Below are 62,395 nucleotides of genomic sequence, written 5' to 3'. Positions count from 1 at the left end.
TTTATTTGTATTTATTATTTAGAAAAACTAAGTAATTCATGATTATATAAAATTATAATTTTATTATTAAACAAAATAAATAAAAGAGAATAATTAAAAAAAGCATAATTTTTTAACATTGCAATGGGATTTGTAAAATCAATTTTTAAAAAAGTAAAATTAGGATTGATATTAGAGTGACATGTGTCAAATGTTGCTAAGAGTTTTTATCATGATGCCACATGGCTAGGGTTGCCATCATGACAACCTTGCATTTATATAAAAGATGTAAATTCTACATGCATTAGTTTTAGGTATTTATTTCATTTATCACTCTTAAATTACTTTTACTTCTAGTCTAAGTAGAAGCACACATCGTAGCACCTAAACCTTATTTATCTCCATTAACATATAATTTTGGTCCCGATACATAAGATAATTAAAACTGAATCAGACATCAAACATGTGTATCTATGAACTCAGGATTCTAAAGTCCAACATTTATATTTTCATCGTAAGGCGTCGGGTTCTTTAGATGGAAGTCCAACATTTTTACTAGGATAAGAATTTCTTCTACCTTCCGCGTGCATATTGTAGAATTCATCCAACTTATAAAATAAAAAAGGCGTCACCTCATAAACATCTTCATAAGCATGGGAAATGATGACGCCTCATTATTCACATGTACAATTGAAACAGTTTCTTAGAGAAATTACAAGCGGTAGAGACATTAGCTTACCTTATCCAACAATAAAATTAATTAATTAAAGCAAACACTTGCAACAGTCTAACTTCTTGATCTTGCCAATGATCACACTTGAAAAATCCATGTTTTCATGATTAGTTTTGCCAGCTCGTCTTTTGACACTCGTCATGTAGTGTTGCATATCTTGCGTCCTTTATGGGCGGCTTGCATTATAAAATCATTCACGTTCAATTCAACTAAGAAAATTCATTGGAATGATCAAACATTCATAAATATTATGTTTTCATGGTCTCTTGAAGACATTTTTTACCAAAATCTTTAAAAGAACAAGGTTTTCAACTTTCTTCTATTGTTACTTTATTTTTCAAAATCAATCATTAATGTTCCAACTACTTTTCAATCAAAATCAAAGATCACACTCTCAGTTACTAAGTTAATGTGAGTAAAAAAATAACGTGTTTGTTAGGAGATAACGTGTAAAATAAAGCACATATTTAGCACGATTCACACTAGTTTTAGGGTTAAATTCATGCATGTTGTGGTGTTATGCTAATTTTCTGTTGTGCATTTCAGGTACTGATCATGTAGAAGACTTTGCGCTAAAAAATAGTGAAAATGGTGAAAACGACAAAGTATTGAACATTTCAGGCTGTCATGACAGGCTCTACCCAGCCATGACACCCATTATGAGGTGACAAGCAGCAGCTGTAATGGAGACTGTCATCCAGAACGAATGAGTCAAACGTAAAAAGCGTGACGGGGTTGCCTGTCACCAGGGCCGGTCCTTTGAATTTGGGTGCCCTGGGCGAATCAAAAGAGTGGTGCCCCAATTTTTTTCAAGAATAAATACATAAGGATAAAAGAAATAATTAGATAAAATCTTCTATCAGCAGACTCAAGAGAGCCAATTGTTTGATCTACAATATATAAGAAATAGTGATTTTGGAAAGACTCTTCAGCAGACTCAAGATTCAGTTGTGTGGGTTGAGATGAATTTTCATCAGTGTTGTTTTCTACTAATTTTACGTTTTTGAATAAAAACACTTTCAATCTCAATTCCATTCCCAATCTTTTCAGCACTAGCCTTAGCATTTACAAATTCAAATTCTCTATATTTTTTCAAATACTTGATCAAACCTTTTACTAGTCTTATAACCACATCAATACGCATGTCTTTTTTTTACAAACTTTTGCTAATTTCATTAACAGCCGTTAACAATTCAAACTAAATAATCATAGCTACTAAATATTCAAAGTTTCCAATTCCATGAGTTGCTAAAGATTCGACTTCACTCTTAATTTTGGGATCATTATCTTGTCCAGCTAGTTGAAGTAGTGTTTCTCTTACATATGAAGTTTGAGATTTAATTGCATATACACTATTCACATGACTTTTTCAACGTGTTTGTGACAATGGTTTAATAGTTAAACCTTTCACATTGTCTCTAAGAATTTTCCGACGTTTTGTCGAATGAGAAAATACAGTATAAATACGTTGTAACACTCTAAAAAATATAGCATAAATACAATATAAATATGACGACCATCATGCTCATGACAGGCAAAACGTCACCAGCATGACGGCCGTCATGACGTCATAATCCATATTTTTCGCCCACTTTCAGTAGATCAGCTTTTCCCACTCCATCATTTTCTCCACTTCTTTGCATAATTTTAGTTGTTTTAACACGTATTTTAGGCTATAAATAGGACCTTAGTTTACTAATTTCATTATCCAAGCTTTGTCTGAGCATTAAATTTCACCTGTAAAAGCATAAACAACTTACATTTAAGTGTTTATGCACTTAAAATTCTGAATATTTTAAGTTTGTAATTGATGAATTTTCAATTTCAAGAAGTTGTTTTTCCATTGTTGCTTTTATTTTCAATTATTGATGCTTTATTTTAATCTGCTGTATCGGATAAAGTCTCGCTTCAGAGCAATTTTACAGAAGAAATTTCTGATTTTGATCATCACTATAGGTTCCATTTATATGCTTTATTTTATTATGTTTAGCTTGAATGCCATGAAAATAAGCTTCCTATTTATTGCTTTTAACATGATAGGTTAAGTCAGTTGAGTCTGAAATGTGAAGATTGTCATATCGATAGTGCTTGGATGAATTATATATTAAAATTTACAACAAGAATTATTTTTAGATCTGATAAATTTTGTTTTTTATTATTAAATATTTGCTATGAAAGTAGGAACAAGGCGATACCAGTTTCAGCTTGAAAGAGTAAAAACGATATTTGACTAGAGAAAATTATGAATTAATTTTAAATACATCAAAAGTGACTTTCAAAATTATTTAGAAAATACTAATTTTAAAAAAGGGATTTTAAGCTTATAACAGATATACAAAAGCGTACTTTTAAGAGTTTAAAATTTGGTAACGAACACGTGAAAGCGAACGATACCTTTAAATTAATTTTTCTACTAAAATAACTTGTAAGTGAAAACTGGTTATTATCTAAAAGGGACTCGGAAGCTGTAATTTGTACCACGCGAAAGCGGGAAATTATAAGTTTGAAATATAATATTAGACACGCAAACAAGTGGTGCCTCAAACTTAATTTTTTTGAGAAAAAAAATATTTTCTTGTTATAATAATAAACTAATTTTATGAATACCAACGATTGGTGTGAATTTCATTTTGGTCTCTCGTTATGAATATTAGTTTTAAATTGTCAGTATTTAACTACGCAAACAATCTTATTGTGTCCCCTTAAATAAACACAATAGTAATATAAAAAACTCCATTTTCATGTTAACCAAGTGAAAGCTTCTTGCTATTCTTGTTTGTTAAGCAAAAAATAAAAAATAAAAATAAAAAACAAAATAAACTCCATTTTCATGTTAACCAAGTGAAAGCTTCTTGCAATTCTAAGAAAATGATTCGTCCAGGTTCAAGTTCAGTTAAGAAAATTCATTGGAATAATCAAACATTCATCAACACCGTGTTTTCATGGTCTCTCTTGAAGGCATTTTTGACGAAGATCTTTACAAGAACAAGGTTTTCAATTATCTTCTATTGTTTTTTTTTTTCGTATTGCATTTTAATATATTTTTTTAACAAGGTTATTAACATTTTCGACCAAAATCTTTACAAGAACATAGTTCTCAACTTTCTTCTGTTGTTATTTTATTTTTGAAAAGCAATCAATATTGTTTCAACTATTTCTCAATCAAAATCAAAGGATCACTCTCCTAGTTACTGAGTTAAGGTGAGTAAAAATTGTCATCTTTTTTACCTATTCCGCATTTTTTCTTTTGATGTCATGAGAAGTAGGATTAGGAGTCCTTGACACTTGGCAGACATACTGGAAGTTCTCAAATGAGGTCATGTTTTTGTGTGTTTACTTTTGTGCTTGCAGGAGTCAATGGTATCGTAAGACCTTGTCGAAGACAACATCATTAAGTCCTCTTTGGAAGGCAGTTGGGAAGGGTTCGCAGTCGACCCACATATGTTTCATCGGGTCGTTCAGTTAGCACGTGTTACACGTTGTTGCTTTTGAAGTCGTCCCCCGATCTTGTTATCGAGTCCGTCGAATGGACAAGGATCTTGCAATCGGATTCCCATGCTTTGACTAGCTTGCATTGACCAACGCCGATGCTTTGTGCACGGGCACATAGATGACTACTATTCCCCTTTCTTTCCATGATAGCTTGTTTGCCTCAGAGGACTTGTCCTGTTGGCTAAAGCTCTCCCTCTTTTACTTTCTTTTGCTTGTTTGCCTCGGAGGACTTGCCCTGTTGGCTAAAGCACCCCCACGTCCCCAGGTCACTACCTCAGTAGTTGTTTCCTTCTCAAGCGACGCTCGATTGTGTGCTTACTTGACTGTGATTCTTATTCACATATTTGACATGTATTCCTGTTACATGTTTATCATGCGTATATTCCTGTTACATGTTTGCCTTGCTTGTTGGTATTTCCATGCATGTATGCTTGTTGTGTGTATGTTATCTGATTGTGATTCCTATTTGCACTGTGATTCTTGTTCACACACCCCACATGCATTTCTGTTACATGTTTTCCATGCATGTATGCCTGTTACGTGTATGTTAAATGTTTGTGATTCCTGTTTACATGTTATCTTTGTGATTATTGTTCACACACCTCACATGCATTTCTGTTACATGTTTTCCATGCATGTATGCCTGTTACGTGTATGTTAAATGTTTGTGATTCCTGTTTACATGTTATCTTTGTGATTATTGTTCACACACCTCACATGCATTTCTGTTACATGTTTTCCATGCATGTATGCCTGTTACGTGTATGTTAAATGTTTGTGATTCCTTTTTACATGTTATCTTTGTGATTATTGTTCACACGTTATTTTCGTGATGCCTATTCACATGCCTATCTGTAATGCCTGTTCACATGCCTATTTGTGATGCTTGTCCACATGTTATACTTGTGATTTCTGTTCATATGTCATATCATGCTTATCTGTGATTCTTGTTCACATTGTGATACATGTTCACACACTACACATGTATTCATGTTGCATGCTTGTTATGCATATTTGTGATTCCTATTTACATGCTTATCATGCATTCATGTTACATGTTATATTTGCGATTCATGTTAGCATGCTTATTTGTGATTCATGTTCACACACTTCACATGTATTCATGTTACATGTTTTCCATGTATGTATGTCTGTTACGTGTATGCTTGCTTATTCGTGATACCTGTTCACATGTTCACATGCTTATTTGTGATTCATGTTCATATGTCTTACCTGATGTTTGTTAGGATCTGTGTGATGTTACTTGTTCGTTGCATGCTCCCTTAGGTGCTCAATTATGTCTTACTAGAAGACGCGGATCGAGATAGAAACAGAGTGTAGTTAGCCGAAATAGGGCGCTATGATTTCTCCATTGCACGTTGGAGGTACGTAGGTATAGGGTACGAACGCCCTATCGAGCAACTTTTCTTTTCATCTTTCTTATCCTTTCATTGTATGTTCCCTTAGCACATTGCATGTTACGCACACACACATCCTTATATTACAAACTAGCGAGAGTGGTTCCTGTGGAGTACCATAGACGTTAGGGGTGCTAATACCTTCCCCTTGCGTAACCAACACCCTTACCCGTTCTTTGTTCGTGAGACCTGTGTTATTTTTCTTTTACGATTTCTTTGATGTTTTCCTTTTCCCTGCGTAGGATAAATAAATGTTTGATGGCGACTTCAATGTTTTTGATGAGTTTTTCAGTTGCTTCAAACTTGTACCCACAAAACAAGAGAGAGGAGGTGGGGAGAAAGAGAAACAAATTAAAAACTCTCACCAAATGGATCATCAAGTATTAAATAAAAAAAGAAGTTTAAAACAATTTTAAAATGATTTTAAAATGAAAATAAAGGCTAAAAAACAAATCACACATCTAAATATCAAACAAATTCAAACCAAAGATCACCATAAGTCAAGGACCATCATAGGATCATTTCCAATTTTTCCTTAATTCTATGACACTTAAAAAAATATTAAAATTATCAAATGATAAAACAAACATGTGGAAAAATATTCATAAAATTAGAAATAAATCAAAGTAATGTTGGTATTTTTTCATAATTTTTGGAATTAAAATGAAGGAGTTGTGAATTTTTGACATAAAAAAAAATTTAAAACAAAAAAGAAAAAGAAATTAAAAATTATATAATATAGGAGGCGTTGGATTGAGAGCTCATTAAATGATTTGGCAGATCTAATGGCTCTAAGACACACACCCATGGTGGACCTGAGTCAAAACACGCTCACAAAGCTAAAAAAGGTTTAACCAATCGAAACATTTCACTTGGCATATTTTCATTGGTTGAAGATGACACGTAGGACATCTTCAACCTCCAGCCTCAGAAGTTAATGGAGATTTTCATAAAAACGAAGGTCAATCAAAGAATAACAAAATCAAATATTATTGGTATCATTAGATTCATCTCATCTGGATGATCTCAACCACATCCTCGCGAAAAATGTATTCAAAGTATAGCTCACTCGATTTGAAGAAAACCAGAAGAAGTTTCAAAAAGGGATATGAAAATAGATGTACCAAACGAAGCCAAACCTCAAAATTAACTATGCAGTGAGTATCAGTGAATCAAGAGCTTCATGTTAGCCACAAGTTTGAGTTGAATTGATGGAGATTTCTACCTCAACGAAGTAGAGAAAATCTGCTCTGGAACTTGACTTGGTCTGAGCAAATTAGGGCATGATTTGCTTTGGTTTTGATGTGGTTAGCTTCAGTGAAGATCAAGGAAGGTTTATGGATTAGAAATTTAGAATTGGGAGCTCTTGAAAGGTGAATTCGAATTTGCAGAAAAGTGAGTTGAGGAGAGAGTTTGTCAGGGTGTTTTTAACTCTCAAAAGATAAGGGAATGAGAGGAGAATGATCCTTTATTTATAACTGAGCTCATGGAGTGTTTAAGCGTGTGAAATGATGAGAATTGAGGTGAATTCGTGTGAAGGTCAAAGTTGGAAAAAATGTGACTTGCAATCCATCAAAACTCAACCAAAACGTGCGTTTTAAGGTTCTAATTACCTTCTGGAAGGTTGCTACCTCAATTCGCATCATTAATCAAGTTTTAAAAGGAATTGCAAACTGATCATGGTGGATTTTTCAATTACAAGGTGCCTTGTTCATTAATGCATACCTCACAATGTATGAGGCTTTCTCGTGTCATTCCTTTTGCAATTGGAAGACCTTGCTACAAGGAACACAATGTGCCAAGAAAGTATTCATTTAGATGCTTAAGCTGAAAGTTGTGCTTCTTCAAAGTTGATAAAAAATAAGCTTCTTTTGTACTTAGAAAAAATTTCTATGTCAAGAGCTCAAAGTGATCTATAATGTTTTGCATAGTTCCAAGGTCTTCCTCAATGATTTTGCTCTTTATCCTTGAATATGATTTAAATATCACATCAACAAGAGTTCATAGCAAAAAGAAGCACTAAAAAAGTTGAGAAATGAGCAAGTTATGATCCTTGTAAGTCGACACAAAATTCTTTGAGCTTTCAAGAGGGACCTATAATGTCTTCATATCTTTGATGGCTTTCTTCACAAAATTATCTCTTGAATTGTGAATAGAAGTTGTTGATGATGTTAAGGAGAGTTATTTTAAAAAAGAAGCACTAAAAAATTGAGCGAGTTATGCCCTTTTGATCATGGGATCAAAAACTTGTCAAATTAGTTCAAACACCTTGAGTCAACTTTGAATCTCTTGAACTTTTCTTGCACTCTAAGGCATGATGAGATACATAGGACCTTGAAATGATATTATCTTGAAGCATACTTGATGGTGAGGCTCATAGCTTGATGAAACTTATTGAAGAAGGTATGGAAATAAACACATGAACCTATAGAGCTTCTTTGATGAATCAAGCCACATGATCTTGAGATGAACTTGAGCAAATGAAGTTAAGATATTCTCAAGACATGATACTTTGACGATGAGAGTGCTATTTTGAATTTAAACCACCAAGCTTCCATGAATGACCAGTTAATTGAGAGTCGATCCTTAAAACCCTATTTTAGGAGAAGAGATGGATGCTCTTGCTTCAACACCTACAATGTACAACGTATGAAGAGAAATAAAACCTATTTTTGAATTTTGATTTGTATAACAAACATGTATTCACAAGATAAACAAACATGGATGCTTGGTGATCGCTCAAAGGCAAGATGAGCATAAAACCAATGGACACTCTCAATATTGTGATCTTGGTGTGTTGTATAGATGCAAAATGATTGGGGATTTTAGGGTCAAAAATTGGGGTATCACAATAAGGTGTGACATCCTATAGAATCATGTCATATAGTTGTCTGCTCGAGCCTAACGTTCAAGAGGTGGCATCTTACGATACTCCTCCAGTACCAAATGACACTCAAAATCCTAAAGTATCGCATCAGCTGGAACATTACTTGCTTGAGAAAATAAGGATACATTAGAGCTGAAACACATTCCAACCATTCGAAGTACAAGAAGTTGACGTCCAACTGATGCGTCTTGCGGTGACCACCATATGGGCAGAAGGCAATGTCATCTAGTACATGACGCTCAAGATACACATTGAATGCGCCAACTCTAATATGATAGACATGTCTTATTTGATGTTTGCATAGAACATTTTGACGAGTCTTGGATACACCTGTTCTGGTTTGGAAACGAAGAATTCTCTGAGCACCCTTTGACAAACATTCTTATAGGGAGTGAAATCTTTAAAAAACGTTTCACCCATTTAAGCAGATTTGAGCACTTTGTGGTTGGAGAAATTTTTTACTTCTTGAAATCTGAATAAAGAAGCCTTTGAAGGAGAGCCGATTGAAAAAGTATTTCCAACACAAGGAATCCTTGTTCAAACCATAGTGATGACAATAGTAATAAAGAGTAGGCACTTACGCACAAATAGGAGATGCAAGAAAAGGCTAGGATGACTAAAAAGAAGAGTGAGTACCTTCATATAGTATTTTCAAAGTATGTTCTTAATTTATTTTTAACAATAAAAATCATTGAAAATTAGAAGGATTTGGCCCAAAAAAGATTGAAATGAAAAACTTGTCAAAACGAGCTTTCTAATCAAAAAACCTGGTTAATCGATTAAAGGCAACTCTAATCGATTAAGAGGCATTACAAAAGTGTTAAATGGTTAACCCCAATGTGTTAGTCGATTAAACCATGTAAAATCTTTCCTATTTGATCATACATAATTAATCAATTAGGTACGCGCATACAACATTTTTCAGGTAATTTATTTAAAAAAAGAGAGGCTTCAAAAACCTTTGAGTGTGCGTGTGAGTTACCTTAGTAGTTTTAAGAGTAAATCTGATATCTTTACAATACATTAATCACTCAGACAAGCACTAAGTGCATAACTAGGCGAACTTTCACACTTTATCTCTTTCACAACTCCGAACTTTCAAATCTCTTTATTAGATTCATCATTAGAACTTTAAATCTTCATAACTTATGAGGTTTAATTAAACTTGAGATAACTTGTTGATCAAATCCATCAATAGAGATAGTTGGATGATTGTCATAAGGACATTACTGAACGCTGATTTACCTTAGGTGTTGTCATCATTTAAAATGACTTGGTCTTGATCTCACAAAGAACATGTTGACTATTTGATTCATCTTGATGAATAAATACTTCGCTAGAATGTCGTTTGACATAAAATGTTGTCATTATAAAATCCACTATGATCAAACATCAGTTCGCAGTTGTACCAACAAACACATAGATCCACACTTTTGTCTAATTAATAAAATATAAATAATCGGTATTCAAACACAGTTCCACTAGAACAATCAGTTTTATCATGGGATATATATCATGTGTGGCCTATCAGTGATACCTGAAAACACTTTGACGCTCAAGTAATTGATCGTTAATAATGAAAGATATTTTAAAGATAGAATATGCGAACTTTAATTTGACATCTTACTTTTCTTCTTTAAAGTAAAGTCTTAAATTTTCGAGGTCCTAAAACATTCGTATGAAGAAAAAAAAAACAATTGTTGAAAAATTATTCATGACTTTTTTCCCTTAATTAATTAATGGGTTAAATATATAAAACTCCCCTGTAATGTTAGCGAGTTTTGATTTTAGCCCCTGTAAATTTTTTTTTTTGCAATCAGCCCCTTGTAATTTCTAGATTCCCTCAAAGACTCCCGTGACTGCCACATAGCAGAAAATATTCTCTCTTGCTGCCTACGTGGCAGTGCACGTGGATTTTTCATTTTAATTTTAAATTATTTTTAAATTTCACGTGGAATAAATATTTAAAAAAAAAAATTAATTTTTTTTTAATAATTTTATTACTGTTTTTATTATGAACACCCCCTATAATATTAGCGAATTTTTATTTACCCCCTCGTAATAAAAGCAGTAACAAAATTTTTTTTAAAAAAATTAATTTTCTTTAAAAAAAAAATATTTATTCCACGTGAAATTATAAAATAATTATAAAAAAAATCCACGTAGGCAGCAAGAGAGAATCTTTGCTGCAATGTGACAGTCAGGGGGGTCCTTTGAGGGAATCTAGAAATTACAAGAGGGGATTGCAAAAAAAACTTTACCAGGGGCTAAAAACAAAACTCGCTAACATTAAAGGGGGTTTATATATTTAACCCTTAATTAATTTATTTCATGATATGACTTTCCCCTTAATTTATTTTCGCTTGATCAAGTGTTATTTTAGCGAAGATCCATGATTGGTCCTTAAGATTAGGGGCAGGGGCGGTTCCAAGGTCCAGCGAGCCCGGGCAAGCGCCCAGGCTCAACTCCTATTTTCTTTGTACTCCTCCAACTTAATAGTTGATTTTTAGACAAAATCAGGGTAAAATTAGGGGCAAAATTAGTAAAAATAGGGTGTAAAAATTAAAACAGATGAATAACCCATAGTTTAAAAGTTTTGCCCAGACTATCTAAAATTTCTGGCTCCGCCACTGGTTAGGGGTGCACATGGGTCGGTTTGGATTGGGTTTGGCCAAACCCAAGACCCAACTCATATTGAACACTCTGGTTTGTGTGATGTAAATTAACCATCCATTACATCAATGAGTCGGTTTGGGCAAACCCACTAATTTTTGAATTGGATTGGATTGGGTAATGGGTTGTCCAAATAATTTTTTTGCTTATTAACATTAAAGGACTAAATGATGAGTCATCATATTTTTTTTATAAAAGTTACTCAAAATTTGTATCTTAAAAAAATGAAATAATCTATTTTTACTATCTTTTAATATTATATAATAATAAATAATAATATCAACTAATAAAAATTATCATAAAATACTAGCAAATTAAAGTTGCATGACATAAAATTGTATTAGTATTAAAATAATCAAAAAGTAAAACACTCAAAATTAGTTAATGTCATGCTTCACTAAAATAATAAATGTTTGGAGACTAAAATTAAAACTTTTAAGTTAATATTTATCAAAATTATTAAAATTGTAATAATAAATATTTTTTGAGTTTGGGAAATCCTAACCTTAAGGGTGTGTTTGGTTCGAGGTAGAGCGAGGGGAGGGGACGAGAGGGGAGGTAATATTTAAAATAAAATGTGTTTGGTTCAATTTTTAGGAGGGGAGAGGAGGGGAGCAAAATCCCTCCAAATGACACTTTTTGCGTTCCCCCGAATCGGGGGATTCAGAGGGGAGAGGGAGGGGATCTGAGTTTTAATATTAATTAAATTAATATATTTACTAAAATATCCTCAGTTTTATTTTATTATTTTAAAAATATTATTTTCTTTCATGTTTTTATAATTACTATATTTTTTTGTTTTTATTATAATTTATTTTATATATTCAATAGTTGTTATCAACTCATAGTTTATATTGTGTCGAGAGTTATAATATGAATCAAGTGTACTCAATTTTTTTAATATTATGCGATAAGTTATGACTTTTTAATCACTCAGTTATACAAATATTATTTCCAAAAAAATATTTATGAAATTTTTGCAATTGAATATCATATCACTTATATAAAATTATAAAGATAAAATTATAAATTATTATTAAAATCTCTCCCCTCTCCTCGTGAACCAATCATATTTTTAAACTAAATCCCTTCACTCCCATCCCCTCGTTTGAACCAAATATATATATATATATATATATATATATATATATATATATATATATATATATATATATATATATATATATATAATTAAAAAAAAAAAACTAAATCCCTTCACTCCCATCCCCTGTTTGAACCAAACATATATATAATTACAAAAAGTTCCTTTCCCTTCCCTCTATTAAAATCCCTCCCCTCATTTGAACCAAACAGGGCGGGAAGAGAACGCGAGAGACACAATGTCAGTTAGGGTTAGGAATAGTAGTAATAGGAATGACTACAAGTTACTCCGATTACGAGATGCTCATTCTTGTATCAATCAGAGAGTTAGCATTATAGCCATTGTTCTTGACTTTGGTCTCCCCAAAACAACTAGAGGCACTGGTAATTTTCATTTTTTTTCAATTTTCCTGAGTTTCACTCACTGGCAATGATGATAAAAAGGCCGGTCTTACGGCTGCCATTTACTTACTTACATGGTAGTAGATTGATTATTGCTTTCTGAAGGTTTTTTCTGAGCCAGTTTCATTGCATGTCTTTATGATTTTTATTCAATAGTTTGATTTAGGTCAAAATATGTGTTTTTTAATTTAGGGTTAAGTCTCTCCTAGTTATAATTTGATGCTGCTCGAATAATGTCTGCAGATCAGTGTTGTACTCTAAGATTGATTGATGAAACACATTACCAAACTGGTATGTCTGTTAATATTTTTACTCAAAATGCTGAAAGCCTTCCCCGTGTTGCTGCTGCTGGAGATATAATTCAGCTTTCTAATGTTATGGTATAACTCTTTATGTTGAACTAAATATTTATAGACATTAGTAATTGATTTCGTTGATATGTTGTCTAAAAATAGCTTGTTGATTTAGGGGTTATTTTCATGAGACTAGTATTTACCTGTGAAATATAATATAATCTAGGTCAAAATTTTTATAGACAAATCTTAATAATTCTAAATAATTTTTCAAAATTTAAATAACATCAAAACTTATTAACTCGGTTAATTGGAGACCTGATTTAACAAATGTGTAATTCAGATAATTTTCTAATTTTAAATAGCAACATGCCTTATTATGTCGGTTAATTGAAGAACCGACTTTAAAAATTAAAATTAACCGACTTTAAAAATTAAAACTAACCGCCTTAATAAGTCACTCGGCCAATGGATGACTGAATTTACATAAAAAAAACTTTCATTGCCTCGTCCAATGAATAGACGAACTTGTTTTAAAAGTGTCATTCTGATATTTTTTTTAAATTTTAAATGTGACATTGATTTTTTTTTCCGAAAATGTATTTGAGTAAAAAAATAAAAATATTAGTGTAAATTGTTTGTTATGCTAGGTAACTAGGTAAATGAGACAGCATATCATAATGCAACCTATGACCTAACTAACTACAACATATAATTAGGTAGTTCTTACTGTTACTATACAAAGTATTGCAGCAGGTAAAACAAAGAATCTCACTAATAAACTGTCAACATGGTTTATGTGTAAATCACTATGTTTAGTATTTCATGGATCATTGTAGTTGACATAATATATACTATTTTATTTTATATTTGTATTATATATATATATATAATTAGAGATTTTGATTTTCACATTCCTCTCTTCCATTAAACGATCTAAAGTTTTTCGTCTTTTGATACACACTTGAGCATATTTATCTTTTAATTTTTGTTCATAATTTTGAATTGTTTTGAGTATTCTTTCTATCAATAATTTATAACCAAATCATATATAGTTAATTCACTCTGTCTTTTTAATTGATTCATCCGATCGATTTTTTATGTTCAAATCTTATTAAATTTAACACCTTGATCTACTAGAGTTTATGAAGGTTGCGGGGCTTAAAATTTCAACATGGAGTTGTATATTTCGCAACATCATAATTGGATCACAACAATCTTTTCTCAATTTTTTATGTAAATTATTGGATCTTGTGAAATGCTCTTTTCACTTTTAAGGGTGTGTCCCACATCTTTGGATATGTTCTTCATATGTTCGGAGATGCATTCTTGGATGCACTTGAAGTCACACCAGCTTTCGTTTTTTTTGGTATCTATCCCATTTGAAAAAATATATAATTCAGAGATGCATCTTCGTATAATATTTGGGTTATTGGAATATGTATTTCCGAAATATCTTCTACAATTATTTAAAGGCAACAACATTGTCTCATCATTGAAATGTTTTTAGACCAACTCATATTTTAGGTGGTTTTATGCCATAAATTAAAAAACGAATACACTAATTGATTCAAACATGCTTTAAAAAAGTCATACATTAATTAAAGTAAAATCAAAATGTGCAATAAATGCATAACCTGTTTCGAAAAAAATAAAAAAAATACAACCAAACATAAACTATTGTGTCAACCTAACCCCCGACTTCTTCTTCACATATATTGCATGGCATTCCGTGCGTCGGCAATCAAGCCTTCTACAAGGGCCAACTGGAGATTTCCTTCCTCAAAGAGTCCAGCCTCTATTTCAGATATCCCCATCTCCACAATACGCCAACAGACAGTCGACACATCCTTAGTGTGGTCATCCCTGGTATCAAGTATCTCCCAATTAGCTGGCTTAGGCGGTCTTCCAGGAGCATCAGTTGTCATGATAGAGTGTGATACCCTATAAACCATATCATGTAGTTGTCTTCAAAAGCCTAATGTACATGAGATGACACCCTACAATACTCCTATAGTACTAAATGACTCTTAAAATCCTCAAGTATTGCATCAACGGGTGCATTACTTGCTCGGGAAGATAAGGATACATCAGAGTTGAAGCACATGCTAGCCATATGAAGTATAAGTAGATGACATCCAACTGACGCGTCTCACGATTACCATTGTATGAGCAGAAGGCAACATTATTTGGTACATGACGCTCAAGATACACTTTGAATGCGCCAACTCTAATATGATATACATGTTTTACTTGATACTCAAGAATTCTTTGAGCACCCCTTGACAAATATTCTTATAGGTAGTGAAATATTTAAGAAACTTTTCATCCATGTAAGCATACTTGAGAACTTTGTGATTGGAGAAAGTTTTTACTTCTTGAAATCTGAATGAAGAAGCCTTTGAAGGAGAGCCTATTGAAAAAGGATTTTCAGCACCAGGATTGAAGAAAAGACTAGGATGACTAAAAAAGAGAGGAGCTTGTACCTTTATATAGTTTTTCCAAAGTATGTTCTCAATCTATTTTTGACGAGAAAAATCTTTGAAAATTAGAAGGATTTCGCTCAAAAAAATTGATATGAAAAACTTACCAAAACAACCTTTATAATCAATTAAAAACCTAGTTAATCGATTAAAGGAAACTCTAATCAATTGAGAGGCGTTACAAAAGTGTTAAATGATTAACCCTAATGTGTTGGTCGATTACACCATGTAAAAATCCCTCCTAATTGATCATACATAATTATTAATCCATTAGGTACGCGCAAAAAATATTTTTCAGGTAATTTATTTAAAAAGAGATTGAGGCTTCAAAAACTTTTGAGTGTGCGTGTGAGTTACCTTAGTAGTTTTAAGAGTTACTCTTAAAACCTTGGTAGTTTTTAGAATCACTCAGACAAGCACTAAATGCATAACTAGGCAAACTTTCACACTTCATCTCTTTCACAACTCGAAAGCTTCAAATCTCTTTGTTAGATTCATCATAGAATTATCACTTTATCTAGAACTTTGAATCTTCATAACTTATGAGGTTTGATTAGACTTGAGATACCTTCTTGATCTTATGTCATCATTAGAGATAGGTGGATGATAGCCATAAGGACACCATTGAATGTTGATTTACCTTAGGTACTGTCATTGTTTGATATGGCTTGGTCTTGATCTCACAAATAACATGTTGACTTTTTGATCCATCTTAATGAATAAAGACTACACTAAAATATCGTTTGACAAAAAGTGTTATCATTATAAAAATCACTTTGATCAAACATCGATTACACGCATTTGTACCTACAAACACATATATTCACACTTTTTATCTAATTAATAAAATATAAAGAATCAGTAATCAAACATAGTCCCACCGGAACAATCAGTTTTATTATGCAATATATATCATATATTTGTGGCATTTCAGTGATACCTGAAAACACCGTGACACTCAAGTAAGTGATCGTCAATAATGAAAGGTATTTTAGGGGGTAGAATCCGTGTACTTTAATTTGACATCCTACTTACCTTTTTTACGGTAAAGTCTTAGGTTTTTGAGGTTTTAGAACATTCTATACGAGACAACTATTCAAGAAAATACAATTGTCGAAAGATTATTTATTTGGTGATATGTCCTTAATTTATTTATTCATTTCATGATATGACTATCCCCCTTAATTTATTTTCCTTGATCAAATGTTCTTTAAGGGAAGGTTCATACTTGATCCTAAGGTTCTATAACATTTATGAGTATTTCTTAAAGCATCCCCATGCCTTCTTAGAGGCCCTTGACTAAAACTCCAAAATACCCCCAGAATACGGATATGCATTTCTGAACTCACCACATCATATTTTTAGAGGAGTTTTCAAATATGCATATCCAAAACAAAATTTGTTTCAAAATTAGGGGGTTTCGCATATGCATCTTCGAATCTACCCCATAATTTAAGTTCATGGGGTTTTCGGAGATGCATATTCAAACCTTTTTTAAGTATATATTTAGCACAAACATAACCCCTCATACTCCATTTTCATTCAACTCTTTCTATTCCATTCACAAAATATCTGAATCCTTCATTTTGAGCCAATTATTGAAGCAAGTTTTTGCGATACTTTGACAGAGTAAGTGTTACCGAAGCAAGTGTTTATTCTACTCATTTCAACAAGTTTTCAAAAGCTCCGATTTTGAGTAAGTTTCTCCAAATCATTTGCTGTACATTGCATGTATGTAATAGGTAGTTTATACTCATTTAAAATTATTAGATAAAAGTTTAATTTGTAGAATATGATTGTTTGGGTCATTATTTAATGGTTTTTGAGGCATTTCGGACAAAAACATGCACCTGTAAAACAATGGTTGTTCGCAGGGGTGTTCAGATGTGCATTTACGAAATCCCTTGTGAGGAGTTTATGGATATGCAAATCCGAAATGTTATATGAGTTTTTTTTTTCATATTTGTTTCGTTGTTTTATTGCCTACTGAGTGTTTATTAATTCATGCTATTTTTTCAAGTTTATGACTGATAACCCTAGATTGAGACTTGGCAGGCCAAGTCAGACAACATCTGCTCGGCGTGAGAGAGCTGAGCAGTCTAGAAGGGTCCCAAGAAGTCGCTTGACTGGTGTGTCATCATCTCGGGAGCACGGGGATAGTGAGCAGGAACACGTTCACGAATAGTCTACTCCTGACACGCAAGTTGCTCCTGATATGCAGGCTACACGGTTACGGGCAGCAATGAGGCATGCTGCCGAGAGGTCTGTCTAGGAGTACCCAAAAGGGTCCTATGACACCTCCCTTTTGATATATTACGACACCCATGCTGCTCCGCATGTTCGGGCATGAGAGGTATTTTTGCTTGCAAAGAGGAAATAATGTCGTATCGCTGTTCCAAGTGTATCTTGACCGGGCCGTTCACGATGACATCAACTAGATGCCTTACGAGGATCACATGGACATGGTCCCCTTCGACCCCATTTCATTATGCTCAGGGTGTGTGGCATGTGGGAGTAACATTATGGTCAAGTATCTTCCTGAGCGATGCATGCGACAATTTGACTTTGTGCAGACCATCCTCAAATCTCTCTTTCAGGCTGCTCCTGACACCATTGTCCGCTGGGATGCCGATGACATCTTTTAGGATTGAGAGCATCACATGGTACTAGAGGAGTATCAAATTATGTAATCATCAAGTAGTTGACATTGCATGGAGAGATACGTGATATGGTTCTACAGAGTGTCACCCTATTATGACACTGGATGCTCCTGGTTGCCCACCTAGGACAACTCATGGGGAGATCTTGGAGAATCAACAAATCCAGGATGACCATGTCACTGATGTCTTGCCGATTTGTCAACGTTTACAGTTGCTTGGGCAAAAAGATTTGGACTTATGTGTGATTGAGAGAGGCTGTCATGAAGTGGTAGCCATTGTAGAAAGGATGGTTAGGGAGGCATCAAGTGCTACTGGATACAGAAGGCAGAAGAGGGGTCAGGGGGTTAGGATAAGTCATACATTGTAGGCTATGTCTTTTTTTTTATTTGCTGATGTATTAATATTACATTCAGTACTTTCTGAACAACATTTGTATTATTTTTCGCTATATCAGGACAAATATCACCTACCTTCATTGTGTTTGTTTTATTGTTTTTCGTTTGCGTGTTTATTAACGATTTCACCAAATTACAGATCAAACCGACATTGATCCTTTTCAAAAAAAGTAAAAAACAATTATATTTTTAGCAAACATTCTGTCCAGTCAAGTTTTCAGATATGCATAATCTAAGTATTTTCGAATATGCATATCCGAACCAATTTATTTAAAATTCATTAAAAAATACATCTCCAAATGATAATTTAAAATTTTCAGGAGTATTTTTTACAAAATTCTCAATTTTTTTTTGTTGCGTTAATAAGTAACCAATGTTAAAAAAACATGTAAAATTAAAAAAATAAATCAAAAGAGTGTTAGCCCCGAGCATTATTATTCTTATAAAAATCTTGTCTATATATGTTGTTTGAAGTTGAAATTTTAAGAGTCTTACTCTGCAAAACCCTAACCCTAATAACGGGAAGAGAGATGGCAGTAAGGAATGATTACAAGTTACTCCGTTTACATGATGCTCATTCTTGTATCAATAAGAAAGTTAACATTGTAGCCGTTGTTCTTGAGTTTGGTCTCCCCAAAACAACTAAAGGCACCGGTAAAAATTTTCATCTTTTCCTGAGTTTCACTCACTGGCAATGATGATAAAAAGGCCGGTCTTACGGCTGCCATTTACTTACTTCTATGGTAGTAGATTGATTATTGCTTTCTTAAGGTTTTTTCTGAGCCAGTTTCATTGCATGTCTTTATGATTTTTATTCAATACTTTGATTTAGGTTAAAAGATATGGTTTTTACTTTCAATGCATGCAGATTGGTGTTGTACTCTAAGATTGATTGATGAAACACATCACCAAACCGGTATGACTGTTAATATTTTTACTGAAAATGCTGAAAGCCTTCCCCTTGTTGCTGCTTATGGAGACATAATTCAGCTTTCTAATGTTACGGTACAACTCTTTTCTCTTTGTGTTGAACTCTTTAGGTGTAGTTTTCAGGACTTGCCTGGCTTTTTATATACATATATGTATCCCTTAAAATACATTGAAATCAACTCTAGGCTTCTATGCTCATTTGTCTAGTGGTGCACAACTGCACATAGGATTATTTTTAAAATATGAGCTTATGGTTTTTCCTCTTTCAAAATCCTTTTCCTGTTTTTTTCGCAGTTAAGGGCGCATATTAAGGAAGTAAATGCTGTTTTCTACAAAAACTGTTCCTCTTTTGCCTTATACAGAGGGAATGGTGATGATGATGATTTTGTGCCTTATCAAGTTTACTCAAGTGTTTTCGTCAGAGATGACGACAAAATGCGCATAAACATGCTTCGAAGATGGTTGGTCAATTTTCAGATTCCCTCAGGTATTGTAGGATTTTAGCTTTTAATGTAACTTGATTCATTTTCTTTAATTTCTGTTTCCAAAATCTGTATTATTATTAATTTTCTTATCAAAGCAACCAGAAATGAAAACACTGCAGAAGGTGAGTTTGAGAGTCACCTTTTCTCGCTTGACAAAAAATCAATTTGTGCCTAGCCAACTCTTATAACTGTACCCCTTTTATGTATAGAAGATGGTTACAATTTAGTTAGTTTTTCCCTCCTACTACCTAGTATGAACCTACTGTGACCCGTCACATATGCTCTCACTATTATCGGGTTCTATCAGAATCCTTGGTCAGAATAAAGAATCAGGGGGATTTTATAACTCTTATCATGCAATGGAATTTATTAAGCCTTGGTTGCTTCTAGCCGGAGTTAGTAGGTGTTTTCTAAAAACTAGCTTGAACTTTTTTGTCTCCTTAAGATTTTGACTTTGTTTAGCTCATCCAAGAATTACTCTACCTATAAAGAAACCGGTATATGTTTGAGGAGTTTTGGCTTAAGGTGGTTTGTATTTATTTATTTATTTATTGGTGGCTTCATCATATTTTTTTGATGTACATTCAAGGTGTTTAAATGTTGTGTAGATTCAAATGAGTTTCCAAAGCTAAGAGAAATCAAAGAAGGTGTCTTTAATTTGGCCGGCAAGGTAATTCAGTTGGAATTGGTTTTGGTATATGTATAATGAGTTTTAAGACCCTTGGATAAGTATTTAAGTAAAATATGTGTAATGTAACTTTTTAATTTTAGTTGTTACCTTTCCAAGTATTTGGCCGGCAAGGTCATTCATGCCTTTTGTTGCACCTTTAGGTACTTCATTGCCGGGAGTCTTTAGAAGATAATTGGTCTGTCTATGTTTGGGATGGATCAGATACGCCGCCAAATGTCTTAACTTCAATGTGAGTTGGTGTGAAGTTACTTTTATATTGTCAGTTTAACTCCCCTCCCCCTGACTGCATGTAGGTTAGGGTTTGAATAAAATTGTATTGAATGTACAGGCTTTCGATAATATAGCATCCTCCATAGCAATTTGATATGCTTGCTGATGAAATGCAGGCTGGAAGATGAAATCAATCATCCACTTCCATTACAATCAGAATCTCTGCCTTTGCCAAGAGATGTACTATGTACTCTGCCTACTGTTGGCTCCATATTAAGGATTGCTTTTGAACTACCCGTTCAGAAAAATCATCTCAATGTTTTTAGAAGTGGTAAATGGGTCAAGTTTATTGACATACGTCTCAAAGTGTATGGAGGACTGTGGTATGGTGTTTTTACTTCACACTCAAAGCTTCGACATATGCATGATAAAGATCGTCTCATTATAGAACACCAAAGGTGGTTACCAAATTCGTAGAGTCATAAAATATGGTTTGGATAAATTGGGTCAGTTAACCATTATTATATTTTCATTATGTTTGTGTTGAGCTAGGTTGTATGATGACCGCATATTGTTGAAATCAGGAAACATGCCTATTGGCAGCATGCCTCAGTCCATTGACAGCTTACCCGAGTCTTTATGTATTACAAGTAATAATTCATTCGTTACACTTTTACTAGGCACTTATTAATGGCCAAATTTTTGCTTTCCTTACGCGATACCCAACTATGTTTAATCCTTACAGAGGTTAATCACGATCGTGCGCGGCATCTTACTTTAATGGATGTACTAACTCATCCAGAGGTATGTTTTTTTTTCACTTTTAGCACCAACTCTGCAATGATCAATGTTATGTGCCTTCTCAAAACATTATTGTGCCTTCTTAAAACATTATGCTTTTTTGCTTAGTAGTTATTTCATTTATTGAAGGTGACGGCTAAGTTTAAGTCTGTTGTTCGAGTGGTAGCAGCAGCACCATACCAAGCTGAAAAGTTTTGCTCTCCTGCTGGGAAGTATATGATGAGACTGACCCTAGAGGATCCAACAGCTAGAATCCATGCTTATGTAGTTGATGAAGATGGGGTCAGAATAAATTTTAACTTCATTACATTTAGGATATTTGGCATCGATATTTTTCTAATGATTTATTATTTATTTGTTAATTTGTCTGTGTGGCTGATCCCTTTTCTGATTTTATATGCATGCCAGGAGACTCTTTTTGATGGTTATCCCGGCACTGCAAATGTAAAGAGGAAGTTGAACAGATTGCTTGGAGTAACTGAATGTAATGACAGTTTTGTGGTAAATGATTGGCCAAGAAATCCACCATGGGTGAGTGTTTGTATTAAATCATACTATGTCTCCAAAACTGACGTATGGGGAAGTAGAAACTTTAGAATATTTGACACCAAAATAGTGGATGGCCCTTAATATGGTGATGTAGAAAACCTTTTTTTTGTCTCTCTCTCTCTCTCTTTTGCAAGACACAATGTCTTGGGATGAACATTATATAGCATATTATATGAGATGCATCAATGTCATGGAGAGAGATAGGATATGTATATAATGTACGCAAAGCCTCTTATGCTTTTTGTCAGGGCTGTATATTTTGAATGTAAACATGTGTAAATCAGTATGTTCAGTATTTCTTGGATCATTGAAGTTGGCGTAATATATATTTTATTTTATATCTGTAGTTTAGTTTGTTTTTCTTATTACAGTTTATGTAAGTATAGTTAAAAATTTTGATTTCATATTCATCGCCTCCATTAAAAAGATTGATTAGAAGAATTGAAGTTTACTATAATTTCTCTCTTTTCTGATCAAAAGGATTGTGGTCTTTCCTCTTTATACAAACCTAAATATATTTACCTTTTAATATTTGTTTATAATTTTGAATAGTTTTGGGTATTTGTTCTACCAAATAATTTATAATTTGTTCATTCTGCCTTTTTAATTAATTTACCCGATCAGTTTTTAAATTTTCAAATCTTATTAAATTTACCACGGTGATCTAACGGTGTATGAATGTTATGGCCTAGCATTTCAATAGTGAGTTGTGCATTTTGCAACGGCAACCTTTTCACAATTGTTTAAGTAAACTCTTGAATCTTTAAGACCATGCCTTCCCAAAATATGATACTCACATCATATCTTTTTCTGGTATTGAGTGCTACTTAAGACTATTGGTTTTGTTCAAAAGAAAAACTAAACTGTCACAACAATTGAAATAACTGAACCTAAATATTAATACTTTGTTCGAAACTGGTAACAGTTGATTGAAGTGGTTCACTATTTCACCCCAAACTGAACTTGAAATGAATCAATGTCTTTTTCCCCTCATTCAGGTTGGTTACTCCTCTTCTATTGTTTCTTTGCATTCCTTTTCACTTTTCACTACTCTCTAAGGCTATCTCCCTCGAGATTTTCTGTTTTCTCATATGCTTTTTCTCTCAACTAATTGTCACTGGCAGCGGCTGGAGGTGTTGGCAAAGATCTTCTGTTGCTCTTTCTTTAAGAAAAAATCAATTTAATTTTCCTTACATAACTGAAATCAATTATTGTTGGGTCACAAACAATTACTTCGATCTTCAGTTTATGAGAGAACTTTTTAATTTGGGTAATGATCGCAAAACAAAACTGAACTAGAAATTAATGAGTATGGTTCTGATTAATAAACTGCCTGTAAAATTTATGTTCAGTTTGTAAACTCTTAAAATAGGTTCAGTTAGTTTCAAATTTCATTACCGTCCCAAGGCCACACCAATGGCCTTGTGGTGATCCAAAAGATGAAAATTGAAACTTGGTTATTTTTATTAGAAAGTAAAATAGGCACAATACTAGTAATAGAGAACCAGTGATCTTCATTACCCAATCACAAAGTTCAAGCTAAAGCAAGATCACTTCATTTGTAACAAACACGTACAATGAGAACACTAATTATGGTGTACTATTTCTCTGTAAAGTGGTTCAAATAATCCCATACAGAAAAACTTGCATTACACAACAGTGAATACATCTTTACTGTAATACTATATAGTTCTCATCTCTTGGGTTGGTTAAGTGATCAAGTGTAGAGGCGTGTTCCCCGTTCCTACCTTACAAAATAAATAAGGAATATCTACAAAATCACTTATTCCCACCACTGTAAGTTCTCTATGGTACAATTTGGCCTAAAGTTATAAACATGTTTCTATCTCATGGGTGCTGGCATACCAAGAGGTGCTGGCATACCAAGCTCATTAGGGAGATTCGGCTGAGCGACCTCACCAACTACAACAGCAGCTTGCCGTCTTTGCCTCTCGCGCAGATACAACACAGTTAGGAGGCATGCAAAGAGGGTTAGAATTGTGGCATTTCCCTCCTCCAAAAGCACATTCTCCACCCAAGCTTCTAATTTTGGATAGACATCTGGCAAAGAATCAATTATGTGGACCTGAAAAAATATAAGCACATTGCAATCAGGAACTAGAAGTGTGAAAACTGAAATATGTTTAGAAAGAAATATTCACCAAAAGGAGTCAACTTAAAGGCAAGTCAGGTTAAAGACAACAATCATGCAAGGTCACAATTCATTTTTCTTTCACCAGTGGGATTTTTCAATAAGCCAAACACTCCAAGAAGTGTTCATACAAATGACGGAGATGTGTTAAAAAGAGTGAAATTATTTCAGTATTTTTTCCACCACAATATTAAAAACTTCATCAAAGATGTGAGTTACTGTCCCTGACATTAGGGAAATGATGTGGCATATTCACATGCCGAAAATACAAGTTATGCTACAGAAATGCAAACTATTTGATTAGCCATTTAAATAGATCATTAAGTAATTGAGATAGAATATCATATCGCCAACTATGAACTAAATGAACAAAAATTACACCAGGTAACCAAGATAGCATAACAAGAAAAGTATCATTAGATTTGAACATGGTCAACTATCACTTACTGGTTATTACTATGCACATGCAGACAGTATTGCAGCAGGTAAACCAAATAAACTCACCAAAAAACTGTCAGCATGGTTCATCCGAACCCACAGGCTTGTAAGAGCCAGTGTAACTGGCAACTTAGCTGCAGGATCCTGCTCTAGAGCTTCATCATAGTAACGCTTGGCTAGATGAAGGTCAAGGGGAAGTCCTTGGCCATGCTCATGCATGTAGCCAAGATTGAACATGGCCTGTGCATTAGATTGTGATTTGGCATGCATGTAAGCCTCAGCAGCTCGGTCATAATCCCTGACAGTTCCCTGAGGTAACAGAGATAAACACAAAAGAAAGAAGTTAGGTTGTAGGTATAGAGTGCACCATGGCTTAAATTAAATGTTCAAAGCCCACACATGCTTAATTCATTTCAAAATCACATACCCTGCCATAGTAATATGCGTCTCCAATTAGTAAAGCAGCATGTTCATTACCCTGCTCAGAAGCTTGCCACCACAAAGAATGTGCCCGCTGATGCCTTTCTGCATCAGTGCAAAGTCCAGATTCACCCATGCACATGCTTCGTTCTCCATATTTATCAAGAATCCAAGCAGCATTACTTTGTGCCACCTCATAGCCCATCTCAGCCATTCTTGAATACAACATATATGCCTTGCCAACATCACCTTTTAAGTATGCTTCCAGTGCCCATCTGGACAAAGAGCTCCATGGACCTCGTTCTGCAACTAATTTGTATAAGGCAGTAGCCTAAGAACACAAGTTCAAACTTGTTAGCACATGAATTTGTAGGCAGAGACTTGTATTTTGATATAATAATCATAGGGATAGCACTCATATTCAATAATGACCAACATAATTATATTCTAATGGATGATGTGATACAAACCAGAGAAAAAATATATCAGTGAACTTCTTGAATTGGCAGAATTGTCTCTAAATCAACCAAACTTAAAAGCCAAACTTAAAAGAAGGAATCAGTTAGCATTAGACAAAAAAATTATTAAAGCTTATAAACTGTTTACAATTGCATAGAGTCAAAACTTATTTTAGTTCTTTTAATAGTGATTTTGTGACATCCAAACATAGAGGTTAAAATATATTATGAAAATGGTGACCATTATAGTTATACATCAATGAGGAATGATCAATGCCTCTTTTTTTATAAGTAGTATTCTAAATATTTTTCTATAAGTTTTGTCAATGTATCTAGACCGCACCGTATCCTAAATATCAAATGTTTCAAGTAACCATATCGTACCCGCACTCGCGCTATGTATCCAGATATCATAGGCTAGGCTTCTCCATTCACAACAACTTACTAATTTCCAAAATATGTCTCCATTTCCCAACACCTAGCCTAATGATACATGTAACTCATGTTTCATGCAACTACCCTCTTCTTAGCATTCTCTATCTGCCAGCTCAGACACTCACCCCCTTTCCTTGGGGTGTACACTTTCCAGATCTTTGGGCCATTTCATACTGGGTCCAGGTCCAATCTAAATTATCTTGGGCCCTATCATTACACAAAATCTTAAGTGGTGTCAACTGTAGACTGTGAGCACGCATGCATGCGAAAGGGAGTCAGTAACCTTGTACAATAAACCACAGATAGGAACCAGGTATATCAATAGGCAGAATTACACGGTGGATCAGTACTCTGATAAAAAAGTGTTGTGGATGTATTAAGACTAGTGAAATAGCATTGGAAATGGTGACGAGCTCCTTGCGGAAGGAAATAGAAACAAACAACGGCAAGAAAGCTTCACAAGACAGAGAGAACTCAGCTCTACTTTACAGCAGTCCCCGGTGAGTCCCTACTATGTTACAGCTATCCTTCAAATAATCATTCCCTATTTCCTATCACTCCTCCCACACAAGTTTCAAGCATAGTTTCATCCTCCCCTGAGCTTCCATGTGTCAGAGAGGCCTCAACATTACAGCAGTCCCCAGTGGAATCCTTCTTACCGCCATTCTGCTACAACTGTCCATAGACTAATCCTTCCACATTTCCTATCGCTCCTCCCACACACAATTCACACTTATTTCCCTTCTCTCATGTGCTGCCACATTCCCTATGTTACATTCCCTATGTTCCCCATTACTCCATCCTTCCTATCTAACGAAAGGCCTTTCGGTTGCCTAAACATGGGCTGCCCACAATCGTTTATCCCATCATTCCCAATTAGGACCTCTTTAACATTTTCTTTTCATCTCCTCGTATAAAATTGAACAATGGGTCTATCAGCCACTTATAGAGGATGTATGACAGGGATACAAGAAAAATTCAAGGTACCTGGAACTAATCAGTTATGTCAACAATATGCCCCATTTTACAAAAACAAATCAAGTATTGAAATATTATACCCTATCATCAATAATGTTCGAAAACTACAACTAAAAAATTATTAATAGCATGGAATTCTTCAAGCATTCTAACACAAGTAGTTGGTATCCCTTTCAGACTAGTAGTTGATTAGTTGCTCAATTTCTCCTGTCAAGACCACTTGGGTGCTTTCTATTTCTTCTAGTATAAACCTTTTGGATCCTAGCCTTTTGGTTTGAGCTACTTTTCAATCGGCTTTGAAATTCATCTTCATGTCTAACAGTTTTCTAATGATTATATATGTTAGAAGTTTCAGCCTATATTATATAAATTTTGTATTATCAAAAAACCTTTCGTCCTACAGCCTCTTTGTAAAGGTGGTATCAGAGTAGTCGATCCCAGATAGTGGCTGTGGCGCGGGGCGGTCGGCCCAAATGTGGGATAGCGGGATAGTGTATAGCGGAATGACCGCTATTTAAATCCTTTTTAGACAAATTACATATAATTACCCAATAGTGATCTGCAACAATTGACTATTCTGGGTGGTATGCTACTAATCATTTCAATTTGTATGTAAATAAAAGCTTTTGGCTTGAACAAAGTCAATAGAATACTTTTGTCATAATCATGAATCCCTAATTATGATCTATGTTTTTCGATCGTTACATTGTTCTATTGCAAGCTTCCAAAATACATCAAAGTAAGATTCAGCAACATTGAAGAATGAATATATAGGTCATTCCAGTCATCTCAAACTATATAACACGGCTACAGAGACATTAGATAATTCACCCTTATTATGCCTTGTAAAACATGTTCTATTAAAATTAAAATAAAACACAGAGAAGAGAATCATATTAACATCAGGCTCTTACCTAAATTAATCAACAGTTTTACATCGGCACTTGCATTAAACAAATAAGACATATGAAGAATCAACTTACCAATGGGACGTTCTTCTTGAAGCCAACACCAAGATGAAAAATCTTTGCAAGTTGGTAGAAAGCCTTCGGTTGACCGTTGTTGGCAGCTACTATAAAGTATTTACAAGCCAACCTCACATCTCTTTTCACTCCAATCCCCTTGAGATACATGACACCTAGGTTATAATGGCCACCAACCTCGTCATTTTCAGCAGCCTTTTCAAAATACTCTTTTGCCTGTAATTTTTCACAAAAAGATATCATAAATTAAGCATGGACATACAATACACAGACACACAATACCACTGATAAAGCGTGTCCCCATTTCATTCCCCAAAATTTTTAAGTCCTCTTTGCATGAATGTTATTTATACAAACACAAAAAAGGCAAAGATGACCATACTTTTGTGTAATTTTTGCTGTCGACGCCATAGCCTTTGACATACAAATAACCAATCCCATTATACGCAGAGTAGAGGTGATGCTTAGATGCAAGAGTAAGCCATTCAAAGGCTTTTGTATAGTTTCTCTCAACACCTGCTCCCCTCGCATATATCTCTCCCAGAAGCTCCATGGAGCGAGGCTCTCCCTTCTCCACTGCCTTCAAGAACCACGAGAGTGCCTTAGAATGGTCGCGCCTCAATCCACGTAGCCCAAAATAGTAAAAGAGTCCCACTTTATACATAGCAGCCGCATTCCCTTTCTGCGCCTGATACTCGAGAATCTGAAAATCCTCATCCTCTTCCCCTTTAGATTTTCTAAGTGCCTCTTTGTTCTCTTCAGCTCCATTGTGTAGCCTAATAGGTTCAATCACCGGGGAATCTTTCGAAATCAGAAAACCATTCACAGCCACTTCAGCTAATTCAGCATAAAGCTTAACCGATTTATCAAACATCTACAATCATTCCAACATATATCATCATCATAAAAAAAAAAAACACTAACATTATAATAGAATTTAGAAACTCAGAAATAAGAACTGAAGTGAAGTAGTGAACTCACATCTTGACGAGTGTAGGTATAAGCAAGAGCCATTTTGGATTGCATATTGCCACCCTCAGAAGCAAAATGATGATAAACAAATGATTTCTGTTTACTCCTCTCTCTCAAAAGCCCCATTCCCCACAAAAACCCTAACACCGATTGTGCCGCCGGGTATCCAGACTCCGCAGCCGTCTCAATCTCACCGGAGCCTTCTTCGATTAGCCTCGCGTCTCCCGTCATAAGCTTGGTGACGGCGGAGTAGTAGAGAGCCTCGGTATCGGATTGGGGTTGGGGTTGAGGTTCGGTGGAGGTTGGTTCGAAGATTTGGCGCCATGATCCAGGGTCGAGATCCTCTTCGGATTTGTGAGAGTCGGAGTCGCCGAACTCGTCCCACTCGGGGGAGGAATCGGGATCGGAAGGGGCTTCGTCTTTGAAGTCTTCTTGGGAGAGGACGAGGACGTAGGGGCGGGAGGTGACGGAGAGAGTGAGGAGAGAGAAACTGAGGAGAGAGATGAATAACTTGGCGGTGGGCATTGCTGTGTTGAAAATCACAGTCACAGCAACGGAAGGAATTGAAATTCAAAAATATAGAAATTCAGAAATATAGAAATTCAGAATGAGAAGAAGAAGGAAGGATAGTGAATGTCAATTGTTGAAATGTGGAGGGTATCAGCATGACACGCTGTTTTACGTTATTCTGACCAATAGAAATCACCCAACTCAGCATCGTTGTTTAATTAGTCTTTACTCAAATATTAGGCATTTTGATCCTCAATTTTAGAAAGTTTCTCATGGCACCCAAAACATATTTTATACATCATGTAAATTTTCATTTTTGCTCTCTCTATTTCTGTAGATGCATATCCGGAAGTATTTCATATTTTGAAAAACTTTACTTTCTTTCGTAGATATATCTACGGAAGTGTATAAAACAAAAGAAGACACATTTAATTTCACCTTATATTTAATTTATCAATACTTCCGTAGATGCATCTACGGAAGCACCCAATATTTTTGAAACAAAGGTACTTTCGTAGATTCATCTACGGAACAATATGATATTTTTTGAATTTTTTGAATGTATTGCAGATCACCCAATTTTTTGAAATCATCACACTCGTTTCTTTGAAGTTAATTTTACGGCATGTCTGCCATATCTTACTCTCGCCAGTTGAGAGTTATTTAAACAATAATGCATTTAAAAGACAACATTACATAGACCAATAAAAATAAAATATATAAATAATGAAAGTCAAATTGCCGAGTACGTCATAAAAAACATACAAAAATAAAATATAAGTACATCATCTAATATAACTACTGAGTATGTTGAGTGTCCTCCTGCGTACCATCTTGCGCATCCCCTCTGAATCCACCAAGGGCTATGCTGGCTCTACCCCTAGCTTCAAGTGTCCCACGGATTCTGGCACGATGTCGACGGTACAGAAATGCACTATCTGCCATCCTGATCATATCATTCAGCACACGCCTAGAAGCAGTCCCCTCAGGGAATAAACCCTCTGCAATGACTCTGATGCCCCTGTCAGCTATCTGACGACACAGAGGAAGAAGATCCTGAGTGTGGTCCAATTGAGCCTGATGCGCACGGAGAATCTCCTCGTGGGCTGGTCTGGGAGGACCTCTCTCTGTAGCTAGAAGCATGTATGGATGTGAGACTCTATAGTACCATGTGATGTACCCCTCAGCAAAACTCCAGTCGTGCTCTGCTAGTGTCGCCCGTGCCTCCGCATGGGACTATGTGATGCTCCTAGTCTACAAAGGCCTCATCTAAGTACCTGCAAGTCATGGCGAGAGGAGCTGAGACCGTAAGATCGCGAGGTATCGTCTGCTCATATCCAAACTGACGTATGACGCGCTCCAGAAGATAGCGTACAACAATGGTCGAGCTGGCGGCCAACCATCCAGAATACAGAGCTATCTCGTCAAACAGAACCGCCTCCTGGTGCTCATCATAGAGCAGTACCTGATGTCCTCCGCGGCCACGCGGTCACGAGCACGCCTGTAGGGATCCGGCACATGGTTCCCTCTAAGGGGGGTGAAATCATTGGAAAAGCGGCATGTCTCTGTGTACTCCTCTACCTCTCCCAGCCAATAATATATGGGAAGTGTTGTAGTATCCAACCCTGAAAAAAAAATATGGTTATTTTAAAATACAATAAAAAACTATAAAAAAGTAGAAGAGTATAAGATTGTTACCACCAAAAGAGTACAGTTTCCTGTAACTGTCCTTGCCTTCCACAGGCATCCCTCTCCAAGTCTATGGTAACTATACGCCAGTATAGCCACTCCTCAATTGTACTCATGGATACGTGTTATACCCGATAAGTACGTCAGGTAGACGACGTCTGTGTACAACGAGCTCGCTTCCACAAAGAGTTGAGTGCCTATCAAATATAGGAAGTAGCATCTCAGCGTCCGCTCTCTGTGTGTAGTCTGCTCCAACTCGTCCCCCTCAGCCTGTTGTGACGCAGCGAGCTCCACATCATACTGTCTCTACAGGAATCTAAACCTGACGTGGGCCCCTCGTGTCCTCTCCACCTCCTCAAGGGCGTCATCGGGATCAGACCCTAGCTCAACAATCAACATCTCTTGAGCTTCCGCCTTCGTCAACCTACTGTGACAAAGGAGGGTACCCCTGATAGGTAGATGAAGTAGGCATGTCTCAAGATGACATCTCTCCGCAAAGGCCGCAAGCATACCATTATGTATGGTATTGTAGCCGAGCATACAGAGGTCTCTCATGCCAGAAGCTGCCAGTACCTCCTGAAACCATGGCGCGTCAGGCTGCGCGAGATCTTTAATCTTCCGCCCACGGTTGTAGAACCTATGGGGATCCCTACTCTGAAATTTTTAAATAATTCAAACAGTTAGTAATAAGCAAGGCCAGAACTGACTGAAATAAAAAGTAATTAACAAATAAAATTTACCTCTCCATCCCATATACGCTAGTTGCATGCTCGTCATACCCTGTCAAAAGGGATGCGTCTACAGGTCCCCCAGGGTACCAAATAGGCTCTGGCACCGGCTCATCCTCGTGTCTCTGCGTAGGTGGCACAATAGATCCTGTATTGCCCGTCACTGCCATGAGCACAGGAGTAGAAGCAGAAGTAGTGCAATGACGACGTCTACGGGGTGGTGGCATCTGTGAAGAACCCTTCGCATCATCTGGGGGCCTCCGTGAAGTATTAGTAGTAGATGAGGAAGACCCCTCAACTAGGACAACTGTAGAATGCCCGACTGTAGCGGGTGTACGAACTGGAACAGCAGCTGAGACCCCCTTAACTAGTACAGATGTAGAAGTACCGGTTGGAGCGGGTGTATCAGGTGAAACAGCAGCTCCATCAGTCATTTGAGATATAACACGCGCCCGTTCGCGACGCATAGATGCATGTTGCGCAGTCCTCCCATGTACATCTCTATCTGGCCCGTGAGTCATAATGACTGCATAGATAACCGTACATGAACAATGAAATATTAATAAACAAGAAACTAAAAAAAATACTCTTTCCGTAAATGCACCTAAGGAAGTATGTTAGTTTCAAAAACATTGGGTACTTCAGTAGATGAACCTACGGAAGTATGTTAGTTGTAAATACATTGGGTGCTTCCGTAGATGGATCTACGGAAATCCCCAACGTCCATTTCTTCCGTAGATGGATCTACGAAAGCAACTGAAACTCAGAAACGCAACAATGGTGTCTGAGTCAGTCCAGCCACTACAAACTCTTTTGTGTGGCTTGATCGTTCGTTTAAAACGTCAAACAAACCCTACATTGTCTCTAAACACTATTGTTAAACCTATCAATTCATTTATACTCCTAAATAATACTTGAATTTATTCTTGAACTTGAAATGCTTGAACACTCCACCACAAACCGGTTGGATCTGTTCCTTAAGATTCTTTGATCAAATAATAATAAAAACAAGGAAATAAAATACTATGATCTAACGTAAGGTTAGATCCATTAAAAATTACACAATAGTTTCCGATGTAGAAACTATTGTGAGAAAATAAATATCTTCCTAAAACTATGAAAAGAAGGAGGAAATAATAACTTGAACTTGAATGCTGTAAAATATTGTTGGAATCAAAAATAGGAAAACTGGACGAGAGAAACTATGGCTGGGACGAAAGATGGTCCAACCCCTTTTATATGAATGCTCTCCTCTTTATATAGTGTTCTGGTGATAACTTCTTTTCCAAATATCCTGCCAGTCTCGGTCTTCCATTCCCTAAAATATAGCAAGCAATTTAAACCAATTTGCTTACGTGCGTGGAAGGAGATATCTCAATCGTGCCAAGAGAATAGGTCAATGGGGGAATGGGTCTTCAAGTTTGAGACGTGGGTCTCAAGTTGTTGGTGGGCCCTTGGATGCTAAGGCAGGCGTCTCAGGGAAATGGCTGGCCCACTTGGCTATAGAGGTGGGCGCCTCTTGTTCTTGGTGGGCCCATTTGGCTTTGGGGACGGGCGCCTTCTTCTTGTGAGGAGTTGAGCTTGCTTCGTGGACCGGCCCTTTAAATATTTTCCATTTCCTTTCTTCTATTTTCCACCTCCATTTTTCTATATCACTTCCCTTTTATTTCTTTTACTTTTTAAATCAATTTCTTCTTCTATTGTTAATAATTCTCGCACGAACATAATATCTGAAATAATGAAAATACTAGCATAATACTAAAATAAAGTAATTTAATTAAAAGAAAATACGAACATTATTTATGTAAATCAAATAAAATATACTATATAATTTCGTGTTATCAGATATTCACATCATTTTGCTAGATAAAAGGAAAGAGAAACTCCAATAGAAATATATTGGAAGGGAAAAGTACCTGATGAACATGTTCCCATGCAATAGTAGAAACTTTCGACGATATTGAGCTTGAACTATTCACTCCTCTTGAATATCTCAAATCATCGATGTGTTATTGCTAACCAAGTCAATCTACACCCCTATAACGTCTATTTTAAAACTCATGAAAGCTATATTCTCATCATTATAATGCCAGATAAAATGAACCAAGGTAACTCTAATAGAAAAATACTTCGAAGATGACCTTCTTTTCGTAGGAACCTAAATAATTCTACCCATAAATAAGAAAACATCAAAATGCTATGCCCGATAAAAAGAACGAGGTGAACTCCAATAAAAAATATTGGAAGAGAAAAATACTCCAAAGATGAAATTTGTCTCGTGCAAATGTCAACAAATATATCCATAAATATGGAAAAAATCAAAACAATGACGGCTGTGGGATTAGAACCCATGCCCTTTCGGACCAGAGCCTAAATCTAGTGCCTTAGACCACTCGGCCAAACCGTCCTAATATTCAAATTTGTAAATTGTTATTAGTAATCATGGTTTATTGTTTAAATTTCAACTATCATAATTTTTTTTTATCATAAATGCTAGTTGTCACAACTTCATTTTCTATGTATGGATTGAACATAGTGACCATTGAATAAATTATCATGTTTATCATTTCTTAAATAGTATCGTTTATCTTTTATCCAAGAGACGGAAAAATGGTGTTAGTAATCACATATGAAATTAAATTTTCTATGAAACTATGAAGACATTCATTATTACTCTTTCATATATGGTTCATTTGAATTCCATCCTAATTCATATATGACGCGGGAAAACTCGTGGGCATGTGAAATGTAAATGACTCGTGGCCATTAAGAATTTGAAGAAGGTAAACCAAGAAACCAACATAGAGAGGAGTAATATCCACAAAGAAGGACCAAACCAATCGAAGTAGAAGAAGAAATAACTAAAGGAGAGTAACGAAACAAAAAATCTAATACATAATAATAATCAAACAGAAGAACCAATAGAGAGACATAACTAAACAAAACAAACAATAGAGAGAAAAGTAATCAAACGGAAGAAACAATAGAGAGAGAAAAGTAAGCAAACAAAATAATCAATAGAAATATGAGTAATCAAATAAGAGAGACAATAGAGAGAAAATCAACTAATCAGAAGAACAAAATCAAACTAACTGAACAAAATCAAACCAAACTATATCAAATAAAACCAAACAAAATCATTCTAAACTAAACCAAATAAATTTGAACTAAATCATATAAAATCAAGTTAATCAAACAAATTCAAACAAAATTGAATCAACCAAATCAAACTTTGACAAATCGTAACGAAGAAAAATGACAATAAATGTTGTACATGACCAATATTAGAACCAGTTAAGAAGGGTATATATATATATATATATATATATATAGAGAGAGAGAGAGAGAGAGAGAGAGAGAGATAGAGAGATAGAGAGAGAGAGAGATAAATGATATATATGACAAATAACATAACCAACGATGAAAGAATGAACCAAAACCATGTGTCATTTAATCTCGACCATCAAGCATACAAAATTAGAGACGACATGTCGAGAACAATTTAGCGATTTAGTATAAATATTTTTTTCTTCAATAGAATATTTTATTAAAAAATTAAAAACAAACATTTTCCAAAACTTCCAGGAACTCAACAACAAAAGCAATCAACAATTTTAGGTGGATCGAAACAAGCTCTATATATTATATTATTAATAGAGATAACAAAGTAGAAAAAGAGAAAAAGACTATGGTTTAAATTCTAATACTAGCACGACTTAAGTAAAAAAAAGTTTACAAAAAGAATATATATATATATATATATATATATATATATATATATATATATATATATATATATATATATATATATTAAAACATAAATAAAAAGTATTTCATTTTAAAGTATTCATAGTTAGTCAAATTCTTACGTTAAATTTGATATCTAACTACATGATTAACTTTTGATATCTCTATCTCACAAGAGAATTTAGTGAGATTGTTGACTTTAGTACCTCACATTATTTTAGTCTTAATATGTTATTTAGAAAGGAATATTTGAAGTAAGGTTTACTCGCCTAACATACGTTGAAATCTTGCCTACTTAATACTTTTTCTATTGCATTCTCAACATGAAGTCTCCAACAACATGTCTTATTTAATGGATCAGTTTGTCAAACAAAAATCTCAATATGGAACGACAATCAAACAAGAGAAACCAATAAAGAGATATAACCATACAAAATAACCAATATGGAGAAAAGTAATCAAATAGAAGAAACAATAGAGAGAGAAAATAAAGCAAACAAAATAATCAATAGAAATATGAGTAATCAAATAGGAGGAATATTTGAAGTAAGGTATATTCGCCTAACATACGTTAAAATCTTGCCTACTTAATACTTTTTCTATTGCATTTTCGAACAACATGTCTTATTTAATGGATCAATTTGTCAACATAATGATTTGGCTTCGCCGTACTACAGGATCAACGTGTGGAATTTGAATAATCCGAGGGTTAGGAATTTCATGTGAAATAACATTATACTATTATATACACATTTACTTATATGATCTTATTATTTTAAATCATGTAAATATTTTTGTTGGATCTTTGATATATAACTAATAGAATGCTTTGAGCATTCATATTTCCAAATAAAATGATCTTGTTAGCATCATAATAAAACAATACTTTTCTCGTGTTCGACTATAGTTGAAAGTCCTGAATCTAAGGCCACCATGAATTCCAATCTAGTTCCAATGATGCACTTTTGGTATTGCGAAAGAGTTATTGCTTGACATTGCATATTAGAATTCATGAAAGCTATATTCACATCATTTTGCTCGGTAAAAGGAAAGAGAAACTCCAATAGAAAAATATTGGAAGGGAAAAATACTTCAAATATGAACATGTTCCCATGCAATAGTAGAAAATCTCCACGATATTGAGCTTGAACTACTCACTCCTTCTGAATTCCTCAAATCATTGCTAATTTATTGCTAGCCAAGTCAATCTGCACCCCTAGAACATCTATTTTAAAACTCTTGAAAACTACATTCTCATCATTATACCGGATAAAAGAAACGAAGGGAACTCCAATTGAAAAATATTGGAAGGGAAAAATACTTCGAAGATGACTTTCTTTTCGTGCAAACATAAATAATTCTACCCATAAATGTGAAAACATCAAAACAATGACGGCTGTGGGATTTGAACCCACGCCCTTTCGGACCAGAGCCTAAATCTGGCGCCTTAGACCACTCGGCCAAACCGTCCTTATATTTAAATTTGTACATTGTTATTAGCAATCATGATTTATTGTTTAAATTTCAATTATCATAATTTTTTTAATCATAAATGATAGTTGTTACAATTTCATTTTCTATGTCTGGATTGAACACAGTGACCATTGAATAAATTATCATGTTTATCATTTCTTGAATAGTATCGTTTATCTTTTATCCAAGAGACGGAAAAATGATGTTAGTAATCATATATGGTATTAAATTTTCTATGAAACTATGAAGACATTCATTATTACTCTTTCATATATGGTTCACTGGAATTTCATCCTGACTCATATATGAGGCGGGAAAACTCGTGAGCATTAAATGTGCAATGTAAATGACTCGCGACCATTAGGAATTTGAAGAAGCTAAAACAAAAAACCAACATAAAGAGGATTAATATCCACAAATAAGGACCAAACCAATCAAAGTAGAAGAAGAACTAACCAAAGGAGAGTAATGAAACAAAAAATTTAATACAGAACAATAATCAAACAGAAGAACCAATAGAGAGATATAACTAAACAAAATAACCAATAGGGAGAAAAGTAATCAAATAAAAGAAGCAATAGAGAGAGAAAAGAAAGCAAACAAAATAATCAATAGAAATATGAGTAATCTAATAGGAGAGACAATAGAGAGAAGATCAACCAATCATTAGATCAAACTAACTGAACAAAATCAAACCAAACCATATCAAATAAAACCAAACAAAATCATTCTAAACTGAACCAAATCATGTTGAAATAAATCATATAAAATAAGTTAACCAAACAAATCCAAACAAAATTGAATCAAATCAAACCAAACATTAACAAACCTTAACGAAGAAAAAGGACAATAAAAGTTGTACATGTCCAATACTAGAACCAGTTAAGAAGGAGAGAGGGAAAGATGATATACATGACAAATAACATAACCAACGATGAGATATTGAACCAAAACCATGTGTGATTTAATCTCGATCATCAAACACACAAAATTAGAGAAGACATGTCGAGAACAATTTTACGATTTAGCATAAATATTTTTCTTCAATAGAACAATTCATTAAAAAAATAAAAACAAACACATTTCCAAACTTTCAGAAACTCAATAACAAAAGTAATCGGTAGTTATAGGTGGATCGAAACAAGCTCTATATATTATATTAATAATAGAGATAGCAAAGTAGAAAAAGAGGAAAAAACTAGAGTTTAAATACTAATACTAACAAGACTTATGTAAAAAAAGGATTTAAAGAGAATATATACATAGTAAAACATAAATAGACTAAACCACCCTTAACCCAATTATAATAAAAGACCTATTACATATTATTTAAGAGTTGCCAATATTTTGTTTGTTAGTTTGGTTGACGCTTCTTCTTTTACAAGGGCGAACCTTGATAAAAAATGGAATTATTTTTACAAGAACATTGACACCAATTATCTAAAACTAGTGCTTCACCCGACATGTCAATTTATTAACGGTAAAGTGTATCACTTTTAACAAATAAACAAATAGATTTGATGATCATTCTAGCACTCAAGTTAAAACTTTTTTAGATTCTCAGTTGATAAATTTTTGAGAAATATTATGATTATTATTTTGAGAAACTTATAATTGATGCGATTTTAAACATAAAGTGATTAAAATAAGAGTATTATGTAATAAAAGTAGTAAAAATATAATACAACAAACCAATTTATTTAAGTAAGAAGAGTAACATACATCATTAATTCGTTATTTTTATAGTTGTAGGCCTCCAAATCGTAACTTGCTCATGCAATGAAGAAGTTGTTAGACTACAATTTTTTCTATAATTAAATAGAACCATCGTCATGTTAGTTCATTTCCATTCTAAAATCTATCCAAAAAGATTACACACTCATATGCTTAAGAACACGATAATTTGTAGTACTTATCCCATTGTTGATCATAATGTACGACAAATAATTCATCTTTCTTAAGCTTATTCAATATATGGTATTTGCAATTTGCATGTTATTATGTGATAGATATTTATGATTGGGCAATTTGAGCATTCTATACTATTGTAATTTTTTGGTACAATAAACTATTGTAATTTATATAAGAGAATTTCTTAATACACCCCACCCCTTATATTTCTAGTGCACCTTGTGAAATTCCAAAAACACCTTTAATTTTCGGATAGACATTTTTGGACGTACCTAACACACATACAATTTATTCGTTTTTGAGCTACGCCTCAATTTTATGATTAAATTTATAGAGTTGAAAATAGTTATCTCACAAATTTTATGCTAAAATTCATGGAAGAAATTAGTTCATGGTCCTCTACCCAAGCCCCTCAATTCAAATCTATGTGAAATTACTTATCAACAATGAAAGCAATTTTCCATAAAAAAAAATAACAACAAAGGATGTTAATAATAATTATGTAGATTGAATATTTTTAACTTCAACCATAACTCCTAAGTTTTAAATAATTTTGAGAGAGATTTAAATTTGACATCCAAAATTATGAATCCAGATCTTACAAAATGAGAACATCAAAGAAAGGGAAGATTAAAATGAAAGGGACATGGTGGAGTTGTGGCTTCGGTGTTTATCGACGAATGTGGTTGTTAGTGGGGAAACACTTCGGCGCACCATGAGCGCAAAGATGGAATTTGGCTTCCCATAATTTTTGATTTGGATTTTCTTTTATTTAAGAATTTTTTAATACATTAAATCGTGGCTTGTTATTGACCCTTTGATTCATCTGACAACATATAAGTAGCATTTTAGAAATTTATTTTTGGAGATTTTTTGAAAATGCATTTTCTAAATAAAATTAAAAAGAAGTTTGTTAGTATGTTGAGAAATATTCATATATAAATTTGTATTGACTAATGCACTAATCGTGAAATAAGAAATTAGTGATTTCTTTGCATATTCTTCTTCTTATCAAGGTGACCCATTCATTTATAAAGATGCATCTATTTTATTTAAAAAAATGGAAATTGTGTAAAGAAAATAGAAAAGGAATATTTGAGGGGAGGAGTCATCTGGAGCAGAAGAAATAGTCATAACCAGTTCAGGTTGTTTCTAACTATCTTCTCATAAAAATAAATCATATTCATATCTTCCTCAAATAGTCACCATTCATTCCCATTCACCCCAATCATGTCTTCTGTCTTAGGTAAAGAAACACCTTCACTTCACACATATCTTGATTTCTTTCACCATATTTAATTGCTGATTGTTTGTATATATATATGTTTTAACAGAACACTTGCTGGATGTGGAAGAACATCAGCAACAACAACATGTGGATTTTACTAAACCAAAATTCCAGATAAAAAATCTGACAAAAGATTCCGATGATGGAAAAATTCACATACTCAAAGGCATCACCGTTGACATTCCAAAGGGTATGATTGTTGGGATCATTGGCCCTAGTGGTAGCGGCAAGTCAACTCTCTTAAGGGCTTTGAATCGCCTCTGGGAGCCACCTTCCTCCTCCGTCTTCCTCGACGGGCAAGATATCTGCCACCTCGATGTTGTTTCCCTCCGCCGTAAGGTCGCCATGCTCTTTCAGCTCCCGGCTCTCTTTGAAGGTCAGTGATCTCAGTTCAACCTTTTGTATCTGTAATTATATAACTGCAACAAATTTGATTATTTTAATGTTGTACTAGTACAGGGACAGTTGCGGACAACGTTAGATATGGTCCACAACTGAGGGGAGTAAAGCTAACAGATGACGAGGTGGGGAAGTTGCTGACAATGGCGGATCTGGATGCTTCTTTCATGGATAAGTCTGGTGCTGACCTCTCAGTAGGTCAGGCTCAAAGAGTTGCACTTGCAAGAACTCTAGCTAACTCACCTGAGGTATATTTCATCTACGATGAATCCAAATACTAATGTTTGTTTATGGATTGTTTGATGTTTTGGTGTTGTTAATTTGGAAGGTTTTGCTGTTGGATGAACCTACTAGTGCATTAGATCCGATATCGACAGAAAACATAGAAGATGCTTTGATGAAGTTGAACAAGAATAAAGGCATGACACTGATCATGGTTTCTCATAGCATCAAACAAATTCAAAGGATGGCTGATGTAGTGTGTTTGGTGGTTGATGGTGAGATTGTTGAAGTCCTTAAGCCTAATCAACTCTCTCAAGCTGAACATCCTATGGCAAGAAGGTTTCTTGAACTAAGTTCTTAGTTAACATATGTGATGTCCCTATCTAGGTCTCTACTCTTGTTGTGACCACTTGTTGGGTATAGTGGCTGTCCACTTTGAAGACAATGATTCTTAACGCCCATTTGTTCTACTTGCTGCTTTATCAGCCATACATGTTGAGTCCACCCTCATAAATATCACCGAATTATTCAACTCTCATGATTTATTTATGTAGTTGCTTTTAAGGCATGTTTGACACAAATAATTGACATGTTGTAATAATACACCGTAAAGGAAATAGTAATTGTAATCTTCTTATTCACTTCATTGCGAATCTATTCCAACTCTATACTCAGAATTTGATTGTCCTTGCACATAAGTCGATCTTGATTTCTAATCTCTAGAAACTTAAATCTCTAGTTGTTTCAAATTAATTTAAAATTTTACAACAACAAAAATATCAAATGGAGTAAAACTTGTTCTGTAATATATTTTTAATTTTAACATACTATTAAATTTACCCGAATCCATATTCCATCCTATTCCTAACATAAGAATAGGATATTTATGAAGTACATAATAAGCGAGTGGGGGAACAAGTAGTTAGAATCTTTTATCTTCTTCAGTGTGATGAGTATCGTGCATGAACCATAAACATGTTAGATCCAGCACAGTCTTCTTCACCCACCAACTCTTCCATCTCCTCCTCTGATCTTGACACTCAGGTACTACTACCTATTATCAATCAATTCTTCTTTTATTTCCTTTCAATAATTAATTCTTGTTTATTTTATGGATCCATTCTATTCTATGATAGTCTACGGGATCATTCTTCCATGACAGAAGCACCACATTAGGCACTCTCATCGGTCTCACCTTCAGAGCCCCACCTCACAACACGAACTCACCTTCCGCCGTTGAACCCTCTCGGAGGGCCGTCAAGTCAAAGAGGAACATAAATTCCAACGCCGCGGATTTCGTGGTTTCCAAGCGCCGGAGGAGGTGGTGGAACTTTTGCAGTCACGGCGATTCAAGGTCGGCTTCGCTGGGTGAGTTTCTGGAAGTTGAAAGGCGTTTCGGCGATGCTGTTTTTTATGAAACGGCTGCGGAGTTGGAAGGATTGGTGGTGGATTCACCGCAACAGAGGAGCAGCGGAAGGGCGTTGTTTGCCGACGGGAGAATTCTTCCGCCGTCCGATGTTGAGGAAAGATCGTCCACGGCGGGAAGTCTTTGCGGTAGATTTCCGGTTTCGATTACCGGGATCTGTAGCAGTGGTGCTGGATGAGATCAAGTTTGATTTTTTATTTTTAACAAAATTATACTGAAAGATAAAAATAACTGTATTTTCTTTTTCAGATTGAAATTTGATGTACTGTTGTTTGTTTGATTAAATCTAATAAAAAAAATTCTCACAACATAGTTTTACCATTTTATTTTATTCTCAACCGTGATAAAGATTTTTTTTAAAAATATAATTTAACGATTGTATAACATGAAGACGATCACAAAAACAAAATACATTTTAAAAAAATAAAATTGTTGGATTAAAATGAATCTACATAAAATAAATTTTTATGTGATTATATTGATACATTTGATGATATGATTAGAAAAATTTAGATTGGTTGGAAAAATTTACTCGCACCAAAAAGTTAAGTGGCCTATATGTTCGATCAACGATTAACTAGAGATGCCAACACATTTTTCCTTGATAAGTTGGTTTGGGATATGTTTCAAAATGCTAATAAATTCTGGGCACGACTCCTTTCCCACAAGTATTTGCGGGTTCTTATTTATTTTTACTTTATCTAACCACATGTTCCTGCACTTGGTACTTTATTGTCATAGCAATAATGTCTTGAAAGATGCGATTGATTTAAGACCTTGTTCAAACCCCTCTCCTACTAATACACCTATTTGACCTTTTTTGCCCCCTTATTGCCCTTGTTGACTCTATGTTCACATTCATGAATCATGACCTTAACCATCTCATATCAACTACTTCTACAACTAACTATCTCACAACATCACCACTGAATTCACTAGTATAAATCTTAGTTTCAACCCAATACAAAAGATGTTTTCATTTGGTTCGATAAGTACTTACACTACTAATTGGATCCTCCGCAACAAAGAAGATTTACTTGATCATAACACAAAGTCTCATTCTTAGAATTGAATATGAAAACTCTGTCTATAAAAAAAGATCAAGTTCCTCTTTTGACTTGCTTGTCACAATTTCCTTCTTATTCTCTCCCTGTTTCACTACTGCAACATGACCCCCTTAACTATGTATTTCAAATGTGGCATAGAAAAATAGTCTTTCTTCATCGTGTACGTAATTGTTGGGATTCTAGAACCCTTTAGATGCACATTGCATTTAACCATCCAAATTTTTTCTCGACTCTGGATGTAAATGTTTGGGAAAAAATGAGATTCATTGTGCCTAGCCTAACATATATTTTGCAAGAATCTGACGTGCTTCAAGAAATTGTAAATCTACTTGCCGCATGAAACCATTCTGATGTGTCGCTTCCATGACTATCTATTCCATGGAAGACTCATTCAATAATTGCTTATTAAACCTCAAAATGAACATACACAAAATTGATACATTAAGTGGATCTCCCTTAATTATTCAAGCACTATTATTAATGTCGATGGAAGTTATAATAGAACACCAATGCACTTGCTTTTGTGATATTATTTGCACCTCATTTAGAATAAGGAAATGCAACTTCTCTAGATTCACTCATAACTCTTTGAATATACTCAATGCAAAATTTTAGGCCATCTACAAAGGACTTTCAGTAGCCAAAGATATGTGAAGTATTGATTTGATATGTTATACAAATTCATCCATCAATATCATCCTCTTTATTGTCAATACCACCTTGTACAAGTATCATAAACATTCAACATTGATTCAAAGTATTAAAGATATGCTGATTAAAAACACTTTATTTCGAGTTGTCCACACCTTTTTGTGAAAATAATTAAAGTGCAGATTGCATGCCAAAGCTTGATGTATCTACTAACAATGATCTCTTAACTTACAATTTCTCTCTACTAGTATTGAGTAACCTCTTCACAGTTCACATCGTTGATAATTTATTTTTACATTCTCTCTATTTTGTAACATTAAAAAAAAAACAATACATATTTATGTTGTAGGCCTACATAAAAACATATTCTTGTTCTTTAAGCCATACCACCCAATCTCAAGTTTGTGGGATTAGATTTTTAAGCTCAATCACCTTTTTTTTCCTTCAATATTGATGGGCTTGTTCAATAAATTGTATTAAAGAAAACATCACTAATGAATAAATTGATTTCTCACCTCATACTAAGAATCACCTTCTTTTTTTTTTCAATATCAACAGCGTTGTCAATTAGTTGTCCTTTTATTTAAAAAACACATGTAAAAAATAAATTGATTTTTCACCACATAAGTAACAATTATTTTATATTTATAGTTTTTTTAATAAAGACAATTTATTGATTAAAAAATAAAAAGGATAAGAAGACATAAAACCTAACCCATCAAAAAATTAGCAAAAATGATAAATTGGAAATATCCAACCTATCTCTAAAAAACTTTCAAAAGCACAAATAGAAAGTGAACCCCACCAAACGTCATAATCAACAAAAAAAAACAACATTGCATAATCTAACTGCACATGCACTTTCTTCTTTGAAAATGTGAAACATCATAAATATAAAGGAGCATATAATGTGTAAAGTATATCTCCATTTTAATTAAAATGTGAAAATATTCAAATCATTAAATGCAAGAATGACCATCATTGAGTCAGTTTCAAGTCAAAGATGGAAAATTCTTATCTACCCAACTCAAAAAGTTGGGTAAAGTTACCTTCAATGTAAAATGTCTTGGAAATAACAAATAATTGTGTTATTTTAAAATTAATTAAATGTGTTATAATTAAATGGCATCTTATGATTGGTTGAAGGTACACTACCCAACCTTTTGGGATGGGTAGAGAAGTTGTCCCCGTCAAAGATTTCTCAAATTATTTCTATTTTCATAATAGATGGCAAGCATGATTCTATGCTATTCAACTCGAAAGGAGGTGTGAAATTCAATCTTAGCTGAGAAAGCATCCAAAAGTATTCTTAGACTATCCCTAAATATGCCACCACAAGTTGATATTCCATGATTTTTTCTTGAAACTCCATCTTTGTTGCACTTAATCCAATTACAACTAGAAAAATTTTGGGCACTAACTTGTATGATTCTAGGTGTTGTAAGAGGTCGGAATTTGATGTCAAAGTATTTAATAGTTGCAAACTCATGAATTGAAGAGTACATGTGCCCCTTGAAAAAAGTAGATGTCATATAGACCAATTGTTTAACATGAAGAATGTCTCTATCAAAGTCAATGTTACCATTTTGAAACATGATATCATTTCTTATGTGCCATGTTTTTCAAAGAATTATTATGATTAAATTCATGATCAAATTATGAATTTGAGTTCTCCAACTACAACCAACAAATTTGAATAAGTTTTCACAACTAGTTCTATCAATGTTCATGTGCTTTCTTAGTCTGACTTGAAAATTCTATCTTAAAATCTGAGCCAATAGTGGCTGGAGAGTCGACATCCTCCTTTTGAGGTGTCCTTAGTGCTTTGGTGGAAAATATTGTTCAACTTTCTGGTTCATATCTGAGGAGCTCTAAATTTGTTTCTAATTTTCTCTATTTTTTCCTGTTGCGTGTTGTGGAGCTTTCCTGGTTGTGGTGCTTTTGTTAGAGAAACTGTTTTTTTTTTACTTTGTTGTTTTATGCTGGTGAATTGGTACTCATTGTGTTTATCGCCAGAATTTCGTTGTAATGTTTGTGCTCTTTGTCCATATATATATATATATATATATATATATATATATATATATATATATATATATATATATATATATGTTTGTTTTTAAAAAAAGTGGTCTGCAACTTCCACATCATGATTACAAAGAGAGTCACCTCGAAACCATATGCACTTCCTTTCAAATTATGTTGTCTTCTATTGCAATAACATTATGCATTAGTTTCCATCACTAATGACTTAACATGTGGTATATCGGGAAGCCACATGAACTTTGTCCAAGAAGGATCAACGAGATCCCTTGTGATACAATTGTAATCTCATTTGTTCGACATTGGTTCCTATTTCTTTTGAGTAGATCTAATTTCACATTTCATGGAGGCCTTCTAAAGGTACGTTAGCTTATCGGTATAGGCGGAAATATAGAGAAGCCAAAACACATCGTTCATGGAGTTTTCATGGTAGGGATATGTTTTACAAAGAGTGGGGGTAGAGTTGGAAAGATTATTATTTAGGTACAGGGGTGTGGCCTAGAAATTTTTTTATGGAGGCCCCACGTTGGGCGCAAAATGTTCCATATAAAACATCTTTGGTTAATCTCCATGAAGTTGGTCACGACGGATCACAAAGTTAAGGGGTTTTGGTGTTTTTAGGATAGACAAGGAGTGACAGTCATTGTTGGACTACTCAAGGTTTTTCATGTTCTTCTGCTTTTTCCTGTTATTCATCGTCCACCCCTTTTTGTTTGGTCTCAAGGACCTATTTATATTGCAAGACTTCCCCATGAATACTGAAGAGGTGCGGTTTTAATAGGATTTAATAACCATTAATCATTTGTAACAGATTCAATCATTAACTATTTTGTAACAGATTCGACCAGTAATTATTCCAAGAATATCATAATGGCTCCATTTTGGATGGTCCTTCAAGAACCCGACAAATTGAGTATGGGATGTGCACGAAACTTATCGTTTGACCTCATAAAAAAATCCTAGGATGTACATGTATAATACCAAATAATTATGATGTAATTATTAAGTAAATAAATCTTCATACCAGAATACTTGAAAGTAAGTTATCCGGTGAAAGAAAAATAAATACTATAATTCTTTAAACATAGTGGGAGATAATAGTAGAAGGGTTCAAATTCATCAATTTTGAAAAAAAATTACATGGGATGATAAAAATTGAATAATAATATATTTAAATTTGAAAAATGATAAAATATAATATTTTAAAATTATAGGAATGAACAATCCGTGGAGACAGTGTAGAGGTGCCATGGAAATGCTTATTCTTCCAGAATCGAGCCAGCCCCCGTGCAAATTTCATTCTCTGGTTGACATTACTTGGCAGACTATCTACTAAGGATAGACTAGTGAGATTTGGACTGATTCAGGATACTAAGTGCTGCTTTTGTCAACAGATGGAAACGATGCAACACCTTTTCTTTGCGTGCGATTATTTTAGTAAAATCTGGGAGGAAATGTTGCAATGGAATGGATACAAGAGGACTGCCACTACCTGGGACAAGGAGAAACTATGGCTGATCAAAAAGACAACAAAGAAAGGTTGGCGTAGAGAGATTTTGAGGATAATTCTAGCTGAGACTATATATCATATTTGGTATGAGAGAAACGAGGCGTTGTTTAAGCACACAAGACCGAGTATGAACATCTCCCGTAGGATTAAGGATAGAGTGATGAGTAGAAGCCTCTTGTATAGGAAGCTAATTCCACATGTTAGTGTTAGGAATGATAGCTTGATATAAGTGTTTTTGATGTGGTTTGTTTTTTAGAGGCCTGGATCTAGGATCAGCTTGTATTACATGTTTTTGGAATTAATAAAAGTTTATTTCTCTCCAAAAAAAATTTATAGGAGTGTGGGAGATAAATATAAGAAATTGTTAATTCCACTTTAAATGGTGAAAAAACACCATATAAAAAAAAAATCAAAAATACCCTTTTAATTTCAAAAATACATTTTCGAATGCACTATGCATCTCACTAAAATACACCGTAAAGATATGGAATAAAGTTTTCCTTCTTGGTAGTACAAAAGGAGGAGTAATATTCTCATTGTATCTCAAAATTTGGGAAACATATCCTCTCATACCCTTTATGTCTAGCCATCCCTTATGTTTCTAATCCAATGGTTGAAAACCTTAAAAATAAATAAAATGAGTTTTGCAAAGAGAGAAAAAACATATATGAATGGCATTGAGACAATGCACAGGATCCAAATCTCAAAATTTGTTCTTGGTAATCAAGTGGGGTGTGATTATTGTCACCTTTCCGAGCCCTTCTTTTGATTTAGATGTAACCCGTACTGTGTCTTATACTTTCAATATTTGGAGGATTCACTACCTCAAAATTACATCTGGCTCAATGATATATGCTAATGCTATTACCCTTATGTCTTTATAAAAAAAATTTGAAATTAATGTTTGTGTTTATTGGAAATTTTAAAAAAATACCAGATTTTTCTGGTAGTTAACTTTCAACAATTTTTTTTATATTATCGAAAATTTCGAAATTTCCAATAAATTATAACACTTATAACAATTGACTCAAATTTCGAAAAATTTTGAAATTTTCAATACAATTTTTTTTTTTGAAAAATTTATATTGGAAATATAAAAATTAACTACCGCAAATTTGGTACGTTACTGAAATTTTGTTCTTGCCAACCCTAGATTTATTCATAAGCAATTTGAAAATTAAGAGAGTGTAAAATATAATTGAGGAGTAGCATGTTAAATCCTGTAATATTTGAGGATATTGCTCTACTCCTCTTAAAATGCACATTATTTTATAGAAAACACACTATAAATATTAAGTAATGTATTTTTTTATTTTATTTTAGAAATGATATTGGTACACTAAAAGTGACAACTAACACCGTATATTGATACGGTTTTAGTTTTTTTTAATATATAATAAATATTTTTCATTTTTTTCAAATACTGAAACATAAGTGTATTTGATACGGTGTACTAGTAGCATATTGTGTATGGTTTTCAGTGTAAGAATTGTAATCCTCTCTTTTTTTTTTTTTAATTTTTTTTATAGATTTGAGTATATACAAAACTGTATAGAACTATCTGAGAAAAAGGATGAGGAGTATAACTATTGTAGCCTCACATAATCCAGCTCAAATGCTAATACAGAGCAAAAGTTTGCTAATACCATAAAAAAACCAGCATGGATGATTTACAATACAAGGATTTCATTTAGTTACTATTGTGGTTACACAAGTGGCCTTGAATACAAAAATTAAATCATATAATCATATAGACTAACTCTAACTTTATCTTACAAAAAAATACAAGAATTTCTACCAAATACAAATAAACCAAATTGAAGAAAAAAGAAAAAGAGAGTTTCATTTAAGGCCTTCATGGAGTTTCATCAATTGTCTCCAGTGCTGGTCTCCAAGATCTTTGCTTGCAGTACCTTTGAACATGTTCTGTCTCCATTACCACCCCATTCTTATCACCTTCCAATACTATTCTCTTTGCCTCTGAATTAGGAAACATGCAGAACTCACTAAAAACCGGAAATATCTTTCCCAAGTTGTTCAAACTCGCATGCTTCGTCGCCCTCGACGCTTTATAGTTAAGAGAACTCATTTCTTCATGAGTTAAAACTGAGTATAGAAGTTCCATTGGTAGAAGAAAGTAAAACTTGCGCCTCTCGAGTTCTTCATCGGCTAATAGTCCTTGAATTCGATGTCCTACTTTGAGGTAGCTTGAGTCACAGACAAACTGTCCGGGATATTCTACCATTAACTCTGCAGCTTTTATTGCTTTTGTGTATGCTTCTATTCTTCCATCTAAGAGTAAAACCTTGAACACACCTTTGGTTGGAGTACAAGAAGCAACATTGCCCATTTCTTAGAAATGTTGGATGGTTGGAGATGGAGTTGAGTTGAGTTGGAGGTTGTCAGAGCTTCTTATTTATGTGTAATCTGTTGGCATATCTTTTAATATTAATCATCAACTTTGTCTTACTCAAAATGATATCTTCACAACAAAGTTTCCCAACTGGCAGCAGCTTAGTTTTATTTCATTACAATATAATATAAGCAGTTGTTAAGAAATGTGGTTTAGTCTTAACTCTTTTCTATAAAATCGATTTGTAGGATGAAGATTATTCCTTTTATAAGTAAATGTTCAGATCATATATTGTCAATGTGTTACTCTTAACACACCCTCACGTCTAAAATTGAACATCTGTGATTTATCAGCTGTTAAACGAGATTTTAATACCATGTTAAAAAAAAATGTGATTTAGGCCTAATTTATCTTTACAAAGGTGACTTGTAGGGTGATAATTACCTTCATTTATAAATATATGTTCGAATATATATTGTTTGATGTCGGATTCTTAATAATCATTCTTTCATGATTTTAGGTTCAAATCTTTCTAAAAGATAACAATTTCTGATGAATTCATTTATACAGAGTTTTACTCTATCTTCAATTGAACCTCAATTAATAAACGGTGAGATTGATCACCTGAATTAGTCTGTAAACACCGAATTGCACAAATAAAAAAATAAAATTAAGAGATACTACTAGTAGGTATGTTTTTGTGCAAGACTTTTAAGTTTGTATATAAAATGTTTGTCTATTATGACACTAAAAAAGTGTTACTTTAAAAATTGTTTTTCTTTTTAATTCAAAGGTTAGTAGTAAAGCCACAAATGAAGGAAAACTTATAGACAGCTGGAAAATTTGGTCTATTTTGACTTGATGTGAAGAAAAGGAAACATTTGCAAATTGATTAAAAGTTAGAGTGAGTATTTTATTAGGGTGCACATGGGAAGATATGGTGAGAATAGAACCAGATACAGATAACCACACTTAACAACAACACCAAATTAATCATTAGATATGGTACCAAGTCATTTATCTTATTGTATATCATTAATAAAGGTTCTCCTAGCTATTATCTTTTAGTAATATTTATACATGCACTATATTTTGTTTAAAAGGATGTATAGTCACTATCTGATGTAACCTTGCAATATATTCCCATGAAGGAATATTATACATTTGTTTTAGTAGGGTCTACAAGTTGTTATTTAAGAAAAAAAGTGATATCTCCGATTAAGGTTATAATTTATTGATACTATAATAAAATGATGTGATTTTAGTAGGATTTATTTTGGAATTGCTTTGAAGAGTAGGTGATTAAAACAAAATTCATTAATTAACAAATGAAGAATATTTTTTATAGGAGAAGTAAATGATTGGTGGTTCATTAAAAAAATTGGGAAATAGTATTAGTTGTTAAAGAAGCTGGATGTTTGATTTGTTGGATTTTGTGCTTGTTTCTTATCAAATTGAACTAGTGCTTTGGTTGCTTAAATGGTTGACAACTTGACAAAAACATCAACAAAGACAAGTGACAATTGGCACTGCCAAACATATCAACTTGCTGGAAATCTCTCATGGCCTACTATGCCAAAAATTCTATGGGTGTTGGCATGATGCTCATGTAATTTCTACATAATCTATGTGTATTGCTTTCCAAATGACGATTTTTATCAATTACGATTGCTTTAAGTAAACCTAAGTCGCTACCTCAACTCAAAACCTTTGATTAAGCTCTAAACAATGTGTGAGATCCGCAACGAGTTCCTGAAACCTCAACCCAAGGTTTCTTAAACTTTTTTGCATGAAGTAGAGATTTAACAACAATCTTTTGTATAAATATATATCACTATATTTAGTCTATCTCGAGAGCATTGGAGGTTAAAAGTTCTGCTTACCATAGTTAATGAATGATGCAACTTATAAACCTATGCATGATGCTTATGGGGATTTTGTTAGGGTGCTAGTAGATATGGACCTTAATTACTAAGAAATTGAGACATAACATCTTGATGGAATGAATAGATTTTGTATTCTTTGTAGATCCGGAGTATGAAAATCTCCTTGAGTTATAAGATCAATGCAATTATGTTTCCCACAACATCAATACTTGTTAGAAGAATAAAAGCATGCCATAAGATTTTAATGAAGGCAGAAAAAGTTTAGCCAAGATTCTAAAAAGTAGGTTTATGCTAGAAAAAAAAGGTTAAGTGTTGGACAAGTAATTCAAAATACAAGAGGAGATTGTGGTATTTAAAATTTACGATTAATTTAAGCATTTTGTTACTTAAGAGTAAATTGTGTTAGTATCTCAAGATCGGAGAGAAAAGCAGCAGAAAGAAAAATGTAAAATAGTAAAATAAGCAACAAAAATTTAAGTGATTAGAGATAGAAAGATGACATTCGAGATTTACCAAGTTCTGCCGAACGTTGCCCTAGTCCTGTCCCTAAGAGATCTTCTTGAGATTTGATTATAATATTGATATTTTACAAGTTATGCCCACAAACCTTTGATATAAGTGAATACAGATATTTTACACTACCTTATCCCCCAACCAAAATAGAGCTTTTTCACGGGCTGAACTCACAAACCGATTAGAGATTTTACCACTTGATATCAACAACCAAACTGAACTTTTCCAAGCTGAGTTATATAACCAAACAAAGGTTTTGGAAATTATTGATCTCAAGAACCAAACTCAATTCTTCAAGAGTATGACACTCTTGAAATAAAAATAGTGACACGAGACTAGTACAACGTTTTTCTCACAGACAACTTTTGCTCACAAGACATTAAGGCAATTTTGGTGAAAAAGAAATATATATATATATATATATATATATATATATATATATATATATATATATATATATATATATATATATATATATATATATATATATATGTGTGTGTGTGTGTGAGAGAGAGAGAGAGAGAGAGAGAGAGAGAGAGAGAGAGAGAGAGAGAGAGAAGTTGAGAAGAATGACAGAAATTCCAAATTCTGGTGTGATATAAAGTGAGGAGAAGCCTCATTTATATAGATTTTTTTTTGCTTTATATGAAAACAATCCATGAGCCAAATAAATAACCTAATCGATTATTAGTTACTTGCAATAATCGATTATTATTGCCTAAATTGAAAGGTTTTGATAGAGAGTCGTTATCAATCATTAAGATATTATCACAATCAATTATAAACTTGATTTTGCTTCATGTAATCGATTAGACTATAAATCTAACCGATTAGACAGTTCAAAAATTTCTCTAAATTAAGCTGATGGTCCTCTAATTAAAAGGCCAGGCCTAAACAATATTTTTAGATGTTTTGTTAGGTAAAGAGAGACTTTCAAAAATGTTTAAGTGTGTGTGTGTGTGAGTTGTCTTAGTATCTTAAGAGTTACTTCTCTACTTTCACAAGACTCTGGTCACTCAGACATGCACGACCAGACGAGCTTTCATACCTCCTATCTTTAACAAATCTGAAGCTTTCAAGTTACTTTTCCAAATTTATCATTCATATAAGCACTTTTGGAATCTTAAATATTTTTACTTGATGTTACTTGAGATTTCTTCAAGTCAGTCATCATAATCAAAGAGTTGTAACGATATCACCACTGACTTCAACAATCATTAGCATTGTTGTCATCAAAACACTAGGAAAGTTGTTAGTAGGATCATCAAATTCATAACTGCAAGCACATAGATCACATTCTCCCCCCTTTTTATGTTGATCCAATTAAATCCATTAAAAGCTTTGTTTGAGGATTTAGTTTTAAGTTGTGGGTTCAGTTCGTGAGCTTAGGCCGTGTAAAAGCTCAACTCTAGTCAAAGGATAGCCAAGTCAAAAATCCATTTTGGTTCAAGATGAGCTTGGTTTAAAATCTTAAACTCACACTATGTTAGATCTTTGTACAACCACATACTAAGACTCTCTTACAATCTTCTAACATAGACACACCAAATCTATGGTGGATTTTGAGTCAACTCAATTCGAAGGACCTCTTTCAACAAATAGAAATAAAAGCATTTCTTAATTGTAAACACCTTTAGAAACTACACACATTTTCTTTACAAACTACACTATCACGCAAATGGTGAGTAAATTATATAACAAAATGATATATTTAGTACAAACAATTTTGAATACTTTCCAAATTTTGAAATTTAATCTTCTCTTTTTAACAAACAATTCTATAATATATAGACCTTAAGTGCTCAATGATGGAAGAATTTTTGTTCTTAAATGTATGAATGTTATATAGTAAAAATTTCTAAGACATTGTGTATGAACACTTGAAATTAGATGAATTGTTTGAAAATTATGATCAAAAGAGGTTTTTTTAAAACTGGAAAATTATTGCTTTAAATACATCACAAGATTCCTCTTGAATTAGTAGCAATGTTTGGAAAATATTCATGATTAAATGCAATGGTTAGGAAACGTTTCCATGAACACTTGCAATGTAAACACATCATACTTGTTTAAAAATTTTCACAAAGCTTTAGGACAGGCGACATTCAGATCGGTAAATTCCACACATATGTACCACTTGTTGTTACCCTTCTGTACCAGAACCACATTAGCCAACAATGTTGGGTATCTGGTTTCCATGATAAATCTGACATTAGGTAGTTTCAATTACCTCTTCATTTATGGCGACCTTTTTCTTCTCTCCTACTGTCCGCTTCCTCTGCACCACTAGTCTAGAGGAATGGTGGATGGCGAGGCGATGGCATGCCATTTTTGTATATGTCCCTATCTAGAGAAATGTATACAATTAAGTTGCAAAGATCATTATATGAATTTAATCATCCAAGTGCATGTTTTATTTGTCCTTGTGTTCTTATAAGAAAAAAAAATATAGTTTTATAATAATTGTTGTCTTTGTTGATGATTTCAATATTGTTGGAATTTGGAATTAATAGAGAAATTAAGGAAGCAAGAGATTACTTAAAGAAAGAATTTGAATAAAAGATTTGAGAAAAACCATGTTCGACTTTGGTTTACAAATTAGGTATACAAAAAATAGTATACTGTAAAGGAATAAAACATATGTTTCGGTATCTTCGAGGTACATTTTTTTTGTTTTATTCTAACAATATAAAACCTGTTTTGTTTGGTTATGTAGATGCATGATATTTTTCAGATCCACACAATGTTTGTTTACACATGGTGACACTGCAATATCATGAAGATCTCAAAAGCAAACACTTGTAGCAACTTTTTTAAATCATGCTAAAGTAATTGACTTTCATGAAGCAAGCAAGAAGTGTAGATAGTTAAGATCGATAGTTAAGATTGGTGACTCAACATATCCAAGGAGCATCTGGTTTACCAACTGATAAAAATCCAACAATTTTATATAAAGACAATGATGCACGTGTTACCCAGAAGAAGGAATGTTACATCAAAAGTGGTAGAACCAAGCATATTCCTCCAAAAAAATTCTGCTTCACATAAGAACTTGGAAGAAACAAAGAGGTTGATATTTAATATATTTGTTTGAGTGATAATGTGGCAGGTCTCCTCACATTCGAAATCTTTGAAGAACTATATGTGTTTGGTTGAGGAGAAGCATAATATTATATTCTTTTTTTCCTTATTAAGATTTTTATTCCAATAGATTTTTTCTAATAAAGTATTTAATGTGGCAGTATATGTTTCAATAAAATTCTCCTCGACAAAACATTTATGGAGTACCATGACTTATATTTTAAGAGGGGTTATAAAAAATTAGAAAATCCAAATTACTCTAAAATTATATATATGAATCACATGTCTTACTATTATTTTGAAATATTTATTTAAATTAATAATGTGAAATATCTATTAGAGTGTCAACTTTGAATAGTAATATAAATTATTATATTCATGTAATAATTATAATTTTAATAGTATAAATACCCTCATTTGATTTAGGTAAAGATACAAAATTTAAAAAAAAAAATATAAATATCATTTTTTTAATTGGATTCAAATATCTGATTTTCTCAACACTTTTATAATCTTTTACCATAACAATATGGCTAGTTTAATCACATAAAACAAAGGGCTATAAATTTGACTGATAGTGATTTGTTAATGACGTGAAGAAAAAGTAAATATATCATAATTATTTATAATTTGCTATTTGAGTACATAGAAATTTTTCTGAAATAATCAACAAAATTTAAATTAATTACTATAATAATTAAAATTTCAAATTATTTACCTAAATAACCCTAGGTGTGTATATTTTTTGGTATACATATGCGTCACCGGAAATGACACATAAATAATTTAAAAATTTAGTTATTTGGATAATTAATTTGAAAATTTTGGTTATTCCAAAAAAAAAAAAATTGAGTACATACCATATAAGTCATTAACTTATTTATCATTGATACTATTTAAGTATTATTTACAAGTGAGTTTTGTGCCTCCAAAAAATATTAACAATTAACAAATTATCCTATTTTACTATTTTAAAAACTAAATAATTTAGTCTAAACAAAGATTAAATCAGTCAAAAACTCCAAACCCACTTGTTTTTCTTCAAATAATATAAGATGGTAAATCCTTGGTTGGTTGCACTAAAACCCTGACACAAGATGGCATATACCTTCTACTAACACCACTCCCTCAATCAATGATTCCATCTCTTGTCATCTTCAAAGTCATAACCTTTCTCTTTTTGTTAGCACGATGCTTGGCAGAAATTTTCAATTTTCTTTTGGCATTTCGCATCGGGTTGATAACAGCCATGAGCTTTTCTTCTTGTTTCCTCTTATTTCTTTTCAAACTCAGGTTCTTCCTGATAAGGTTATAAACTTGCACAAAGTTTTGAGTACCTATAATATTCTCTATTTTCCCACAGGTGTCTTGTGCCAACTCTTTTAGATTATCTGGTTAACAAAAATCATACTCAAAGCTGTTAGACATCTAGCAGACTTGGCATTTATCTACTATACAGGGAATTTAAGAGGGAAACAAGAAATTACCAGCTACTACTTTTCCAGCAAATCCTTCAGAAACTTTATATAGAGGTATCAGGACCACATGTGCATAGTCCATACTCATCTCTATCTGTGCCATAAGTTTCCCAAAACTGTTGAAGACTATTTCCATCTGTTAAACAAGAGATAATATTTTACTCATATGCACATTGGTCATGACTAAACAACATATATGCAATGAGATCGATTACCAACCTGAATAGCATTTGTTTGAAGAGCAATTTTGCCCATTTTCTTGAGCAATAACGATACAAGTATATGTTGGGTGTTCTTTACATTAACTTGACTATTGTCTTCACATACGGAGGAGGTAAGTGATGAAGACATGAACATGATTCTTTCTTTTCTTGCATTAATCAAGTCAAAAGCTTTGAGAAACCGATTCTTCTCATTTTGCTCAAGAGTAGACCAGAATGCAGATGGATCTATGCTGGAAGTTTGCCTCATTAAAGCACAAATAGCAAAGACAATATTCTGGGTCATCAGGTTGCTGTCAGCATCATCTATGAGTGGCATTTTCAATTGGCAGCAAAGAGAAGTTGCTATTAAATATAATCTACTAGGACTCGTCATAAAATAACTACTTAAGGATCTTTGATGATTCTCTCTGTTGTTATCTGTTACACGTGCAAAGTATAGAGCTATGAGACAACCTGATTTGTTGCGTAAGCACGAGTGTGGGTGCAACAACATCTCACATATTGCTTCCCATATATCCTGAAATGTAAGTAAAAGAAATATGTCAGTGTGCTTGTTAAGAAGTGAAAAATGATGGGTGGAAAGTTAATTAGAAAATTTTGTATTGATTAATCGTGTATGTCGATTAAAAGGCAGGAAAGAACTGTCTCCACTCTGCAATATGCAGCTACATGCACCACCAAAGAAATCCAAGTCCGAATATATTTAACAGACAGTACAATGAAATTTACCTCTAGTTCCTTTGCAAAGCATAAGTCGTGGAATTGATGAATCATCTTCTCTAGCATAAATAAAGAATAGTACGCCTCCTTCCAAAGTGGAAGGATGGATTCGGACTCAAAGCTCTCTTGCCTGTTTGTGACTGCTTGTATAGCAGACTGCAAGATGCGACATGTCTCCGGCAAAATACATTTTATGTGTTTAATAAATTCATTCTTGTCTACCTCAATCAGCAACCCCAAAACCTGTATCGGCCATTTCAGAGATAAAAAGCAGACAGAAAAAAACAATGGTAAGATAGTTGTGTTTGAGAAAATACAAGAAAAATAAAAACAATGAACAGATTGGTTCTAAATTCTTACTACTGCTTGCCCTACGGAAAACTAAAGCTATTGTGATTCTAAGGTCAAATTTGTTGTTTGGACACCAGCTCTCAAGAATATATTGTTAGGTGAACACTCCGGTACCCTTGAATTTAGTTGGGTACCGGTACCCTCATCCAATTAAACAATCATATTCAATGTCATGTCACTTTTTATATTTATTTTATTTAAAAATAAATTAATATTTTAAATCAATTTCCATTAAAGGTACCGGTATCCAATTACTTATCATGGGTACCTAAGAATTTTCCATATTATTATTATATGCTAACAGAGCTCTTTCTCCTTTAGATTGCATTATGTGTAATTCTAGTTTCTAAACAACAAGTAATGCAATATAATGAACAGCAGCCACTATCATTTGGAATTTTTTGAGGAGTCTTGGAAGTTTCATCTAAATTTAGAGCATTTTCTTTTCAATTTGTCAATGGAAGAAGTGAAGAGATGTTTTATGCTTATGTGGCACCTATTTTGCTCTTTGGGTATTTGGCCAGAAAGAAATGCTTGTACTTGGGGTTACGCCAATGTGGCACCTATTTTGTTCTTTGGAGTATTTGGTTGGAAAGAAATGCTTGTATTTGCTGGGGTGCATCACATCCATGTCTTTACTATGGGCTAAGTTTGTTTTCTCCTTCTCAGCTGCTCCACCAATGGTCTCCTCCATCAAGGAGGATCACCAGTAAAAATAAAGAGGTATGGGGGTTGATCATTAATGGCTCTTTAATTTCAACTGTCTGTAATTTTTCGGAATCTCTCCAAAAGAAATGATGAGGTATTGGACATATCTCTAGTCGACGGGGATATCACAACACCTACTAAAGTTAAATTGTAATTGTTGAAGAGTCCCACGTCAAATGAGTGATGGCCTAAATAATTGTTTGCAAGTGGGGACACTCCTCACCTTATAATGAGGTTTTGTAGGAATGAGGAGTTAGGCTCAACTCAAAGATGGTGTCAGAGTCTATCCATGACCCATTTGGGTTGCTTACTATCAGGTTTTTGCTACCGGACCACCCACCGTTTATATCTATGCACCAAACCCAGTGATGTTTGGCGTGAGGGGTGTGAAGAGTTCCACATCAAATGAGTGATGGCTTCAATACATGTGTATAAGTGGGGGGCACTCCTCATTTTATAAGCTGATTTTTTAGGGATGAGTTAGGCTCAGCATATTCTAAGAGTAACTATTTAATTTATTCACAAAGAAGTCCCCAAAGACCCAAACAGCCACGGTCTGCTAAGATGATCATATTACAATCAGACCCAAAAATATAGGTATTGAGACAATATGATATTCCAATTTAAGCTTTCTAATCACTTTATGATTCACAAGGAAATTTAGAGAGAAATACCTGTGCGGCAGCACCCCAGAGTTGCTGCTTGTCACCCGAATACCAAGAAAGAGCATATTTAAGAATAGGTTTGAGTGCATTGGAACTAACAGAACCAATGAGCTTCTTTATAGCAGCCCCACTCATAGAACGAACAATATTATCATTATCATTTGCCAAGCAAGCCACCAAATGGAGAAAAAATGTCTGTGATTGCTCGTCCAAAACATCTCTTGGAAATTTGACTATAATAACATGAATCATTTCAAGAACAGATTCCCGTCCAGTTGAATGTTCATACCTGTAAGGATAAAACATCCATTGGCCTAAAATCAATCTTCAACAAATGAGAAAGAAAACTATTAATATTAATAATAAAGAAACATATTGTGCACTTACCTCAAATTCGAGAGCAGGAAGTCAAGATGTTGTTGCCTGCGCTTTTGTGAAAGTCGATAATCAAGCAAAAATTGCAACAAGATTTCACTGCATTTCTTGCGAATAGATTCCATTTGACTTGTGACCGTCAATTCAGCAACCCTAGTAACAATATCATATATCTCAGGTACAGCCATCTTGCGGTTGACAATACCCTTTAAAAGTTTAAGGGCTACCGATGATGGATTTCTTTCAAGCTCCAGAAATATTGGAAGCTGAATTAGTATATGTATGTGGTCCGGGGTGAGAGAAATTTCAGTGTTTGTCAAGAGCATAGTCAGCAATGTCAAACATGACTGCGTTAATGGACTGATAGAGTTCACTGAACTTTGGGCAATATCCAATACAGCAGACTTTATTCTCTCAGCGTGTACTTGAAGAGATGGTAAAGGAAATTTTACCATTACAGTAAGGCATTCAAGAGAAGCAGACAATATCTCCTCGTGCTTAGAGTACAAACCATCACTTAATAGCTTGACAAAACGATCTAATAAGGTTAAGGTATTTTCATCTTTCACACCCTGTTTCAAACCCTTCATACATCTATGTAATGTTCTGATACCAAACACTGTTATCAGATGTGAGCATAATAAGCCACTAGCAACTACACGGCCTGAATTTGCGTTAGTACGGCTATTCTTATCTTCCAATTTTGTCAACTTATTCTCATGCCAACCAATCTCATTCTGTAAGCCATCCACAACAATGTCATAAATAAAGTCAAATAGATCAGACAGATTTACAGATGGATTGCTTTCAATACCAGCAGCTATACTGTGCAACATATTTTCCAATCTTCCTTTTACATTTTGCGTGACATGTTTCTTCAAATGAGCAGTCACTGGTGCAAGCAGCTTTAGCGCATAGTTTTTTTGTTTTTTGTTTTGGCAGGGCTTTAGCGCATAGTTTTTGAATGTTATATTTTGGGCCACCAATTTCAAGCTCTCAAAAGACTTTTTCCTCTTTGTTTCTTTCATTTTTGAAGCTATCTTTTCCACCTCCTTCTGTTCCGCAACAGCTCCAAAAATGTCATTCTCTATGATAGAAAGGAGATCCTCCAAACAGTCATCTATCTTTCCACTAACTGCATTTGAAAGACACTTTGACAAAATAAAATTCAGTGTGTATCCTAGGACATGAAGTTCATATCCTCGCTTTAAGGTAGATCGCAAAACCTTTACAATGACCGGCAAGTATTCCAATCCAAGTTCTTTCAAACAAGTAACCAATGCAGACCTGGCTTCATCACGAATGCTTTCTAGACGACTCTTTAAGAAGTTTGAAATTCGATGAAGGATAGTTGGAAGATATGTGTCCATCACATCACCTGGAAGTAACTTAAGTAGTTTCAATGCAGCAAGACTGATATTTACATTGACCTTTTCTGAATCAGAATCCATCAGCTTTTGTATCTTAGGAAGCACAACTTTATAGAGGCATGTCTGTATATCTGTGTCCATATCAGAAGCACCAACCAATGATTTCTTAGGTTCTTCAGTGTGAGGAAGTTCTGAAAAGTGAAGTTTATCCAAAATAGAACAGATGAGGCGTATAAAGAGTTTATGTTTGTCTGAACTCCTGGATGCTCCCTGAAAACATTTGTTCAATAATGCATAGTATGACTTCCATCCCATCTGACCAGCTACAGAAGCAATGGTCTCTATGCATGCAGTTTTCATATGGTCAGCCTTTCCTTCTTTCTCATCAAACAACATGTTGAAGAAGAGTCGCATGAAAACTTTTTCGGTGATAAACTGGAATAACCGATAAATAATTAAAAACCAACCACTAGGTACTTATCCAGAAAAATAGTCACTAGGAATGATGATTTTACTTGTGAAGTTAAACTTAGTACCTCTGATAATTTGTGTGTACTGATAACATTTCTAAACAGCAACAATGCCTTCACTCTCTTCTGGATCTGCAATATCAAATTTATTTGTGTGAGATGTTGTGCAATCAATTTTAATAACTAAACAAAAAGTTATAGCTAGAATAACAAGACAATGAGTCTGAGAGAGTCTGTCAAAAAAGTCAGACAAATGTCGCCAAAAAATGGCTTTTTTTATATGTTTCGACACTTGTTGAATGGTGTCCGATACCCGTATGACACTCCTGCAACACGTGTCACACAATTCAGACAAGTTTTTCAAAAAGATTTTTTTTTTATTTTTGCTTCATCACACCTTATACATTTTTTGGACAAATCTCATCACCATTAACCTTGTTTTGAACTAAAAATATTAATTTTGCTTAAGAATATTTTCAACTCTTTTTATGATAGAGGGATAAATGAAACTCAAATATT

At 33.8% G+C, this 62,395-nt stretch overlaps 7 protein-coding genes and 3 non-coding genes across 11 annotated transcripts in view; 6 read left to right on the top strand and 4 right to left on the bottom strand.

The window, feature by feature from the left end:
- The first annotated feature begins 12,509 nt into the window (after positions 1-12,509).
- On the top strand, positions 12,510-13,168 carry LOC131603951 (protection of telomeres protein 1c). The gene is made up of 2 exons (XM_058876430.1): positions 12,510-12,667; positions 12,929-13,168. The coding sequence occupies exons 1-2, from the start codon at positions 12,523-12,525 to the stop codon at positions 13,069-13,071; spliced, it is 288 nt and encodes a 95-aa protein (XP_058732413.1). The 5' UTR covers positions 12,510-12,522; the 3' UTR covers positions 13,072-13,168.
- LOC131608507 (small nucleolar RNA snoR113) lies at positions 12,709-12,806 on the top strand. Its single transcript, XR_009285762.1, has one exon. It is a non-coding gene; the product is annotated as a small nucleolar RNA snoR113 (small nucleolar RNA).
- Positions 13,169-18,994: 5,826 nt separating the features above from the next.
- On the top strand, positions 18,995-22,489 carry LOC131603950 (protection of telomeres protein 1a-like). The gene is made up of 10 exons (XM_058876429.1): positions 18,995-19,170; positions 19,385-19,521; positions 19,741-19,933; positions 20,540-20,601; positions 20,763-20,851; positions 21,009-21,290; positions 21,385-21,482; positions 21,578-21,636; positions 21,763-21,915; positions 22,042-22,489. Exons 1-10 carry the CDS (start codon positions 19,047-19,049, stop codon positions 22,261-22,263), a joined length of 1,419 nt encoding a protein of 472 aa, XP_058732412.1. The 5' UTR covers positions 18,995-19,046; the 3' UTR covers positions 22,264-22,489.
- On the top strand, positions 19,206-19,303 carry LOC131608506 (small nucleolar RNA snoR113). Its single transcript, XR_009285761.1, has one exon. It is a non-coding gene; the product is annotated as a small nucleolar RNA snoR113 (small nucleolar RNA).
- A 1,271-nt stretch (positions 22,490-23,760) lies between the features above and the next one.
- LOC131603949 (ERAD-associated E3 ubiquitin-protein ligase component HRD3A) lies at positions 23,761-29,662 on the bottom strand. Its single transcript, XM_058876428.1, has 6 exons — positions 29,028-29,662; positions 28,429-28,920; positions 28,047-28,262; positions 25,200-25,523; positions 24,839-25,081; positions 23,761-24,268 (listed from the first exon to the last, which is right to left on the bottom strand). The coding sequence occupies exons 1-6, from the start codon at positions 29,541-29,543 to the stop codon at positions 24,026-24,028; spliced, it is 2,034 nt and encodes a 677-aa protein (XP_058732411.1). The 5' UTR covers positions 29,544-29,662; the 3' UTR covers positions 23,761-24,025.
- A 7,420-nt stretch (positions 29,663-37,082) lies between these two features.
- Positions 37,083-37,162, bottom strand: TRNAL-UAG (transfer RNA leucine (anticodon UAG)). The gene has a single exon. It is a non-coding gene; the product is annotated as a tRNA-Leu (tRNA).
- Positions 37,163-40,149: 2,987 nt separating this feature from the next.
- LOC131603947 (ABC transporter I family member 17) lies at positions 40,150-41,631 on the top strand. Its single transcript, XM_058876426.1, has 4 exons — positions 40,150-40,322; positions 40,411-40,740; positions 40,824-41,011; positions 41,092-41,631. The coding sequence occupies exons 1-4, from the start codon at positions 40,307-40,309 to the stop codon at positions 41,344-41,346; spliced, it is 789 nt and encodes a 262-aa protein (XP_058732409.1). The 5' UTR covers positions 40,150-40,306; the 3' UTR covers positions 41,347-41,631.
- A 111-nt stretch (positions 41,632-41,742) lies between these two features.
- LOC131603948 (uncharacterized protein At3g17950) lies at positions 41,743-42,719 on the top strand. Its single transcript, XM_058876427.1, has 2 exons — positions 41,743-42,029; positions 42,122-42,719. Exons 1-2 carry the CDS (start codon positions 41,961-41,963, stop codon positions 42,587-42,589), a joined length of 537 nt encoding a protein of 178 aa, XP_058732410.1. The 5' UTR covers positions 41,743-41,960; the 3' UTR covers positions 42,590-42,719.
- Positions 42,720-49,323: 6,604 nt separating this feature from the next.
- On the bottom strand, positions 49,324-50,187 carry LOC131608213 (uncharacterized). The gene has a single exon (XM_058880134.1). The coding sequence runs from the start codon at positions 50,030-50,032 to the stop codon at positions 49,538-49,540; it is 495 nt and encodes a 164-aa protein (XP_058736117.1). The 5' UTR covers positions 50,033-50,187; the 3' UTR covers positions 49,324-49,537.
- A 6,208-nt stretch (positions 50,188-56,395) lies between these two features.
- The window catches only part of LOC131603946 (U3 small nucleolar RNA-associated protein 20-like), a 15,162-nt gene continuing 9,162 nt past the window's right edge, over positions 56,396-62,395 (bottom strand). For both annotated transcript variants that reach the window (XM_058876423.1, XM_058876425.1), the window contains exons 25-31: positions 61,943-62,008; positions 60,049-61,841; positions 59,671-59,950; positions 57,947-58,180; positions 57,213-57,734; positions 57,003-57,129; positions 56,396-56,906 (exon numbers count right to left, since the gene is read on the bottom strand). In XM_058876423.1, coding sequence (XP_058732406.1) covers positions 56,644-56,906; positions 57,003-57,129; positions 57,213-57,734; positions 57,947-58,180; positions 59,671-59,950; positions 60,049-61,841; positions 61,943-62,008 — 3,285 coding nt within the window. In that variant the 3' untranslated portion in view covers positions 56,396-56,643. The remainder of the gene's footprint in view (positions 56,907-57,002; positions 57,130-57,212; positions 57,735-57,946; positions 58,181-59,670; positions 59,951-60,048; positions 61,842-61,942; positions 62,009-62,395) is intronic.

The sequence above is a fragment of the Vicia villosa genome, linkage group LG5 (assembly GCF_029867415.1).
Source record: "Vicia villosa cultivar HV-30 ecotype Madison, WI linkage group LG5, Vvil1.0, whole genome shotgun sequence".
Taxonomy (NCBI): domain Eukaryota; kingdom Viridiplantae; phylum Streptophyta; class Magnoliopsida; order Fabales; family Fabaceae; genus Vicia; species Vicia villosa.
This window is presented reverse-complemented; position numbering and strand designations above follow the sequence as displayed.

What these genes read in the sequence shown, in the direction of transcription:
- LOC131603951 (XM_058876430.1), top strand. Translation starts at nt 12,523, where the DNA reads ATGTCAGTTAGGGTTAGGAATAGTAGTAATAGGAATGACTACAAGTTA. An exon ending in CAAAACAACTAGAGGCACTG is followed by an intron (nt 12,668 to 12,928) that starts GTAATTTTCATT and finishes TAATGTCTGCAG; the next exon opens with ATCAGTGTTGTACTCTAAGA.
- LOC131603950 (XM_058876429.1), top strand. Translation starts at nt 19,047, where the DNA reads ATGGCAGTAAGGAATGATTACAAGTTACTCCGTTTACATGATGCTCAT. An exon ending in TTCAGCTTTCTAATGTTACG is followed by an intron (nt 19,522 to 19,740) that starts GTACAACTCTTT and finishes TTTTTTTCGCAG; the next exon opens with TTAAGGGCGCATATTAAGGA. An exon ending in ATGTAGTTGATGAAGATGGG is followed by an intron (nt 21,916 to 22,041) that starts GTCAGAATAAAT and finishes TATGCATGCCAG; the next exon opens with GAGACTCTTTTTGATGGTTA.
- LOC131603949 (XM_058876428.1), bottom strand. Translation starts at nt 29,543, where the DNA reads ATGCCCACCGCCAAGTTATTCATCTCTCTCCTCAGTTTCTCTCTCCTC. An exon ending in TCAAGAAGAACGTCCCATTG is followed by an intron (nt 25,524 to 28,046) that starts GTAAGTTGATTC and finishes TTGTGTTCTTAG; the next exon opens with GCTACTGCCTTATACAAATT. An exon ending in ACCATGCTGACAGTTTTTTG is followed by an intron (nt 24,269 to 24,838) that starts GTGAGTTTATTT and finishes ATATTTTTTCAG; the next exon opens with GTCCACATAATTGATTCTTT.
- LOC131603947 (XM_058876426.1), top strand. An exon ending in GCTCCCGGCTCTCTTTGAAG is followed by an intron (nt 40,741 to 40,823) that starts GTCAGTGATCTC and finishes GTACTAGTACAG; the next exon opens with GGACAGTTGCGGACAACGTT. An exon ending in CTCTAGCTAACTCACCTGAG is followed by an intron (nt 41,012 to 41,091) that starts GTATATTTCATC and finishes TTAATTTGGAAG; the next exon opens with GTTTTGCTGTTGGATGAACC.
- LOC131603948 (XM_058876427.1), top strand. Translation starts at nt 41,961, where the DNA reads ATGTTAGATCCAGCACAGTCTTCTTCACCCACCAACTCTTCCATCTCC. An exon ending in CCTCTGATCTTGACACTCAG is followed by an intron (nt 42,030 to 42,121) that starts GTACTACTACCT and finishes ATTCTATGATAG; the next exon opens with TCTACGGGATCATTCTTCCA.
- LOC131608213 (XM_058880134.1), bottom strand. Translation starts at nt 50,032, where the DNA reads ATGGGCAATGTTGCTTCTTGTACTCCAACCAAAGGTGTGTTCAAGGTT.